The sequence below is a fragment of the Adiantum capillus-veneris genome, chromosome 23 (genome assembly GCF_014529385.1).
Source record: "Adiantum capillus-veneris isolate H3 chromosome 23, ASM1452938v2, whole genome shotgun sequence".
NCBI classification, from domain to species: Eukaryota; Viridiplantae; Streptophyta; class Polypodiopsida; order Polypodiales; family Pteridaceae; genus Adiantum; species Adiantum capillus-veneris.
In genome coordinates this window covers 99,490,074-99,562,162 of record NC_140953.1, presented here as the reverse complement: position 1 = coordinate 99,562,162, position 72,089 = coordinate 99,490,074, and positions in this window count along the sequence as shown.

Sequence of the window (72,089 nt, the reverse complement as noted above, 5' to 3'; positions counted from 1 at the left end):
AATACGAACGTCTTGTCATCATCATGAAAATGCATCATTGCATCATGAAACTGTTGAACTCGAGGGACAGAGCGACATATAGACGAGAAAAGAGAGAGATGACTCCAAAATTGCAAGCTCCAAGTGTATCTACTAATCTTGCGAGATGCGTTTATATAGAGGGAACTAGGGTGCTATATGTAGAGATACTATATATAGCTCAATATCCACACTCAAATGAAGGTCCCTAACTGTGGATGAAAACCCCGTTGGGGGCTCAAGGGAAAACCCCGCAGCTCTATATATATCCACCCTTATATTAAAATATTTTAAATATACATTTACAATATTCAAAGGAGCTACATCACTCGTGTTTTACAATGTGCCCTTTCAAGGGTCTCTAAGAACCCTATATATACAGTTGAATTGATGCAAATTCTTCAATATCTTTGAAAACCTTCAATGTCTTTGAGCCTCTAGACACACTGCTTGGTGTGACTTTCATCTTGTAAACAATATCAACTCAAGAAACATATCGAGACGTGAAGGTTAGAAATAGCCACATCACATTGTCCTTAGAGATGGTTCACGACACCGCTCTAGAGACGACATAGAAACCAACATAACGACGATGCAATCACATATGTAGACGACATCAAAACAAACTAAATATCAATGTAATCACATGTCTACACATATATAAAAATCCGGCATATAAAAACACGATGGGTCCCCTTAGATTATTTGTATGCTTGCAAACAAAGAAAATGAATTTCATAAAATAAGGTTGACAAGATGATAGATTTTCACTGGCTGATGAGAAGATAGAGTTTCAATAGCCAGACGAGATGATAGATGTTCAGTTGCCAAATGAGACAATAGATTTTCAGTTATGCCGAGCCGTCAGCATCAATCTTTTACGAGATGACAAAACTTCAATATAGCCATAACATAAGTCATTTTTCCATGTCGAAAGGCTTCATGTTAGCCATAACACACGGCTTTTATGAGACGAGAAGAAATCCTTTTAGCCATAAGAGAAGGTTTTGAGGACATAAATTGAACGTGTTTCCATACCATAAACATGGCATTGGACATACTTATGCATAGCATTAACAAGGCATAGCCATGATCTTGAGACGTATTTCATCTCCATCAAAGCCAAATAGATGAAAGATCAATATCAAGAACACTAGTTGTGTGACAATGCCAGTGACGAGCACAACGTATTCACATCTCATTCTAACCAAACCAATACTGAACTCGCCAATGAAGTAAGGATGCATTTTGTCTGCATGAAAATTAAATGGAAGAGAAATTCCATAGTATCTCATGATAGTAGTCAAATTGCATAGCAGCACTGCCAATGCTATGAATAGGAAAAAAGTTATTGGCATGATAGACGGTGAAGAGCCGTTGTTAAAATAAAAAAAATAAAAAAAAAAGAACAATGTTAAGAGGTTGAAACTTGGAAGAAAATACGCTGCCAAAAATAGATTGACATATGCAGCCATGAAAAGATTGATGTGCACAATACAAACATCAAGTTTATGTGGAAGCATCACCAGCTGCCACCATTAGCCAGCTGCGAGGGTAGCTTGGAGTCAAAAGATTCACTATGTTGAAGATGATTTTCATTGAGTATACAAATCACACTGACACAAAGCATCAAAAAGAATCTTGCTCCTGCTGACTTTCACCATTGGCCTGCAAGACCTGTACGCTGTAGTCTTTAATCTGCACTGGGTGTTAAGGGTATACAAGCCATGAGTATTTTGAGTGTAGCATGTTACACTATATTGGTCAGAAGCACTAACGCGACGTCGGAAGTAGGTACGCTTGTCTGACTTCTTTTCGCCTCATGCACAGACCCGTCTCTTATTAAAAATCATTCCAACTCTAGAATCTCTACGCAATGGGGACATTGTTTATATCTCTTGCAAGGCAGCGATGTAGTGCGTAGGGCATAAAGGGTTTCTAAGGTAAAACGCAGCATGACTACGACAACAAGTTTGACTGCTCGACCAGTTTTTTAATTGCAACGATCATCTTAGATAAACTTGCTATGCAATCTAATTAACTCACGTACTTTATTGAAGTTCTAAAATTAGAGGATGCGATAATAAGTGCACTTTTAAAATAGGACCGCGTGATGTTCCTCACCGTTGCCAACTCTTAGCAGCAAGTCTCTGATTCAATTTCTTCCACTACCATGTAGCTAGTCATAGTGTCAATATTCGGACATCAACCCTCTCAAGCCCTAAAAACATGGAAGCATGTGCAAGTCTTAAAATAGAAGTGCATGGTGTTCCTTGCCGTTGCCAACTCTGAACATAGAAGTGCATGTTGTTCCTTGCTGTTGCCAACTCTGAACAGTATGTCTCTCATTCATTTTTTCCACTACCATGCAGCCAATCATAGCGTCTATATTCGGACTTCAACCCGCTCAAGCCCTGAAAGCATGAAAGCGTGTGCAAGTGCATGATAGAGTGAGTACATATTACAGATTGACTCACAAAATCATCCCTCTAAAGTGAGCAAAAGAGAAAATAAGTCATCAAAATAAAATTCTTTGACAAATCATCAAAGATATAATCATTGACATTCACAAACAAGAGAAAGAATGTGAATTCGCAAAATCTAAGTATCAATATCGACTGAAGATTATAAATCATCAAAATTGTAAGTATTTGAGATGCAACTACAGAAATCATTAAAAAATAACACTTTAATAATCATAGAAAAGAATAAGAAGAATTACCCAAACATAATTTTTTGACATGAATCTTCGAATACAACACAAATTATCAAGATTGTATAACTCTCAATGATTTAATCTTGATCATAAATCATATACCATAAATCATATATAATCGAAATGAGAGGCGGAAGTGAAAAAATAGACCCGATGGCCTCTACACCAAGACTATGCACAATGGCCTCATCATGGGGAATACACAATAGGGGCACCACCTAGCAAGATATGCGGCTAGGACGCATACATATACACAATGAAACATGCCATGGAAAACAATTTCAAGATCCACACCTAAATGTGGAATGGGGTGGTCAGAGAATAAGGTGAGAGGAGTGGTGAGTGAGTGAGAATGGGCTCGCTACTCGTGCATGTAGTAAGGAAGATAACGAGGTCAGGGATACATGCAAGTATGCTCACTTCTCATACAAAAGGTGGCGAATCCGCACACCTCAAGATGGAAGTAGCAAGATGATAGGAATATGAGAGGGAGAGAGAGTGTGTCTGTATGGTGGCGAATCCGCACACCTTAACATAAGCAGAAAAAAAAAAAGGCAAGGAGCAAGCATATACCATACTCACAATGCGATGTATCCAAAGCGACATAAAGTATCGCACCAAGATGGAGTGTGTTGATTGCTTGCAAAAGATGAATACAATAGGTAGCACATGGCAGGAAAATGAGAAGGGAACAAGATCGTAGGAGGCATAATGGAGAGATGGGAGTTGATGGCGAGGAATATCATGAGTGTGTCCACCCTTCTTCTTCTTGAAATTGTGCCTTCAACCCTTAATTACAAGTGGTGTGGAGGAGTGGTGCTCATCTTTTGTGCATGGTGATGGTGATGATGATGGTGTTGTGATTATGTGATTAGGGTTCATGCTACAAGAATGTAGCACAAGAGTGTGTATGGATAGGTGTGTGTGTGTGTGTGTGTTTTAGTGAGCTCTCATGGCCTCCTTATATAGGGAAGGAGGGGAGGATTTAGCAATATTTCTATTTGAGATGAGTGTCCCACTTTGGTGACTAGGAAAATGGGGTGCATGTGACTGTGGCTCCCATCTTGTCTCCTCATTATTTAAAATACCAGATTGAATAGAGAGAGAAGATGAGAGAATGTGGGTAGGATGTAGAGGATAGGAGATATTTACAATAGTCTAGCTTTGGCTAGACATAAGCTTATTAGGGAGAGAAAAGAGAGGTAAGAAATTTACAAGAGAGATTGTCAAAGGTGGATAGTTGTTGATGAGGATGGATCCTCCAAAAATGGTGATAGAATCACTCTAGACTTTCCAAGACCGCATTAAAAGAGCCTTGTCTCTTGTAATCATGCTTGAAGACTTGTAGAACCATAGCCATTCTAGAGGGAAGAAAATTGGGGATGGCCTGTGTCACCATTACATGAGAAAACTGGGGTCCACTACAAAAATCATATCTTCGTGTTCATAACTCTAAAAATTCTGAAAAAATTTGAGCTAAAAGTTGAGATCACGAGCTACATCTTTTATGTTGAACGCTCCTTCAGATTCGGGGTTCTTCTCTACTTAAAAAATTCATCCAAATAATGTATTATTTGTGGCTGCAGAGGTCTTTTGGTGGTCCCCTTTGAGTGGACTTCTCTCTTGCCTTCAAGTGTAAGCTCCTTCATGTGTATGAAAACATGACCTAGAGTTTTGAAAAGATTGGCAATCATCTACATGGAGGTATTATTGAAATTTGAAAGTGGGGTTGAGGTTTGAAAATAAAAACTAGTGAATAAAATATTTGGTAGGGTGGAATAATATATATACATGAAAAATATATTAGAAAATACTAAAATATATAATGTAATTTAGAATATATATATTTAATATTTAAGGTCAAAAGAGAGATCAACAAAGAAAGCTTACTTATTTATGCTACATCGTGATTGATTAGCATAAGTCTTATTTATTTAATAAAGGCTAAAACGTTTGTGAAAAAGGAAGAAAAAATCAAAATTAACTTATATAATAGGAAATATGTTGGTTAAAAAGGCAAAAATATATGGGGGGTTCCCATGCATGGAAAAGATTGCCTCATTAGCCCTCCCCCTAAGGCTAGAGATATTCATGCCTCTAGCTCTTCTTCTAGAGCATGTTGAAATAGAGTAGGATTTCTCCTTGGTGGCTGGTAGATCCTTGTAGGGAATAATGGATCCCTTGGAAACATGAGGCTCCCCAAAGTTCTTTTTGATGTCAACCTGGGTCCCACACTAAGCGTAAATCCATTGTATGCAATAATGCCTTCTTCATAAGATCACACTTATAATGATTCTTGAGTCCTTGAAAGTATTCCAAAGCGGCACCATGCATGGATTCCTCGTCCAGACACATAGCCAAAAGGGAGTAAGAAACCATAATCCTCATATCTTGCTTGTTTTCCTTCTTTATGCCAAATTGATAGAGACCTGTTGCCCACATGGATAGATTGCATGGTTGATTCCTATTGCACAAGAGAGCCCACCATGTACAAAAGATAAACTGCAAACCACATTTTGAAAAATGACTCGATGTTACCACTAGTATGCAAAACCATTCTTCCTTGATTGGTGTGTCCTAGATTGATTCCACTGGTTGTTGATGTCAATCCTTCCACTCCTGTCGCAACCCAACTTAAAGAGCTTCCCAAATTAATGTTACACACAATGTTCACAGTTAGAAAGGAAAACCTAAAGTGCCAGTAGACCTCAATTGCATTTCTCTGCATGAGTCTTTCACCAATCTCGTGCCATAGGGGTAGTTGAAGTGTCTTCACCACTTTCACATGTGGTTGCAAATTTTAAGGGTCCACCTTGTTGTGGTTGAATGTGAGGCCCATTACCTCAATGGAGCTATCACTTCCTTCACTCCCTGTTGACTCCTCCTCTGAAGTGGTTGAAGAGTCACCGCTAGAAAACTCATCCATAGAGGTTTCTAGATCCATGTCGTATTGCCGACCTGTCTTCATGTCATAAAGTATTGGCTTCCTTTTGGAAACTTTCATTTGGATTATGCCAGTGTCCCAGTCCTACTTAGCTCTTATAGCCATAAGCCAAGGTCTCCCTAGAATGATAGGATAGCCCTCCCCTTTGTGTGGCATGACAAAGATGTCCACATCTACCTCGGTGTTGAATGCCTTTATCCTAACTGCATTTATGACACCACTACATTGAACTTTTAAATTATTTTCCATTTTGGCTCGGCATGGTGCCGGCCGACTCACCTCTAAACCCAAACGGTGCATCATTTTTTCACTCATGACGCATATTTGTGCACCACCATCGATGTAGATATTGGAGATGTGTTGCCCTTTGATGTAAGCATCCATCACTGGTAGTATGTCATCTAGACTCCTCCCAGAGATAGCCCCAACTATCTTTGGCTTTGGTCATCTCGTGCTAACCATCTTTGTCCATTGTCTCCTTACCCAAGGTGCTAGGTGGAGTAATTGGGGCCAGGTGATTTTTGGGCCTTGAACAGAAACATCTTGAACCAAATCATATGGTTTAGAACATTCACCCAAAGAGAAATCTACAATGTCAATTTTACGTCGTGACTTGGACGGCTTTTTGCTAGATTCCCCTTTAGTCTTCATCTTTTCTTCCTTTTGGGAAGATTCACCATACGTAGCGCGTTTTATCCCTATTGCATCTACTCCTTTAACTTTGGTCTTATCCTCCTCCACTTTCTCCTTTCCTTTACCTTCAATACTGATGACACTTACTGTTTGGTTTCCAACTGGTGGTGGGGGTAAGGGTGGAATGAGAGGTTGTGGTGGTGGTGGTGGTTGTGGTTGAATGGGTGGTTGTAGGATTTGCATGGGTGGTGCTTGTTGTGGTGCCCTCGGTGGTGGTGGTCTTCCTCTCGGTGGTGAAACCAGGTTTTGCCTGGCTCCTCTGTTGAAATTCTGCCTCCTTTGGTGTGGACACTTTCTCCTTTCCTTTACCTTCAAGACTGATGACTCTTACTGTTTGATTTCCAACTGGTGGTGGGGAGAAGGGTGGAATGAGAGGTTGTGGTGGTTGTGGTTGAATGGGTGGTTGTAGGATTTGCATGGGTGGTGCTTGTTGTGGTGCCCTCGGTGGTGGTGGTCTTGCTCTCGGTGGTGAAACCTGGTTTTGCCTGGCTCCTCTGTTGAAATTCTCCCTCCTTGGGTGTGGACAGTAGTACATGCCATGACTATCCTCCCCACAATTGTAGCAGTGTTATTCTTGGTTTTGTCTTCGTTGTCCTCTTCCTTGCTCTTGGTTGCGATTGTGTGCATGCCCTTGTTGTATCAAATGGACTGAGAGATTCTCAACTTGATTGGTGATTTGGTTGAGCAGGTCTTGCTGATCTTCAATTGGTTCTTGTGGTTGAATCCTCTGGGAGGCTGTTGTAGGTGGTGCTAGAGGTGGTCAGGTCCTAACGGCTTCCTCTTCATCGATATTCTTGTCTTGTAGGCGCAACTTCTTGTCTTTAAGGCGGGCCACTTCAACTGCTAGCTCATACGTAGCAGGAAACCTTCCCTTCACCTTCTCTTTAAGATTTGGCCATAACACAGCCACAAACCGATCCTTCTTTAGGAAATCAGGTGCCCCCTCATCCTCTCTTAGCGATGCAACCCATCGCCCCCATAAATCTACAAACTTTGACTCATATGATGCGTATTCCAGCATACTGCCCTGCTTCAACTCTGTCAACAATTGCCATAGCTTCTCTGATGTTGTGCCCTCTCCAAAACGCTTGACAAAGGCTGCTCTTAATAAGTCCCACCGTTCCTTGGTTGCTTGTGCCAAGGCATTGTACCATGATCTTGCCTCCACCTTCATTAGAAGTGGGAAGATGCGCAAGCGCGAAGCATCATCATCTCTCGCAGAGATGACACATGCTATTTCCAAGTTGTCTAGAAAGTCTGCAGCATCTTCACCCACCTTACTAGTAAAGGTTGAAAATGCTACACTTGCCATTGTGAGAGTGAGAAAATTAACTCGACTTAGAAATCTTTTTTTTATATATAATAAATAGAGATTCAATACATGGTTGCTCGGTAGATGGAAAACATACTATACAAGGATGAAAATAACTACATCAAAAGACACTTCATGATTAATCATAGGGAGGATAAAGGGTAGAGAAGAGGTGTTTATCTCTTGTAGTCGTTCTGTACCAAACACGGTTGTAATGATCTGCTGATAAAACATCTTGCGGTCCAAGATTACTTTGATTGATTGAATTCGTTGTGGTGCATAAGTTTGGTTCCTTGCAAAAGGCTGATGCGCTGGGTCCATCACATGATAATTTGGAAAGGCTCTCTCCTTCGTGGTATAGTCGGATGTGTAGAGCTCTTGGTAGTCGAGGTCAAATTTATAGTACCACAGGACAAGGTTGTCTTCGTCTTCTAGCTCTAGGGCTGCCCCTCTAGCAAGCTCTTGGAAAAGCTTGAACTCTCTCTCTTTGAGCAATTTCACTTTCCTGCAAGATAGAGTGCCATCTAGTGTATACACAGGTGTGATGAGGTAGGTGGTGAGTCTTACCACTTGTATTAATCCAAGTTGGATGGATACATAGCACGCTGTAAAGTCGTCATCATAGCTTTGATTCACAAGCAACACCCCTTGAAGGTGGAGGGTCTTGTCTTTCCGCCAAGCAAAACCTGTGTCAAAGACCTTGTCGATGACAAGCTCCGCCACTTCACTCGATAGACGACGTAGAATCCATGCTGCTGTTTGTAGTTCCTGGCTCATGAAATGAGAGTGAGGTATAGAAAGACTTTGGAGGATTTACCCTTTTGTTTTGGAGACGGGGTGATTGTCGACGCTGGAAAACCCTTGAATCTTTTGGTGCAAGGGAGAGGAAGGGACCACGCGTTTGTAGTAGCTTCCTCAAGTTGTGAAGGCCTGTAGTGGGCGTAGGTGGAATAGGTGGCAAAGATGTGGATGTAGATGTAGAGAAGCCTGGTGCTACTTGAAAGCCTACTGATGTGAGAACGCCTGTGCGGATGTCGAGGGAGAAAATGATGGCCTTTTCTTCACTTGGGGTTGCACTCATGTCGAAGGTGCGGTTTTTGGCTACAATGTGAACATGATGCAACTTGTGCCTTGCTTTTACGCTTGCGGGAATGATGAGCAAAGGAATGTAAGTTAAGATTCTTTGAAGACTATATATATTTTTTAAAGCAGTGACCAGGGCTTGATAACAAGCAAGGTTTGATGCTGAATGTATGCCAGAGATATTGCTTCAAAGGGCCAAAACCTATGTTTTTAATGCTAAAAGTGGGAAATTCTACGGTGATTAAAAATGGAATTTTATAGCCTAGAGTTGTGGTACTCAAGGTGCTCTACAGGCTTGCATTTATGGATTAAAAATTGGCTACAATGAAGAAGTTATTCTAGTTTGAAATTGGGATTGATAGAAGATCTGTACGAGATTGGGCAATTGCAGATGAGGGATCATGGATGAAGTGAATGCATGGACTTGAAGTGCCCGTCTTATCGAGCACGTCCGTATTTTCAGATATTTGGTTGCCAAGATATTGGCAGTTTCAGTCTCCCCAGGGGGGCCAGTTTCGTACCAATTTGGTCGCCTTGGTTAGTGTGCAAATTGGTGGTTTTGGGTATCAACAAGGTTTTGGAATGTGCTGCACTTAATAGCACACAAAGTGTTCAAGGAGCATCTTGTCCGCGAAATGTCATTTCATGCAGTGCTTGGTTGAAAATAATGGATCTCGATGGTAACTTTTTGGTGGATATGTATGCTAAGTTGAAATTGTGTGGGTTTTGGTGCACTTCAAAGAGCACACTAAGTGCTAGAGGAGCTAGGGGATGCAATCTCTTGGAATGCTTGCATATATATATATATACCAATGTGGTGCCTTTACAAAAGCATAGAAAGTTCTCAATGAGATTTTAGTTCAAGGGGGTCGATTCATGGAGATCATTGATTGTGGGAAATGCCAATGGTGGTTGTGGCAACGAAGTTTGCAATAGCTTAAAACAAATGTGGAGGGAAGGCGGTTCACCAAATGCAATCACCTATACTTGCATCTTGAGGGCATGTTGCACAACCTTGGTGGACATGTAAACTAAACATGGTGCACTACAAGGGCTGTCCGCCCACCATGTCAATAGCCGCCCATTTGAAAAACAACACACACAATGTGTGTGGATGGGGGAAAATAACAGAGGAGATGGCATGGCGGTAGCAAACATCCACCCCCCCCCCCCCCCCCCCCCCCCCCCCTCCCCCCCCCCCCCCAGAAAAAAAAACACACACACACACACCTTTTTCTATCCCCAGCTCTTGATTAATATTTGTCAAGGCTCTCAATGCAAGGGGAATTTAGGAAAAGACACCAAGTACAACAATCAAACCTCTATAATTCAAAAAGTTCTATAAATTTTTTAGAGTTTTGAAAGTCCATATTTTTCAATACTATTGATACGGAGACATTCTTTGACAAACAAAAACGTCATCTACAATGAATCCATGTTAGTAGTATTTTGTTATTGGCTACAAGCCAGCTATTTCTAAACAACAATGTAGCAGCAAGCTAACACAAATACAACGGATACCATTTTTCACAGTTCTCATTGTAAAAACACTTATTATTTTGATAAATCGACAATATTGTAACTCCTACTTTTTCTGATAAACCTTATAATTGATGAGCCGGGGCTACAAGCTTCCATTTTGTATCAAGCTTTCATTACCCATCTTTGGTAGAACTCCCATATTATTAGTTTTGACCACCAAAACCTTGGCTAAGGTGTAAAAGCCAATTTTTGTAAGTTATTTACGAGTTTTGGATAATGAAATACACAGCGTGAGCTAACGGCGCTCACATCTCTCCTTCTTGTTCTTCCTACTCCCTCCCCGGTTGTCACATTGCAATCGCGATTGTTGCATTGCAACCGCAGGTATGAGCTCTACGCATTGACGTAAACATATCAAGATATTTCGTAGCTTTTGGCATCGCCGATCCACGGCCTTATTTCATCATAACTAGGAATTTATACTTTCAAATCAAAAACTAAGCATAGGCGGGGTATTGGGGCATCATTCTCAAGCATTTAGATGCATTCTGGGTCGAAAATGACTAGGTCAAAAATCCACTGCTGTTAATAATCACGATTTGGCACTTGATCGAAAGGGGAATTTGAGACCATATTAGGTCTTATAAGCATGTCCTAGAAGTTTTGTTACGTTTAAATGTCGTTTGATACTGCAATAGATGTGATTTGTTTGCCGATGAGCGATTGGCTTTTAGTGATTTCTGTCACTTGAGTGTAGCATGAGTTAGATGCGAGTTGTAGTTGTTTTCCGAGAGAGTGACACCCTCTTGTAGCCTCTATGCACTAGTTGAGTCAGCTTCATCCCATGGATTGACAATTTAATCGTGGCTCTTGCTAATACTGCAATAAGATAGGATAGTGAGGTTAGACACACGTCCCACATCTGGCGCCACTGCCGGGGATTGAAGAGACCTAAAGTAGGAAAAAAAACGAGTGTCTTCTGAAGTTATTCTTTAACTTCCTCTAGGATCGCCTAGAGTTCAAAACTTTCTTTTAGAAACTGCATAGCCTAAGATTGTCGTCTTTTGTTGTGTAGAGGTAGCTTGGAAGTAATTGTACTTGTTGAGTGCCTTTAGGATTGTAGGATTGTAGAAACAAATTAGGATTTTAAGGATGATTAATATACGAGACAAGTCTTAAGATCAATGCTCAGAAAACCATAAAAGACAAGAAAATGAATGTTTGTGGACACTTTCCACAACCCCACTGCATGAGAATCTAAGAGTAGAGTAAGTAGGATCCGAGGTGGATTACTGAACATTGCTCCCTCTGAAAGAATCAATGTGAGTTGTTATTGAAAGTTGCAGAATTTTAGATCTACGACTAGAAATAGCACAAAAAGACTCCCAACCACTCAATCCGATTGGAGAGTAAGCTTAAAGGTTGTCTGAACCAGTGGATAAGCTCAAGGACACTTCGAGGTAAAAATTTCAAGAGGTGGCCAAAACTCAAATTATTTACTTTTTCTTGACATTTTAGGCCAAATTAAGTTTTGACTTGATTCGTAGGCTTAAAATAGATTGTAAAGAGACTATTCTTGAAAAAAGTGAAAAAATTTGTTCATTTCAAGCCTAAACTAGTCCTGTAAGATACCAACCACTTTTGTGTCTTTTTGAGACTTTTGTAGACAATTTCTCAACACTATGTTAGTTATTCAAATAGAAAATGGTTTCAGGGAATTATGACCAACACTCAATATGAGTTGATAAAAAATAGTACATAGCTAATGAAGGTCTAAAGGTGTCTTTCCATTGCCATCTTCTATAACTAATTTGTACGGATATACAAAAATTTTCTATTTTCTTTTGAAAGTAAATCAAATCATTGCTAAGAAGGCCCAAAATTCTTTGAAAAATCACTCAATAGGTATGTAATAGATGTACCAAGCTTTTTTAACCCATATACAAAGACTATCAACATTTTTTACTTCTCCAAGTTAAGTGTTGAAGTGTAGGTTTACGTAAAATTTACTAATTTAAAAAAGTTTTTATTTTTATTTTTGAGTTTTTCATTTAAATTGTGTATTAAGAAACCTTTTTCATATCTTGAACCCATAATTAAGAAGTTTCATGAAATTTGCATGTCATATACTAAAGTTATGTTTCATTTACTAGAATCCTAATGTGAGCCATTTTTGTGGCTCATTACAAGATTATTAACTTTCAGCTCAGATTTGACCAAGGTTTATACCATTGACTCATTGCATGTATACAAACAGCTTTTGTAAAGGCACAAAAGATTTGGATCCCCAAATTGGCAAAAACTGGGTAAAAACTAAAGTTTGTATTGACTTTTTGAATCTTGAGTGTAAATTGGAAAAAATATTATCCAAACTTGTTGATACACACAGACCAATCATAATAGTTAGCAAAAATTATACAGTCCTTGTGAAAGAATAGCTAACTTTATCAAATTTATACAAGAATTAAGTTGCAGACAATGAATCGGTAGCTTGACAAAAAGTTTCAATCGAATCAAGTGAAAATTGACAACAAGTCAATCCAAGGGTAAGTACTCTATCCAAGGCTTCATAAGTCTATATGAACCTGAGATCTGGTCATGTACTAGGAAAACAAGGTATACTCAGAGAGACCTTTAGTAGAGTATCCATCGAAGAAAGCGTGAAGCAAAGAAATTCCTTGCACACTATTGTTGAAGAAGTCTCATACACTTTTTTAGATTCAGCATTTGAAATGTCTTCTTATTTGACTCACTCGAAAATTAGAACAACAATGCTCTATAAGCATATACTCTCTTTCTATAAGACTAATCGACATGGAGCTCAGGTTTACCTGGATCCTAACAAGGAGTATGCTATTCGCATTGATGACCATGGTATTAAGTTCAAAGAAGAGATTAGGGCAAACAAACAAGGAAAAATGTACATGGATAGAAACAGAACTCAGTATGCACAAGTCGAAAACCCTCACGTGATAGACAAATGGAGGTTAGAAGTAAACACCATATCCCAGATATGTCAGCAAAAGAAGGACCACCAACTTTAGAATTTGAGAAATACGATCAAGTAGATTTGAAGCCTTTGAAACAGATTAGTACAGATAATCCTAGGATTGGACTCTATTGTTGAGAGGACAGAAATGTAAAAGATCTTTTGTGCACTTTGCATGACAAATCAGGACCACTAATGGCCATGAAGATCATCTATATCTTCAAGATCAAAGATAAGGGACCAACAGACCTACCATCCTACCTGTTTAGGGATTGTTATAACAACAACTTTGTTATGATGACTCGTGAGGAGGTAGAACCAACCAAGTACCAAGGGTATTCCATAAGAGGTTGGATATTGGGACAACGACTAGAACCAATTCCAAGAGATGAACATCGTGAGAGATCATCTGAGAGTAATGTTAAGAAACCAAAAACCACCTCATCAAGTAGAAAACCAGGTGACACTAAGGGCAGTCCTAGGCTACATGAGTCACTATTTTCGACAGACTGGTTTGAAGGACTCGGAACAGGACCACCTGCCAGGAGACCGGGAGTTGAACCAAATAGACACGGCAAACGAGCTGATTTTCAAAAATGGGTCAAAAAATATAGTGGATTAGGGGATCCATACGACCACTTAGTAAACTTTAATCAAGTGCTAAGAGCAGAACGTATATTCGGTTTCCATACTCAATTCGAGGGGTTTGGAATGACATTAGAAGGAAAAGCATGGACATGGTTCCAAAATATTCCACCAAGGTCAATCATGGACTTGAACATATTAGCTCAAGGATTTGTAGCTGCTTGTTCCAAAACAGGTATCAAACATATTACGGTAGCTCAAATCTACAACTTTAAACAGAAACATAGTGAGTCTGTTAAGGATTGTGCAACTTGAATGAAACAATACATTGCCAGATGCCAAGGGCTAGAGATACCTGCAGAATAATGACTCGTATCTTTGTTTCTAGAGGGACTGCTAAACAAAGAACTTCATGATATACTCTATAGCAAGAAGCATACAACCCTAGAGGAGTGTGTGTTAGATGCTATTGACTTAGGAGACAATTATGATATTTTCAACAAAGAAGATGTCCATAAGGATAACCAAAGCAAGAAAAAAACATCCACTAAACGAGCACAAGTGGGAACAGCTACTGCAGCACCACTTTCAGCCATAGAAGATATACTCAAAAGGATGAACGACATGATGAACAACATGCAAAAAGCACCTATGAGGGGACCCGGACAAGGGATACCTCAATAGGGACAACCAATTAGGCCACAAAAATGGTGTTCAATTGAGGGTAAATGGACCAACCATGAGACCCGCGAGTGCTAATTCTGACCAAAGTATGATGGGAATGTTTAGTACGTTTCTATGAGGCCACAAGGACAATCCATGTACATATATTAGCCTAATATGGCCCAAGCTCAAAGACCACCGATGGGTATGGAAAGAACTCAACGTAGGACATAATGCAATGCCTATAAAGTACATGCATTCCGAAGGAGTCATAGATGAACAAGCATTAGTGCCTGCTACACCGTATGCGGAGCCTAGTCCATCTATAGTAATGGTCGAGGGAGATTAGTATAATTCACATCCACCACCAATGGAAGAACTTGTGACTTATGCTCCACGAGAGCTCGCACCAATGTATTATGTAGCTCATCAAAGTGTCAGACCTCCCATGGTAAGACCCATGATTAAGCCAAGAACAGGAAACTGTCATAACTGTGGTGCAGATGATCATGGGAAAAATGAATGCCGAGAGCCTGATAAAAACCTCAAGCCAATTGAAGCTTATTGCATACAATGTTTCAAAAAGGGAGGAAATTTCCCGGAACATTTTCCTAAAAATCCTTTAAACAAGGGTAGAACAGCAGTAAACGTAGTCCAAGTCATACCTAGTAGCTCATCTAAGAGTGAACCGATTGTTTCAATCAAGGTAATCACTAGAGCCTAGACTAAGAAAAAGAAACAGAACTCCTCTGATGATTCAAGAAATACAAAAATTTCCTCTCAAAGGATCAAAAGAATCAGAAGCAAAAGATATGAGATGAGAAAACAAAAAACAAGGGTCTGAAATCAAGGAGAGAGCAAAAAAGCTATTCAAGGAAAAGGTGAAAGAAACTGGAAGCAAAATCAAATAAAAAACCATGAAATCTGGAGGATCAATTTTGGTTGATAAAAATTTTGAGCCTATTAATGCAGGCTTGGAAGCTTCTCAAGCTTGGGTAAGAATCACACAAGAAATGCTAGAAAAACAAAAACCTAAGCTTGAAAGTATTGCAAAACCTGAGGAGCTTGTGATAAGAGACACTAAAGGAAAATACAAAGTGGTGGTAGAACCCCACCTTGAAACAAAATAAACATAACTTATAGTGCCAAAAAACAAAGATGCCTTAGAAAAAATTCCATTTGTAGAGGAAGACTGGCCAGGACACTTATGGGAAAAAGTTAGAGAGATCAATGATAGGAGCCTAACTCTAAAGTCAGCTCCTATTGAGGAAGTTTGGTTGGAGAACCTACCTCCTGATATGGATGTGGATATACAATCCTTGTATGGGGATTGCGGATCTGAAGCTTCAGGAATGTCTAAACCATTGACCTTGAAAACATTACCCTCTTATTTGGGAGATAACGAAGATGAATCCATAGTGTGTAAGACCACTCAAGTAAAAAGAGCTGAACAGACCCTAGAAGTAAACAAATATTCATTCAATCATGTCTACACCCATCCAATGCACTCTTACCTTGGGAAAACTGTTAAACTTAGACCATATTTATGGAATGATCTATAGAAAACCCTAGAGAAGGTGGGGATAACGGGCCTAATCTCAAAAAGTTTGGGAAAATTGAAAAACAAAATGGACAACAAAGAGATTCGATTTGTTACAATGAACAAAGTCGGAGAATATTATGAAGGGGAAGAAGAAAACACCACCCTTCTAGTGAAATATAATGACATTGAAACCATTGCAATACTGGATAGTGGGGCAGACATAGCCATAGCCACGAAAGCAGTATGGGAATCCTGGGGACAACCAACCATTAGACCAACTCAAATGAAATTGCAATTGGCGGATAGACACATTAAAAGAACCTTAGGGTTACTTGAAAAAGTGATAGTCAATTCCTGTGGAATTGAATATCAGAACACTTTTTCCATAGTAGACTTTGGGAAAAAACTTAATTACAAAATCGCATTGGGAAGACCTTCCATACGATAGGTATAGCTTATCCAAGATTGGGGAAACAACTATTTGTACTTGAAGCAAGTGGGATATATAACAAGGGTAAATCTAAAAGATCACACTTATAGAGATGTCTTGAAAACACCCATACAAGGGTTTGATTCAGTCTCTTTGACTGAAACTAAGCTTCCATATTGGTTAAAAAGGACACTTCTATTTGGATGTGTGGAGATTCAGAAAATGGGAGCTTAAAACAAGAAGAATGTATCTTCGAAAGGGATTGCACAGATGGAGCATATGTACTTGAACCCTTTTCATTTGGAAACATTTTTTTGAGCCATTTGAGTGGACTCAAATTTTAGCGACAATGGATGTGTGTATGAATATGTCTATGCCTACTCAATTTTGCAATGAGGAGGGCTATGATATGTAACAAGACTTGATTTCGAGGTGTTTTAGTAATAAATTTTGTTTTCTAGGAAGTTTTTGTCATTTTAAAGTTAGTCCACTGTGTAGAAGGATGTGTGGATTGTTTTCGTCCGATAAAATTTTTTGATCCGGAAGGCACTTTCTGGGGCATTTTTGAAGGCGTTAACGTGGGATTTTGAAAAAGTGATGTATGAAGCGATTGAAGCCTGCGTTATAAGGAACAACTTTGGTTCTTTGAGTCTTTAGAGATTTTGATGTTTTGATGCTCGTTGAAGGCCAAAGATTAAGAAAAAAAGTTGGATTTGCTGTTTTTGCATCATTTTTGTAGAAAATGCTGTTTTGCAGGTTGATTTTCAGCAAATCGGAGCAGGCTATGGAAATTTTCCATCACATAGCCGTCGAAGAGCGCAGCGAGGGCAACAAGATTGTATGAGACGGACTTGGGCTGTTTTGGCTCCGTTTGGGAGTTATGTTCAGTTGAAGACAGCTTCACGATCACGTTTTTTTTACCTTGTTCTCGCAGGTATATTGGCGCGCAAGTCGAGTCGACCGAGCGCCAAAAATAGAAAAGCGGCTATTTTAAGAGGTCGCAGGCTTTTTGGAGGAGAATAGAAGGACGGGTGGTGCGTTTTGGGGGGGATTCACCATTCTCTCTTCTGCGAGTGCGAGTGCGAGTGCGAGTGCGAGTGCGAGTGAGAGTGCGAGTGCGAGTGCGAGTGCGAGTGCGAGTGAGACGCTGCATGCAAGCGAATTGAAGCTCGGGGGTGGTCGGGAGGTTCGAGCTCCGTACAACGGAGTGCGCCCATATATATATTCAATTGCTCCTCTGTTGTATCAAGCATGCACTATCAATACAAAGATTTCTTCCTCTGTTTTGCTGTCTATCTCTATTATTCGGTTCCCGTGACATGATATAATTGCCATACAAATGATCTCAACCCTCAACATTGAAGATGACTAAGGAACCCCAAGACTTGAGGAAAGCTCAACAAGTCTTTTCATACCTCTACTAGGATGCAACAGACGAGTTAGATGAACACTCAACTACCTCAGAAGATTCAGGGTCAGTAAAAGAACATGTGAGAGCTAAGTTACTCACAAAAGGAGGGGAGGAAAAGTTTTTTGACTTTCCTAACCAGAAATCAAGAAGAGAAAAATGGTATGGACGAAAAGAGGCACCGAAAACGTGAAAACACGACCTATGCCATCAGTCTCCAGTAGAACGCAATTCTCGATGCAGATAGATGCACATGATTGTGTCAAGGATAAAATCACTAGTAGATGTCCTTCAAATGAAAATCCAGAAATGTCAAAAACATCGAGAAAAACAAGGATACTCAAGCAAAACCGAAAAAATAGGCAAGGAGCCAATCATGACACGAGTTGAGCGGAAAAAGAAATATCAAGAGTTTAAAAAAGCTCTAAAGGAGATATATACGACCAAAACGGAAACCACAAAAGAGGATGGTAAGGATGTAATGAGCGTTCCATCCCATTACAAAAAGTATACCATCAAGATCAAAAAATCATAGTGGGACAACCTGTTAGCAAATCACGAAAACAGGGGGAGTCATACGGAGGGCCCGAGAACGCAAAAAAGATAGACTTGGCTGAACTAGGGGAATAACCTAGGCCCGCCTACATTGCAAATAACCTAACAAATAAAGAAGAAGAGATTTTGCTAAGATTTCTAAAAGAATACTGAGATATCTTCGCGTGGTCTTACAAGGATCTCAAGGGTGTTGATCCAGAAATTTGTCAACATACCATAGCCATGAGAGATGATGCAAAACCAAGTAGACAAAGGCCATACACATATAATGGAACATTTTCCAGGAAAATCAAAGAAGATAGTGAGAAACTAAAGGAATCCGAATTCATTTATGAAATTAAACACATAGATTGGGTGTCTCCAATTGTGGTAGTACCCAAGAAGAATGGAAAATTACGAGTGTGTGTCAATCTCAAAAAAGTGAATGCAATCTTGGTTCTGTTCTGTGACCCAAGAATTCAGAACAGGTGGATAAGAACAGAGCATTGAGTGTTATTAGTGATAGATATATAGGCCTACTCACTCACTATGCCCAAACTCAGGCACGGTCACATAAGGAGTAATTATCCAACCATGCGGTTTGAGACTTTTAATCTTACCCTAACGTAGTGGCTTCGGTGCGCACACACTTAATAAAACACAGGAAGGGGAGAGAGGCAGGGAGAAAGAACCTGTCTCTGCAATATCCAATGGTGCCGAGTTGGATGGTGATGTCGCAGGCCACCGACAGCAAGAACCATAAGGTGGTGATGGCGATGGCGACGCGGCAGCAAAGGACTTGACCCAGTGGAGGTCGCTCAACGCAGGATCATGAGAGGTGGCCAAAGGGAAGAGCGTAGAAATTGCAAAGGTAATGGCGATCTGTTTGTTCTACTTGGAGATGGAGACGGCGAGTGCAAGGGCGATCGGCGTCTGACTCTCAACACAAGATCACGAGAGGTGGCCAAGGGGAAGAGTGCAGAAAAGGAAAAGGCAATGGCGATGTGTCTGTTCTACTTGGAGATGGAGATGGTGACTATAAGGGCAATCGCGTGTGACTCTAAACGCAGAATCACGAGAGTTGGCCAAGGGGAAGAGCGCAAAAAAGGCAAAGGCAACGGCGATCTGTTTGTTCCACTTGGAGATGGAGATGGCGACTGCAAGGACGATTGGCGTCTATCTGACCCTAAACGGTCACTCAAAAAGGCACGTGGGATGCACTCACACGAACCACAATCTCGCGCATAAGTGAAGTTGTCACCCTCGCCGAGGTAAGCATTCTAAGTTTAGAAGCAGTACCCCCACCAAACATTTCAACTATTCTACCTCTTTTCGCGTCCTCTACTTTACATCATTTTAATTAACTCTACCCCCATCGATGCTACGTGGAAAGCAAACCATCCCAACTCTTTTTGCACATCACCTCTTACTCTTGTGCATCCTTCTCTTACTTCTGTTCTAATGTGTTTTAGTGACGCAGAACTCTACACACAAAGAAGAGGTATGCTACTTACTACCCTTTTGTGCACTTGTATTTTGTGTAGTCAGTACCAAGAAAATAAGGGAAGGTAAACCCTGTTTGCTGCACCTGTTCACTTGGTATTGACCATAGTCTTTACCATAGGATGTTTGCTTTTACACTTTTCCTTGGCCAGTACCAAGTGAATAAGGGAAGGCCACTTTGTTCGATGCCCCTGTTCGCTTGGTACTGACCTCGGAAAATATAAGTAATGTCTGCTAGTACAGAGGTCAATACTAAGCAAATAAGGGGAAGCTAAACCCGATTTGTTGCGGGTTTAGGGTTTGTTTTACCAAATACGCATTTTGAATTTATAAGTGAGGAGCAAAATTACAACTTAACACCCATGTAGGGGGTTTTGAGTTAGAAAACACTAGGGACAGGCGCAAAGGCCAAGTTTCAGACTTTACAAAGAGTGGACTACTAATTTCTGGGGGTTTAGGGTTCGCAATAACCATGTAGTTCTTTTCCTTCACAACTAGACTATCTCTTCCTGAAGCCTGTTGGAAAAGTTAATGGCTTCCTCATATTTACTGGCTAGCTCAAGCACTTCATCCTTCATCTCCTGTGGCCAATTATAGATAGCCTCCACAGAGCAATCGCTGCACGTCTTCAATCCTTCTTGCTTTCAGAGAGTCTTTGAGGATTGAGACTTTGTGCCTGATGATCAGCATTTGTTCCAGCTTCAGGCTAGCAACCTGCACAGAGCATTTAGCAAATATGCTCTTCAAACTAGGAGCAAAAAGCAAAGAACTACCAGTGGCTTATGTTGAGAATTGACTCCCCTGTTGACAGCAGCCACTCGCGGGCTGTGTCAGTTGAGAACATTAAGGGTAACATCTGGGGAGGGCCAAGGGGGATCTCCTTAGGAGGGCCCGGATGCGGTCCTGCGGGCTCTGCGGGAGTATACCTTGGAAAGGCATCACCACTATCCTGCGGGCTCTGCGGGAGTATACCTTGGAAACCCTGAGGGAGGTTCTAAAAAAAATGTTGGTTAAATAGACTAGATGGACATGCTTGAAAAGTAGAGCCTAGGTTCCGGCTGATGAGTGTTCTGTGAGGGGTGGTACTGCCATCCGGTTTCATGAGAGGTAGATGTGGGAGAGAGAAGCAATGGTACCACCCCCCCAGATTAGGGGAGGTGATGGGAGGGAACGACATGACAGTTAAGACCGCATGGACTTAAACGTCTCCTTCACATTGGTATTTTGTTGCAGGGGATGAAAACCTGTTCGCTTGCTATTACACTTTTTTGAGGTCACTACCAAGTGAATAAGGGGAGGCAAACTCTTTCCGATGAACCTGTTTGCTTGATACTCACCTCACAAAATATAATTGATGTCTGCTATTACTATTTTCTGAGGTCACTACCCAGCGAATAAGGGAAGGAAAACTCTTTCTGATGCAGCTGTTTTCTTGGTACTGACCTCAAAAAATATAAATGATGTCTACTACTACTATTTTCTGAGGTCACTACCCAGCGAATAAGTGAAGGAAAACTCTTTCCTATGCACCTGTTCACTTGGTACTGAGCTCAGAAAATATAAGTGATGTCTGCTATTACTATTGTCTGAGGTCACTAGCGAGCGAATAAGGGAAGGCAAACTCTTTCCGATCCACCTGCTCGCTTGGTACTGACCTCAGAAAATATAAATGATGTCTGTTATTACTATTGTCTAAGGTCACTACAGAGCGAATAAGGGAAGGAAAACTCTTTTCGACACACCTGTTCGCTTGGTACAGAGCTTTTCTAAAATTTGAAGGCCCTTGTACTGACAAATAAATTGTCTTTTTGTGTTATGCTATTTGTAGAGATGCCTCGTGTAAAGGCCACGGCTAGGAGGGCAACATGTGAATCTTTGAATGCTCAATCAAGAAGACGCCGATATGAGGCGCATAGAGGTGTACTGCAAGAGCTGTGCAGGATAGAATGACATGTTCAACCTGCTATTCCACGTCTCCCTTCCCAGCGAGTAGTGTGGGAGATTTGCGAGCAGTGTAGAGTCAGCATGCGATGGGCCAACAGTGCACTACTCTGCCTTCAAGAAATTACAGAAGCTTCTTGTTGAATTCTTCAGCAATGGATATATCTTGGCTGCCCATGCACTCCGCGTTACTATCATGCCAAGGGATTTTGATACTCTTCGGAGACTGCGTTTCCGTATGATGGGCTGCTTTAGCCAGTGCCTATCCGGGATAGTACAACCATGGATATTCTCAACATCCCCCCTCTCCATCCTCATGCATGACAGATAGAGCCGTCTAGGGCTGAAAGAAACAGTAGAAGGACCCGATCATCACGGGTCGAGAGAAATGACACAAATGGGGAGGCTGAGATAGCCACAGAGGGGCAAGAGCAAGCCAGAATGGACCCCTAGGTAGTCATGGAAGAAATAGAGATAGTTATCGAGGAGCCATCTAGACACCAAAATGAGCAAGTCATGGAGGATCCGTAGCCAGTAAGGGCTCATGAGAGGCAAGAGCAGGCCAGGGTGGACCCTGAGGCATTTATGGAGGAACCAATATTGAAGGAAAATGATCCGGAGCCTGTGCCTATTGGGGACGACCCTACGGCTGTTAGGGAGGAGCCCGAGGTAGCCAAGGATCCATCTTAAGAAAGGCAAGGGCAACGCTCTGCATCATAAGGGCCATCCAATGTATCAGATGAGTCAATGAGCAAATCAATGAAGAGAATGAAGAGAATTTGAGAGTTCTGTTCAGCATAGCACCTCGAGATGCACAGATACTGTTGCTTGGAAGGTCATAGGAGGCCTGCATTTTCAACCTCCATCATCAAGACTTCCTATGCATGCACAGTTTCACCAACTCCAACGCAAAAAATGAGGTCGTCAATGTTGCTTTGTGGTAATTCTCATGATCTTTAAAAGTCACGTTTGGTTCATTAAACGGGTCTCTACCGAGACATGGGTCAATACCAAGCGAGACAGTGGCTTATGGAATTGGATAATGGTACTACTCGCTCGGTATTGACCCATGTCTTCGCGGCAGTCGTCAAGTTTTTCTTTATAAGTCACGCTTGATTCATTAAACGGCTCACTACCTTTAAGACATGGGTCAATACCAAGAGAGTCAGTGGCGGATGGAATTCGATAGCTGCCCCACTTGCTCGGTATTGAATCATGGGTTTGTGGCAGTGATAACCCGCTGAAATACCTCAAGTCTAATCTCTACCATTGATTCATGTTAGCCACGCTGTCTCGCTTTTGCCCCCTGAGGTTCAAGACAAAGTATACGTAATAGATCCGCTAATATTGCCTTATCTGCAGAACAACTCAGTTTCCTTTTTGAGTCTGATGAACTAATTTAGCAGAGCCAACTTTGATCTAGCGCGCTTTCTGGTCACTGTATACAATCAATCGTGAGTTTTTTCTTGCCTTGTAAAAACCATGTTGCATTTAGAATCTTTCTCCTCATCTTTGATGGTGTCTTTGTAGTGATCATTGGAGTCTAGTGTTATTTGACATGGAAGCTAAGATTGTTTACTACGTAAACTCTAGGCAAAGCAAGGCGTTTCACGATCGTGTAAAAACGTAAGGCCCATTTGGGTACATTTGGAAGCAGTGTCTCTTTGTAATGTGTTGCTGAATCAAGTGGTTATGTATGTAGTGCCGTGAAAAAACTTGTATGCTGTGTAGACCATGTTTTGCTAGAACATGATCCAGGAAATACTGTCTGGCACAAACGGGCAACCGTGCCTACGCAGACTAATGACTATAGCTGTGGTTGGTGAACCTGTTTGAATGCCCTGTTGATCCTCAGTTAAATTATTGATGTACCGAACGTAAGTAATCATGTTTTTTCATTGTTTGCGGCAACGTTTGTATGAAGCAACAAATGTCTTTATCATGCTTCTACAAAAACTTCAATTATAAACAGACGCACAAGAGAGGAAGCGGCAAGAGCTGAGGAGTTCGAAAAGGCTCGCATTAACGAAATGATGCAACGCCACAATCAGACTCAAGAAGAAGTTTGAAATATGCAAGAAGCAATAAATCAATATTATGCGAACGCAGCAGAAGTAGAGGAATGGGCTACACGTCGACGGCAAGAGCAAGAACAGAGGGAAGCTTCAAAGGTGCAAGAAGCATGGGAAGCCATGGAAGAGGCCCATGATTTTGAGAGACGCGAAAGGATGCCCGAGACCAACCTCCCCAGAGGAAGAAGTAGTAGCAACCAGAGTACAGGGCACGGGAGAAGCCAGAGAAGAGGGCAAGGGACGAGTGGTAGCAACCGGGGGGAGAGGATAGGAGACGAGTGTCACAAACCGGGGGAGAGGACAGTAGCAGGAAAAGGGAGCAATTTACTTGTATAAATCTTGACAGAAACAACACAATATGTAAATTTTTGAGACAATGAAAATGTACATTTTTGAAACATTGTTTGACAACCACAAAATGTCTCTGCATTAGTCATTTTGAAGAGTACATCATGGTTTGCATGGCATCAAAGCTCTTTATGTGCACAAGATATGTGACCTAGCTTCCGGTGGAAGCAATTAAGTGAAGTGTATTTGCTAGTGACTCCTTACACATTGTTGTTTTCTCCTTGCTTCTTGGAATCCTGAAAAGAAGAAAAAGTTAGATTTTGTCTTAATGTATTAAAGACAATCAAAATTCATTGATTTAGTAAGCACCTTTCTATTGTTGAGACTGAATGCATAGAATTCCGGCAAAAGTGGAAGTTCTTCACATGTAAGATCTACCCTAAGTTGTGCAAGAGTTGTGCTTGACATTGTCTCCATCATAGTAAGTAGGCTGTCTCGAAAGTAGAGCTCCATTGATAAAGGTTTGTTCTCGAGGCTATTCTCTATATCTTGGTTGAGTGGAATAAGCTGCCCACTAAGAAGATGATATCTAATATAGTAAAAGGACACTAAGAAATTTTGAGAGCTTATAATGAACTTGTAAATTATGGACTTCTTTTGCAGAATACAGATTTTGTTATGTGATTGTTTCCTATCCCAATTATCATCTAAAAAGTCCAAACAGCTCTCAAACTTGCAAATGAACATTATTGCGGTAGTTCTTATTTGCTCATCGAAGAAAAAATCTACAAACACTTCAAGAGGCATAAATAGTGCGAGCCGAACTATTTCTGTGGCAATTGAATACTTGAGGGACTTTTGTATATCCTAAAACAACTTATTCCTAAAGCTTTCACTAGTTTGCGAAGCTAGCAAAGACCAATCCTTCCTGTCAAAGGAGCTACACGACCCCAACCAATGGAAGTTCTCGGTTCCACATATGACATATCATAAAAGGAAATTCCTTTATCTGCAAGTTCCTTGTGTTGTCCTCCTCGGTATATTTGCTCATTAATAAATGCATGGAAAGCATCAAATATCCCAACTATACTCTCAACTGGTTGCCAATCTGTCCTATTCTATGGATAAATATGTGAAACATACCAAAGATAATATCCACCACTTAACCTTCGAATATAATCATGCACTAAGCGAGATACTCAAAATAACTTACAGTTGGGTCGATGCCTTGGAAAACTTGGAGGAGATGTTTGCAACCTTAAGTGTGCATGCTGGAAAGCATGTTGTATGAGGACCTCTTTCCCCCACTTTCTATGTGCACACACTTTAAACTCTTTGACTTGTCCCTTGAAAGCCTCCACAAAATCATTGCGTTGCCTCCTCTTCCTTCTCCTAGTTTGCAGTAGAACCCAACTTCCGATAGTTATTGGAGATGATATCCATGCTTGATCATCTGTAATATAACTGTTAAAAAGGCTAACAGAGTCAATGATAGTGCTAGGCCTTTGAGAAGTAGTCATGGTGTGCAGTAGAATACACAGAAAGGTTAGCGCAAATATGAAAAAGGGAAGAAGTTTTGAGAGGGAAGTAGAGCTACTCAAAGTCATATTTGGGTGGGAACAAAGAGACTAGATAGAGTCTTCAATGAAAGTTTTGAAATTCATCGGTACAGAGTTAGTACGACTTATGGCATTTATGCCTTGAAAGCGTGAAATTGTGCAATTTGATGAACAAAAATAATATTTCCTCCCTTTTTTTAAAAGAGCTTGACTCCAAAATATCGATTTTCAGCGTAACGTTAGCCTCTTCCTCATTGGTCGAGCGCCACTCTCTCTCTAGAACTAAAAGGCCCAAAAGTGAGTCCAACTTTCTCCTAATGTGGTTAGTTTAGGAAGGACAGTCTGGGAAATGAATCTACAGTCCTGATCAGTTTGTATGCTTACCAGATGAACACATGAATGAGACGATGATTCTTGGAATTCTGTGGATTTGGATATACAAAGAAATACCTAATTGGGATACAAATCAACTCAAGCTCACTACAACATAACATCAAGATATCAATGTAGTATATATCGACGGCCATACCTTTCCACGCGGATATCGACGTACTTTCATCCCGTCGATATATGCGTCAAAATATCCGTCGATATGTGCGTGGAAATACGCGTGGAAAGGCATACTTTTCCACGCGTATATCGACGGACATTACCACGAGTATATCGATGCACATTTCGACGCAAAAAAATTGGGGGAAAAAAGGGAAACCTGCGCGCAGGGGCCATTTTCCCCTGCGACGTGCACACTCAGATCTTGGCCGACACCTGCTGCACAGGTATTATGAAAATCTCCCCCCCCAAACCCCTCTCTCTCTCTCTCTACATCATGTGTGTGTGTGTGTAGGAAAGAGATAGAGAGAGAGAGAGAGCGGTGTGTGTGTGTGTAGGAAAGAGAGAGAGAGAGAGAGAGAGAGAGAGAGAGAGAGAGAGAAGTGTGTGTGTGTAGGAAAGAGAGAGAGAGGGAAAGAAATGTGTGTGTGGGTCAGTAGGTAATCAAAGAGAGAGAGAGAAACGTGCGTGTGTGTAAAAAACTAAAGAAAGAGAGAGAGAGAGAGAGAGAGAGAGAAATGTATGTGTGTGTGTAGAAAATCAAAGAGAGTAAAGAGAGAGAAATGTGTGTGTGTGTGTGTGTAAATAAGAAATTAAAAACCTAGAGAGAGAGGGAGAGAGAGAGAAGTGGGTGTGCGTGTAGGAAATTAAAGAGAGAGAGAGAGAGAGAGAGAGAGAGAGAGAGAGAGAGAGAGAGAGAGAGAGAATTAATGTATGCGTAGGAAATTAAAATTAAAGAAAGAGAAATTAAAGAGAGAAATGAAATAAAATGTTATATTAACGTCTTCAAAAGGCCAAAGTGACCTATGAGACCAGAAAGTTACAATGTGGTGGATCTGATACAAAGTCCGAGTAACAAGATGACAAATTGACAAAATAAAATATTATGGAATCTAAAACTGATGGGTGTGGACTAAGCAGCTAAAACAGCTAGCTGGAATAGGTAGATCATAAAAGATCCAACATCTGTCACTGGCGGATCTCATCAATCTCCTCCATGGTCAGTACTCTGACCGGGCGTTGTGAATGTTGAGCCAAAGTGACCTGGATCCTCTGATGCAGCCTCTATCGATGTTGTGTAGTCCTCCACAGTCGTGGGAGTTTGGATCTCCCTAGCTCAGTCGCTCGTTTGATCAGTAGAGAGATAGGCAAGTAGAGAGAGAGAGAGAGAGAGAGAGAGATAGGAAAATAGAGAGAGAGAAAGAGATAGGGAATAGAGAGAGAGAGAGAGAGAAAGAGAGTGATATATATATATATATAGAGAGAGAGAGAGAGATAGGGAAGTGGAGAGCAGAGAGCAGAGATAGGGAAATAGGGAAATAGAGAGAGAAAGAGAGATAGCGAGAGCGAGATCGAGAGAGAGAAAGAGAGATAGCGAGAGCGAGATCGAGAGATAGGGTACATAGACACAGAGAGAGAAATAGAGAGATAGAGAGTGATATATATATATATAGAGAGAGAGAGAGATAATTAACTAGAGATAGCTACAGAGGCAGAGAGAGAGATAGATAGTAGATAGAGAAAGAGAGAGAGAGCACGATTGATTTTGGTATTGCTCGCTTTCTTGGACAGAGGACAGGCAGTCTGGTTGTGGCTGTGTCTATCTTTTCACTGGGCACAGCCAGGCTGCCTGTCCTCTGCCCAATATTTTTCTTTTTTGTTATGGTCATCGCTATATTTGTCATTAAGCCCGTCAAAATATGCGTCGATAATATTACCTTTCGACACGTATATCGATGCATATAGCGACGTTTTTGTAGGGACGCGTATATCGATGGTTTTTTCGATGGAATGCGTCAAAACCTGCGTCGAAGGCCCCTTTTTTGTTGTAGTGGCTATCACCTAAAGGTGGGAAACTCATTGTTCCAATTGCACCAAGCAAGGAGGAATGGAAAGCAAGCAATCAGCAGACCAAACCACGAAGTAATCAATCTTCTCTATCCTCTAGACAAGCAAATGCTACAAGAAGCATGCAAGGAGTCAGGAAAATTTGGGTACCAAAAGCACAACTTAAGGACAAACCGATTCAAATTTGGGTGTGCAAAACATCACCGACAAAACCAAAGAAGGTTTCAAGGGTCAAAACACAAAGACGAGCATCTCCGAGCAAGGAACCTAACTTGAAATGGAATTGGCAAAAAAAGGAGCACTTATCTTTTCAAAAAATCGTAAAACCAATCAAGCAAGGGAGAGCTGTGTCTCAGAAGACTCCACCACACCATTCCGCACCAAGTACACCAACCTACTAATGGTGAGAAAAAGGCACTAAGTAATTAAGGGTAATGTTTAAAGAGGGAGGAAAAAGTTCCATGTTAACATGTGATTTTTTGCAGAATTATCTAATAATGCCCTTATAATTCATCATCAAGGAAAAATTCACTGATAATATCTTCCCCATTAGTGTAAATAGTGTATATACTATCAGAAAATCATCAAAAATAGTCCTTTTTGGTTCTTTTTTTCATTTTTCTCGATATTAAGACTTAAAAATGGAGGAATCCAACAAAAAACAATAAAGCTGTGTTTTTCAATGGATTTTCTTAATTATTGGATTTTCACTTTGCTTTTTTAGTGCATTTTGCTATTTTCTTTGATTTTTTCAATAAACGCGTCAAAAATTAATAATAAATAACAAAGGAGCTCAGATGGAAAAACGGAAGACATGGCGGTGATCAAAAAGAAAAGATGGACAAGCACAAAATTTTTCAATGGAACAAGAAGATGGAAGCGAGAAGCCTAAATTAGACAGCCATACCTACTTTTGCAAAATTCTTGCGGAATCAGCTAAAGGAATCCGATCGGGGAAATTTTTGAGTATAACATAGATTTTGCGGCCTAGTAGGACTAATGCGGGAATCTGGGGAAAAATGGTTCGGGAAGTCCGGGTGTAGATATCCCAGGTAGGCTAAAACCACCTCATTTCCACTTGTTACCTTTGCAAAGAGAGCTTTTCGACCTCTTTCGCACGTACTTTTTGTAGTCTACAATATTTGCCCATTTTCAGTGCCATCTCACTCGAGACATGAGTGGTAAGTTCTTTACTCATCAATGATCCATTTTGTAGGGCCAGTAGCTAGTTTAAACCCTTAGAAAAAAACCTAGAATCCGAGTAGTGTACGAAGACCTACGACCAAAAATCGACCAAATTAGATGGGATTTGAACTGTAGAATGCCTTAACATAATAAAACCTTTCTTTATCATCAGTTGACCATTCAAGAGGGGTGGAGGGGGTCCACAGTAGAAAAGCTAGGTTTTTCGCAGATGCCAGAATTTGGTTTTGACTCCATAGACAGCTTGTCTGCAAGGTTTATATACAATGTATATGATTGATTTTGTGAAATCAATCAAGCAAAGCCCTCGAAAAGCAAAAAAAGGCTCGAAGGCTACAAAGCGTCAAATTCCACATATGAGGTCAAACTAGCTCCAAATGAGCCAGGATTGGATGAGTTGCTTCACGACTATGTTGAGGACAAGTCCAAAGCCTCACAAGTGACAAACCAACTCAATAGGCAGTGTAGTCACAGAATCGGTGATTTCAGAGTCGACAAAGCACAAAGTGATGCCGACAAAACCAAACTTGACCAAATTCAATTTGGACTTGTTTTAGGCATATAGAATGTGTTTATGTCAAAATATTTCAGTTTTGCAAGAAACTTGTGATTGGTGTAAATAATCACGATTATCTATTCGACTATTTACTTTGGTTGCAAATTTTTGTTTGGACTTTACAATTTTGTTACTTGTATGCATCTATGCTTGTTCAAAAATTTATTTGAAGCAAATTGGACCAAAATTGTCAGCATTTCAGACTAAAGAACATTCCAAAGAAAAATCCATCAAATCTGCTAACTTTTGACACTCTATTCACTGAACAAGAGCCATGCAAGAAGCAGAGAGGGCTAAGAAGAAGCTCAACCAGAAAGAAAAGTTGCAAGAACTACCAGCATACCAACTGGACCCCGATTTAGCCAAAATCGCCAAGGCAATCTATCTTTCAAAAGAACAACTTGAAGAGCATCACACCACAGTGTTCACTGGCAGATTCAAGAACAAGGAGGGACATCAGGTAGAGTTGAAACTCCTACCAAAAGAAGTGTATGATGTCACTACAAAGCCCGAAAACAAAGAAGCCAACCAATGGCTAGGACCCATAGATTTTTATGAACAAGAGCCGTGTGGAGTGGACTTCCAAAAAGCTTAGGAGCTTTTGTCCATGATCAAAGAAGATGGAACTGCACAGATTTTTCACCCACAAGGGAATAAAGTTGAAGTGGTGATCACCAAGGAAATAGTGGCAGAAACACTCAGACTGCCCACAAAAGGAATGAAAATGAGGGCAAGGGATAGGAAGACGGCCGAAACTTTCACAAAAGAAACCTTGCGGCCACCTTCGCAGACCTTAATCACAAACAGAAGAAGAGTCGGCTAGATTATACCACCAACACTTCCATTTCCTTGCTATCGTGTCCAAAAGTGTTTGTAATCATCCTGTGAAGTTGAACCTATCCACTACCCTTTGGTGGATTGAGGATGTCTTTCCTTGAAAGTACAATTGTGAAGAGTCCAACCAATGACCATTGAGTGATTTAGCTTTAGTCCGCGATCGTACCCCTACAAATACTATTCCTTCACCCACAACATTTGAGTGCTATAAATTAAACAACAGATTCCCTCTTGTTGGAATGTTATTAACAATTAGATCTTGAAATAATTATATCTCTCTATGAAAAAAAAAGAAAGAGTCTCAACAACCCAAATAAGGTAGTCTTATAGATCTTCTTGGGTGTGCAAACAAGACATCACCTAATTTGAGGCGCTCTTACTCTAGTCATATTGTCTCATGAATTAATTTGTTAATAGCTATGCCATGCCTATTTGCTACCACAAAAACATTCATCTATATTGGTTGCACCTTGTGCATATAGAAAATGATGTAAAGTGCCCATCATTGTATAGATATACAACTGTTACAAGCTAATATACTAGCCTCAATTATTCTAGAATAGAATAGCTAATGTAAGAGTGAAAACATAAACAATGATGGGGTGGAATTAATCCCACCCTACTGAAATACCATACATGCATATATCAAAAAAGTAAAGTGACAAGCCCTTGGATTTAATGATGGCCTCAACAGTTTGAATCGATGTCATACGTGCCTTGCATGATTTTTACTTGTATGGATACATCATAGTTTGTCATTTCCAAACATAACTATGAGCTTATATCCTAATATTGCTAATTTTCCAAACATGTGTGCCATTTCCTTGATCCTAAGTCAATACATAGTACTTTGGTATGACATGGAAGCCTTGATCCTCGTTAAGTTTGTCAAAGAGCTTTGCTTTGCACAATAGGGATATCATTTTCAAATAGAAATTTTAAATCAAGAAAGACATGGAATGGTCTAACTTGTGCACCCGTCTTAGGTGAGTAGCCTTCATCGAAATCTAGCCCATAGCCATGTAGGCTTATAAATTTAGATTTTTTAGATGTACCTTACATTTCCTAGTGGTGTGATTCATACCACCCTCCAATGAAAAATCACGTGAACATGCTGCAAAGGTTTACCAAGTTGGAAACTTCTATGCAATTTTATTTGAAGTAAAGCCTTGCTTCATAGAAGTCCATCAGAAAGATGAGATGCAATGGGTTCTAATTGCTCATAGCTAATAGGTGCTCCTATTGACACACAAATGTCAAAGCAAAAGAAATTAACCTTACTGAGATTTTAGAGAGAGTTGGCCTTGTGAAAATCTGCATCTCATTGAGAATCATTGATTACCCAATATGGTGGTAGTAAATAGCTCAACAAAGGTACCTATTAAACTTCATTTAACTTCTATGATTTGCTTGACTAAAATAACTTTTTCTTGTCAAGTTGGCATGGTAAAAACTTCTCCAAGATTGGTTTAGAATTATAAATTATAACTTTCCTATCACGTTAATTATATTATTTACTTGCATAACTTTTCCTCTTTCACCCAAAATAATTCAAAGAGGGACCATATCATATGATTCCAATATCTTTCCATATCCATAACTCCTCCATACTTTTATTATTATTTTTACTCATTATTCTAACACCATGTGCTCATTGAGCTAAAGTCCATGAATAGTCCATACACTAGTCCCACCATGTATATATTTCTTTATTCACCAATAATCCTCCTCCATGCATGGGTCAAGGGCAACTTGGATGATTTGTATTATAATATGACAAAGGAGGGGCTCACTCTTGGATGCATTGTACAAATTCAACAAAGGAGGGGTCCACTAAAAGACTTTTGCAGGCATAAAAACAGGCTTTTTGGTGAGACTTTTGGTACCTATCGCCACTCCGAATTTGGAGCGGTGATCAAAAGAGAAAATGTATCCCACGCTCTGAACAATCACCTCAAATTTTTTCATGATTTTTGGAGGTACCAGCGGTGAGATATGATTTTTTGAGTGGACCCCAGTCTGCCCACTTTTCTCACAAGTAGCCTATAGTATTCTCTCACCTCTTTCCACACTTCTACACACACACACACACACACATTCCTCTCAATCCCTCACTCAAACCTGCACCTTCAATGGTTTCTCTCACCTTCTTCACCATTAACCTCCCCACTTACTTCCATAGCTCTCATATGAGCTCTCCATGTACATACACCATCTCTATGCTTCTCTCTATTACTTCCAAAGTACAATTCCATCTTACCCCTTATATATATACATAAATTCAGCATGTGTACCATGATTAACCTCTTCAAATCAAGAGATCTCATCAACGGAATTACCATTTTCATCACGATAATTAACCTTGGATCCGGTGGCGTAAAGAAGGGAAGACGAAGAAGAAGATCGATAGTCATTTTGAGAACCTACACAAGTAAGTCCAAAACTTCTTCAAGCTTCACCATCACAAGGATTTTCTCACTTCATTCGACCATCTTACTTCAACCATCCACCTCATTCTACCCATTGTAAATGTAACATTAACTTTCCAGTGATTACTAACACTAACCACTAACATACTAACACAAAATAGCCATTGACCTAACCATAAAAGACACCTCACCTCAAGACATGTGTATAGTAACTCTCTCTCTCTCTCTCTCTCTCTCTCTCTCTCTCTCTCTCTCTCTCTCTCCTTCCTTACTTACTTTCACCTTATCTACCATCAATAATGCTCTCTTTTGAGCCCATACCCATGACTCAAGTAGACAAAGAAGGCCCGCAATGTTTTGATATTCAAAAAAATCATAATCCTGATTTGTTAGCTTGGAAATTAGGATTTCTAATAATCTTAATGAGGGGTCTCCAACCTATAAATAGGCCCCTCTCCTTCTTGTAAAATGACCTCCAACATCTCACATAACACCCCAACACTCTATGCGTGAGGAGAGACTTAGGTGTAGCAACCACTTGTGAGCTTCACTCTTGGTGTGAGAGAAGCCTTCAAGCTACACATTGCAAGTGAGAGAGCGTGAGTTCCACAAATCTCAAAACCACTATTGTATATGCTCCTTCATCATCAATGAATTGAGGTTTGGTGCATCAAAGGCGTGATTCGATGTTCAAATCTTCGTCCTTCCATTTGTGCAATACGGTTTGGGGAATTCAAGGTGACTTGTGTATTTTGAGTTTTTATCGGTTGATCTTGATTTTAGGAAGTGTTTTAGTGTGTTTTTCATTGCCAATTTTGTGTCCATTGTAAGAGGGTATTGTGGTGAGAGGTCTCCCACACCCTAAGACAGTGTGTGTGTGTTTTGGCAATGTTTAGCAATCACTAAGCATTGAGTGAGTTTTGTACAAGTTCTACGATAGCAACCTAATGAACCATCTGCATTTTCAAGTCACAAATAAGGTATTATGCAATATCCTTTTCTCTCTCTCTTACCTTTGCTCTAGCTCTCTCTGATCCATTTTGTGTGTGTCTTGGTGTGAGGTTGCTTGTGTTGTTGTGTGGTGCATCTTCTTGGTTGTACCAAAAATCTCTCTTGCGTCCTAGTTCGCATACCATAACTAGGTGGTGCCCCTATCTTGTTTGGGTTTGGCTGTGGGTTTGTTGTTTTGTTGTGCTTGTGGTTGCCCCAGCCCCAATTGAGCAGCACGGGAGCCTTGAGGGGTGTTTAGAGGCTGCCTTTCTTGTTGCCCGCCCCGGACCGCCTCAATTTTGGTGCCCCCACGGAGGAACGATTGTGTGCTTATTGTTGTTGTATTGCATGAATGCTTGAATTTCAGCATAATCAAGTAGATGATATGAATCATGAAAACATGTATGACCGAGGTTAATTTCAAGGAAACAAAAATTGATCTAGAATATGGTTCGGATTATGCATAACATAAGAAAGGAAAAAAACATTTTCACATAAGAATCTAGAATTCATGCTGAAAGACCTTTCAAAACTTTGTGTAGTTAGTTGATGATTGTTTGGAACTAATCTTTGTGTGGTTCTAGCATTGAGAGACTCTGACACGCTATACCTTTGTTGATATCCCAATCTTCTTCGGAAATCTAGAAGAAGATGTTGATGATTTTCTTGCTGATTTTAGAATGGTTTGTCGTATCCTTGGTAAAAGGGATGACATTGAAAAAGGGGATTTTCTATTGCTAAGCCTTAGAGGCAACGCTGAGCAATGGTTTTGGAGTATGTCTTCTCAGATTGAACATGGGTATACCCAAATTTCCAAAGCTTTGAAGACCAGATTCTCTAAAATTCCAACAACAGAGACATCATGGGCTTCATTAGGGAGACTTCAACAACACGGTGAAGACTACTATGCTTATGAGGAATTTTTTTCTCGTCAATGGGGAGGATGTGGATTTAGTTCTACATTTCCAGATTATGTAAAAATGGAGCAATTTATTTTGGGTTTGTCTCCTTTCCTAAAGACTAAGGTTACTTGTAGTGGACCCTCTACCTTTGAAGAAGCGGTCACTATTGCCCGAAGGAAGTTTCACAAGTACTTCTACATCAAAAATGGTTTCCATCATGCTGAAAGATCCAACCATCATGAAAGTGTTTCTATCAAGGAATCATCTCCTTTGCCATACTTGTCTCCTTCTACTCCGACAAATGTTGAAGAAGTTACTTACATGCCAACTGATTATTCAAGTGCTAAGGTGTGTGGCCAAGATTCAAATGTGGAATCTCTTTCTTCTACCTTTATAACAAGCATGCAAAAACCGACACAAGATATCTCAAATGGCATTGATGATTCAATAATGGATATATCCAACCCTTTGGCGGAGGATCAATTTCTAATCCGAGCAGACAAAGCTTTTGCGCAACATGACTCTATGGAGAATGAAGACCTTGAAGGTAACCTTGATCTTATGGAATGTTCTGAGAGTGTATCTTGTCTAAAAGAAGAGAGTGAAGAAGAAGATGAAATCATAGGTGGAGAGATCATAGACTACATTGATCATAAAGAGATGATTGTGTACATGGAATGCCAACTCCAAAACAAAGTAGAAGAGTGTGAGTTGAATCCAGGTGAGGATAATCTTGAAGAAGTGTTTGAGGATGTTGAAAAGCATTGGTATGACCCATGTATGTTAAGAATAGAGGAACCTATCATGCAAGAAGCCAAATGTTTCACAAAATCAAACAGTATTCCATCAACCTTTGAGGTGGTACAATGTGAGGAGTTACAACCTTGCCAAAGGGGGGGCTTAGAAGGGGATGAAGAACATGGGAGAGTAGTAAAACATAAAATCATAAAAGGAAACTATCAAAAGGGTATCATTCTCTCCAATGGTGTTTTAGTGGGTGGCTCTTCATTCATGGGACAATCTCTTAGCAAGGAAATCCAATCTTTTGCAACCCCAATCATCTTCATATTGGGTTTCACCTCTTCAAGGTCAACTTCTCCTCTCTTCACATATACCTTTCATCGGGGACACCATACCTTCTTAAGTGGAAGAGGACATGAATACTTGGTGATGAACGGATGTTTCCAAACCTTCTTCATTTGGTTCTTTGGTGTATGGAGGTCGCACATTTTGATGCTTCTGGTCTTCATCATAGATGAAAAACTTGTTGATTGCTACATGTGGAAATTTCATCAATCAGTACCAAAATCTATTCTCTTCCAATGTGTTGGAAGCAATAGAAACCTTCGTCTATTATGTACTTATGTGGTAAACTATTTGCAATACCTTCCAACAACAGCTGGAAGCATGGATCAAGATTTCCTAAATCATGAAGGCCATATAAATTTTGACTTGGTGAGCCTACCCAGGTTGAATGAATTTTATGAGCTACAGTTTAGGAATTCGCTCATACAAGCTCTTGAAGATCGTAGCAGATACATCAACTTTACACAGGAGGAAGAGCAACCAATCTTTTATATCACATTCATAGTGATAGATGCAATGATGGACAACAGTAAAATCTACAAGTTTCTTCAACCGAAGTCAGTAAGTGATTCCATACCATACATCTCGCTTTGGGAAAGATATTTCAAGATCTTTGATCCTGGGGGGTGCTTATGGAAACTTTCTCAATGGAGGAGGTTTACTCAGTCACTTGATTACATCCTGCTATTGGCTCTGAGAACCTTTCATATCACACAAGGTTTCTTAATCATACAAAGATGAGAGCAGACAAAGACAGACGTTACACAATCTACATGTTGTATGATCGGATAAATGGTACATGAATGTACCATTATCTAAGGGGGGGGCTAATGATAGCCGTTTTTCGGCTCTCCGTAACTGCCATAGTAAGTTACTCCACCCTACCAAATTCACCCAAACGCTATGGCTATCCCTACCATTTCACTGTACATAGGCGTGTGTGAGTTAGGGGGCTTTTCCCATATCTTCTTAAAAACCCTCAGCTAGCTAGTCACTGGGCTAGTTGAGCCAAAAAAAAAAAAAAAGTATATTATGGCCTCTTTGTGTGTAAATATTTCATTGTATATATGGCCTAAATATAGGGATTTTTTATAATTATTTTGGTATTTTAATATTTCTACTTAGGTGTGTGTTTTATTAAACCTATGTACACCTTCTTTCATCCTCTTACACCATAAGTATATTTTTTGCTAATATGTACATACTCTAACCTTATATTTTTCCTTTATACAAATCACTCCCACATTTTCACCCTCACCCTCGTGAAAACAAAAAATTGATTTCTACTCATTGGTCACGTTTATTATATTATTTACTTGCATACCTTTTTCTCTTTCACCCAAAATAATTCAAAGAGGGACCATATCATATGATTCCAATATCTTTCCATATCCATAACTCCTCCATACTTTTATTATTATTTTTACTCATTATTCTAACACCATGTGCTCATTGAGTTAAAGTCCATGAATAGTCCATACACTAGTCCCACCATGTATATATTTCTTTATTCACCAATAATCCTCCTCCATGCATGGGTCAAGGTCAACTTGGATGATTTGTATTATAATATGACAAAGGAGGGGCTCACTCTTGGATGCATTGTACAAATTCAACAAAGGAGGGGTCCACTAAAAGACTTTTGCAGGCATAAAAACAGGCTTTTTGGTGAGAATTTTGGCACCTATCTCCACTTTGAATTTGGAGCGGTGGTCAACAGAGAAAATGTTTCCCACACACTGAGTAATCACCTCAAATTTTTTCATGATTTTTGGAGGTACCAGCGGTGAGATATGATTTTTTGAGTGGACCCCAGTCTGCCCACTTTTCTCACAAGTAGCCTATAGTCTTCTCTCACCTCTTTCCACACTTCTACACACACACACACACACACACACATTCCTCTCAATCCCTCACTCAAACCTGCACCTTCAATGGTTTCTCTCACCTTCTTCACCATTAACCTCCCCACTTACTTCCATAGCTCTCATATGAGCTCTCCATGTACATACACCATCTCTATGCCTCTCTCTATTACTTCCAAAGTACAATTCCATCTTACCCCTTATATATATACATAAATTCAGCATGTGTACCATGATTAACCTCTGCAAATCAAGAGATCTCATCTACGGAATTACCATTTTCATCACGATAATCAACCTTGGCGGCGGTGGCGTAAAGAAGGGAAGACGAAGAAGAAGATCGATAGTCATTTTGAGAACCTACACAAGTGAGTCCAAAACTTCTTCAAGCTTCACCATCACAAGGATTTTCTCACTTCATTCAACCATCCACCTCATTCTACCCATTGTAAATGTAACATTAACTTTCCAGTGATTACTAACACTAACCACTAACATACTAACACAAAATAGCTATTGATCTAACTATAAAAGACACCTCACCTCAAGACATGTGTATAGTAACTCTCTCTCTCTCTCTCTCTCTCTCTCTCTCTCTCTCTCTCTCCTTACTTACTTTCACCTTATCTACCATCAATAATGCTCTCTTTTGAGCCCACACCCATGACTCAAGCAGACAAAGAAGGCCCGCAATGTTTTGATATTCAAAAAAATCATAATCCTGATTTGTTAGCTTGTAAATTAGGATTTCTAATAATCTTAATGAGGGGTCTCCAACCTATAAATAGGCCCCTCTCCTTCTTGTAAAACGACCTCCAACATCTCACATAACACCCCAACACTCTATGCGTGAGGAGAGACTTAGGTGTAGCAACCACTTGTGAGCTTCACTCTTGGTGTGAGAGAAGCCTTCAAGCTACACATTGCAAGTGAGAGAGCGTGAGTTCCACAAATCTCAAAACCACTATTGTATATGCTCCTTCATTATCAATAAATTGAGGTTTGGTGCATCAAAGGCGTGATTCGATGTTCAAATCTTCGTCCTTCCATTTGTGCAATACGGTTTGGTGAATTCAAGGTGACTTGTGTATTTTGAGTTTTTATCGGTTGATCTTGATTTTAGGAAGTATTTTAGTGTGTTTTTCATTGCCAATTTTGTGTCCATTGTAAGAGGGTATTGTGGTGAGAGGTCTCCCACACCCTAAGACAGTGTGTGTGTGTTTTGGCAATGTTTAGCAATCACTAAGCATTGAATGAGTTTTTTACAAGTTCTACGATAGCAACCTAATGAACCATCTGCATTTTCAAGTCACAAATAAGGTATTATGCAATATCCTTTTCTCTCTCTCTTACCTTTGCTCTAGCTCTCTCTGATCCATTTTGTGTGTGTCTTGGTGTGAGGTTGCTTGTGTGTGTTGTGTGGTGCATCTTCTTGGTTGTACCAAAAATCTCTCTTGCGTCCTAGTTCGCATACCATAACTAGGTGGTGCCCCTATCTTGTTTGGGTTTGGCTGTGGGTTTGTTGTTTTGTTGTGCTTGTGGTTGCCCCAGCCCCAATTGAGCAGCACGGGAGCCTTGAGGGGTGTTTAGAGGCCGCCTTTCTTGTTGCCCGCCCCGGACCGCCTCACCGAATGTCTAGCACTACTATAGATACAAAGGTTTTGCTTGTATCACTCAAAGATCAATCACTTTCAGTTGCCACTCTGAAGATCTTAGTGGTTGCAGGGAGAATGGCATCCAATTTACCAACCAACCAACCAACACAGTCCACTACACTTGGTCGTCTTGCCATGCCATGTGGGTTCATAGCCTATTACCCAGCCACACCCTGCCCATAACCCTTGTCCTCACACTTTACTTGTAGGCTAGTTCTCAAACTCGTCGTGTTGTGCTTGAAATAAGACCCCTCCAAGCGCCCCTCCAATTTGGAGCCTGATTATTTAGGAATCCTTTATGTGTAGTAATCCCATTCACCGAGCGTAAGGGATATATAAAGGAAGCGTTCACTACAAGAGGTTGTGTGCTCTTGTGACGCTGTTAGCGACGGAAATACACTGGGTTTTTATAACCCCTGGCGTCGCTAAAACCGTCGCTAATAGCGTCGCTACGAGAGCGTCGCTATAACCGTCGCTATATGCGTCGCTATACGTGTCGCTATATAGAGACGCTTATAGCGACGCATATAGCGACTGTTATAGCGACGTTTAAACAGAAGTCTATAGCGATGCTTCACAGCCATAAATAGCGACGGTTATAGCGACGGCCGAGAGATTTTTTTTTTTGTGACAGGACATTGAATGCCCTGCCACCCATCAACCATATTGTACTTGATTCACTTTTTAAAAAAAGTGCAAGGGTAGATAATAGACCCAAAATAGTCACCCACAAGATGCATTGTTTGCAAAATTGACAAGCGTAAAATTGACAATTGTACACATAATAGGCAAAATGAATTGATTCGCAAATGTAATAATGACAATTGTACAACATCATAGGCATAAAGAATTGATTGGCAAAATGAACTGCGGTGACAAATGTAATAATATACATGATTCAAACAGACGTATAAAATCCGTCTCATGATACATAAGCTATGAGAAACCCTAAACTAATGCTATCTAGCTACGGCTAAACTGACGTCGTCTAGTCAGACGTCTCATCGCGTCCAAGCGGCGTATCTGTTGGATTCTGCATAAAAAGACAATAAGACAGCTTTCAGTAAGTATAAACATATAACGACATTTATAAAACAATACAAAAAATAGAAAAGAGTAAACCCTAATACTAACCATGCCGCCGCGAGAACTAAGAATGTCCATCAGGGCGTTTAAGCCCTTCCTGCCTGCATACTCGCACTCGTACGGTGTGGGATCACGTCCTGTCATCGACCACTGTCAAAACATACAAAGATTTCATTATGTTAGAATTAAAAAACTCATAAACCCTAAACTATTGAACATAAAGAGCAATGCAAAAACACTTACAAAATCAGCCTCAAATGATGCCCATCCACCGCTCTCCCCAAGTGGTGCGAGCTCCCTGTCTCTACTCGCGCTCTGGCTGCATCCTTTTGTTGCTTCCACTTGTCGGGATTCTCGCGCGCTGCTTTCTTCGCAGTCTTCCAATCTTCTTTGGCCAGCCAATCTGGCCTGTTCCACCCATGCTTGATTGCTTTTTGCACTTCGGAACAACTGTGTTTGCAGTATTCGCGGATTCGAATCTTCATCAGGTCTTCATTGAAGCGCCGATCCCGTGTTGGAATGGGAAACTCATCCTGAAGTATGCTGATGACTCTGTTTTTTAAATCACTTGGTACTTCACTCCATTTGTTTAGGACGTAGTGTCTAAACAGCTGAGAGCAAGGACCACGCATGCGCGAGATCACCTTCTTGCCGTCATCATCCAGGATGATGCCGCCGCTGAAGTCGACGGAGTAAGACAAGCCCTCTGGCCGGTGACGCGTGAACCTGGGTGTCCCAGCAGGGGCCTCTAGCGGCGTGTCGATGGGGGTATGGACGTTAGGTGTCTCCACCGGCGTCTGGGCCCCAAAGCGAGGAGTGTCGAGCGGGGTGGCTCCTGGCGGAGTAGGTAGAGGTGCAAAACCTGGCGTAGATGGTGATGTTGTGGCTGGTGTGGGGGCGGGCAAAGAAGGGGAGGGTAAAGAGCCTCATCGAACACGAGGCGGTGTGGAGGCATCGGTGGCGGAATCCCCACAACAACCGCCACCGCCACCACTAGAGCACCGGTGTCTAGACGAGTGTGAAGCTCGTCTCGTCGACACTGAAGCTTTGGAGCGCGCCGAATGCTCCAAAAGAGAGGGAGATGCGGATGGAGTAGGAACGCGCGATGATGCGCCAGAGCGATGACGCTCCACGTACCACTGTCTCTGCTGCGGTGACAAAGAAGAAAAAAACTCCTCATCATCCATACCTGCATTAAACACACGAATATTTAAACTTAATATTGAATGAATAGAGTAGACAATGACGTAATGACGCATATAAATACAATGACGCAATGAATTGAGTGATAGAATTTTCAATCAAAAGATGTGAGCGCGAGTAGAAAAGAGCGTTATACACCATGGAAGGTACTTAGAGAGCCAGAGCTTTTACAACACGGAGCAAAATTGTTCAAATACAATATTTGTGGCTTTAAGAGATCTCTCTCTCATCCTCGTATAACTCAACATAACTTCCTATATCTATATAGAGCTCTCCGTTTAAACACATATCCTCTGTTTCATTTTGTAGATCCTCTACATGCACCCCATATAGAGTAGTAGCATCTTGATGCTCGTCTGGCACCACCGCAGCGGCTTCTGATTGAGCATCTTCTCTGATCTCCTCCATTGATACCGTTGTGATTGGCACATGGTAGCCTTCATACGTCCTTGCACTACGAGGGGCTACCTCTATGACGTACCACCTGTTTGATGTAGACTTTGTAGGATGAAATATTACCTGCCAGAGCCACATAATTTACATGAGAGCTTTCAAGCACATAACTTGTAAAAGGGGGATGTTAACTATTTACATAATTACTTGTTCACAATGCTCGGGTAGTACGAAAGTGTCTCTTAGGTCATTCCATTTCTTAGTAGAATCCACCTCAAGAAAACCAGACTCTCCTCTACGCACAGTAGCGTTGCGACCCTCCATGATTATCTTGAACCATTGCACGTCGAACAAGTCGACAAAAAATCCTCTGTAATCGATCCTCAAAATCTCTTGCAGCGTGCCGAAGTAAGTGAGTTCTGCCACCACAGGATCTGCATCAGAGGAACGTTGTCGACTAGACTGTTCAAATTTTGCCATGATTCCACAATCTTGAGTAAAACGCTTTTTGTCGATTCGTTCCACCCTAAAATGTCGACCTTTACACCATGCTGCTGTGTATGACTTATACTACAACGAACAAAAATTATGAGTGGCCGTTAAAACGTTTAGAAATAAAGTCACTAGCTAGTCGTACATTGCAAACTTACCTTGGTCGTGCAACCCCGAGAGTACTCCCACTCTTCCTCAGTCACTTCGTCACCGCATTGTTGTGCGCTTTTCAATTGGTTGTGAAACCATCTTAAGCTCATGAAGGTTGGTAGGCTCTCCAGAACCGTCCGATAGTGCATCGGTGGTCGTCTTCCCCGTCTCCACTCGATTCGTGCCCTTTGTCGCTCTTGCTTTGCATCCTCATATTGTGAAATCCACTTTTACATCACTGGATTGTGAAGCATGCAAAATCGGTTGATTTTAGCCTCTAGATCTTCGGTCATCTTCTTCTCAACACCGAGATTGCACATGACAATCCCAGATATGCGCTCATCATCTATGGTTCGCCATAGTGTGTCCCAGGCTTTATCAAATCCGTCTAGCCACTCTCCAATGTACACTAGGGACTCTGATACCAACCAACCTTCTGCCATGCTACCCTCCGGACGTGCCTTTTGACGCACATATCCCTTAAGCGTTTTCATGAAACGTTCTAAGAAGAACATCCATCTGGAATGAACTGTGCCAGCTATTTCCACCTCATCAACTATGTGAACAAGAAGATGCACCTGAATGGTTAGCATGGTAGTAGAAAAATGTTTCTCAAACATGCACAAAAGCTCTGCAGCATTTAGTTTGGCGAATGGTATGGAGTCTACGTTGATCTCCTTTTGTGAGATCCATTGCACCAGCTTTGCAAGTTTTTAGATTGTGTTACAGATGTCGAGAGACAAACATCCCTCAATGGCAACCGGTAAAATAAACTGTAAAGTATGTGCAGCAATGATATTAAAGTCCACATTTTATGCAATGATATTAAAGTCCACTATGAACGTACCTGACACATTTTATGCCAATCGTGTGACTTCAAACCGGTAAGCTTTCCTTATTTAGTAAAACACGTTCGGAGCGAGTGCATTACACCAGTGGGGGTCCGTAAAGATTGAATGGTCTCTTTTACTTTGCGTTCTTGGGCTCCTGTGAAAATCCATGGTGCTTTAGGGAGTTTTATCGATCCATCAGACGCTGTTTGCGGCCAATATTGCTCCATACGATCCACATTTCTAAGGTCAACTGTGGCTCCCAAAGTATCTTTCTTGCCGGTCAGATGGTCCCATAGTAGATTACCCACATTCTTGAATATGTGCATTGGATCGACCAAGTGATTGATCATGAGTCGGGGCCAGTATGGTAACTCGTACCATAGAGATAGTCTCTTCATCCCTGGAGGCAATCCGTCATCACACATGTCCTTTTGCTCTAACCATGCTTGTGCAGACATCCTTGGTGGATCTCTTCCCAAAAAGCCGTCGCGTAACACATGATTCTCTGGAAGATACGCTTGATGACCTTCGTAGATTTTCTTCTTCAGTGAGGGCGCCCTACGTGCATTCAGTCTAGGTCCACATGTGACACATGCTCTGTATCCGCTTGTTTGAAGCCCTGCATGTATACACATGATAATAGATCAACCATGGGAAAAAACAAGATTTACAGTGTCTGAGTGAGGAGTGTCAATAGATCACCTGAGCATTCTGTTAGCCCGGGATAGTCATGCATGGTCCACATTAGAATGCCTCTGATCAAAGCATTCCTCCGTCCTGTGTGTCGGCTCATATCCACAACCTCTATGCCAATCCACAATTGTTGTAGCTCTTCCAATAGTGGACGAAGATACACATCCATATTCCCCACTTTATATCGCCCTGGCACAATCAATCTTAGCCATAGGTGCCCCTTCTTCGTAGTCAACCACGGGGGAATGTTGTAGTTGACGATGACAACGGGCCATACACTGTAAGATGTTGATCTTTGACCAAATGGATTTACTCCATCCATAGCCAGGCCTAGCGCAAATTTTGAGCTTCCTTGGCAAAATCTGACCATGTTCCATCTATATGTTTCCAGGCTGCGCAATCTGCAAGAATTCGTAGCACACCATCCGAAGATTTATTCTCCTCATGCCATGATGCTAGGGCAGCCATGGACTTACATTCGAAGAAATGCTTGATGCGAGGAAGCAGAGGAAAATGTCGCAAAACCTTTTGTGGAATTTTTGTCCCGTGGAGATCTACTCGATATCTTTCGGAATCACATTTCGGACACTTCTCCATGTCTATGGATTCCCCTATGAAAAGAATGCAGTCATTAGGACAAGCGTGGATAGGATTGTAATCCATCCCCAAGTTTCGCAAAATCTTTCTTGCTTCATCTCAGGAATCTGGCATCACATTGTCAGCTAGTAGTATGTGCTCTTTAAGCAATCTACACAACATAAAAATACGATACAGTCGTGTAAAAATCTATCAGATCATTATACATTTAGAGTTTTATTAAAGTAAACTAATTGTAATAGATCACCTGAAAAGCGTTGTGACGCTAGTGTCACTCCATCCAAACTTTGCCTGCATGTTGAGAAGAACTAGGAGTGCTTTCAATCTAGACATACGTGCTCCATTATACAATGGCATATCGGCTTCACTTTTCATATCATCATAGATAAGCCTTTCTGAATCCATGATCGTCTCAATCATTTCATCAATCTCGGGCTCAAACATTGCCTCATTGGGAATGTGCTCTGCATGATCATCCCCCGAGCTGTCAGAGGCTACATCTTGTGGCCTCACATATGCTGCTTGACCAAAGCGCCTGCGAACACGTCTATTGGGTTGCAAGATTGCTGCTTGTTGGCCAGCGTCAGAGTTCGACGAGTTATAATTGGCAATAACTCGATCTATAATAGATGGATCGAACTCTCCAAATTCGTGAACGTGCTACAAAGAAACACGTCTTGTCCGTCGCACAGCATGCTTGCATTGATTACAAGGACATAAGACCCTTGTTGAGAGATAGGTGTTTCGGTTGGACGGTCCCACATCCTCATCACTACTCATAATGAGGATAAAAATCTTATAGCCTGGACAACAAATTTAATATTCTATTGGCATTCTTCGTCTTATCTCTCTCTCTCTCTCTCTCTCTCTCTCTCTCTCTCTCTCTCTCTCTCTCTCTCTCTCTCTCTCTCTCTCTCTCTCTCTCTCTTTACCTCACATTCTCTAGTCATGTCCAATCCCCGCACACCTCCGTCTAGAGGTGCACGGAGATCAGAACCACCGGGTTATAATCTCATCTTTATTGGTCAAAACCTATATTTGTGGGTACAAGAAATCTACAGACCCACGTCTACATGATACTGCATGTAGTGGACAAAACCCCTTTGCCTCTTCTCTAGCTTTAGCACTTCACAGCATCTTAACATCTTTTCACAGTAGATCTTTTCACTGTTCGTCTAACTCTAAACCCTAAACCGTAAGTAATTCTTGCGTGGACTCGATCTAACGTAAATAAGCATAAATCTAACTAAAAATAAACCTAAATCTAATTTAACGTAAGTCTACATCTAACCTAATCTTTAACGTCTTTTGGGATAGTTTCCTACGACGTTAAAACTCTCTTCTTCTTGTGTGTGTGTGTGTGTGTGTGTGTGGGTAAACCTAAATAAACCTAAGTCTAATCTAATATAACATAAATCTAAATCTAACGTAAATTATGCTATATTAAAAACAAAGAACTAAACTAACAGGGATTATAAGAACCTTAAAACTGATTTAACACATAATTTTTCACATAACTCGGCAAGATTTGGCATCCTCATCACTAAAGATGTGAGAGTTAACCTCCGGCGGTGATGCTGCCTCATCTCCATCCACATCTGACGACAACAATTGGCCCTTTAGACCGTTCTTGCTCTTGTTACCAACTTTGAAGTTGCTGTTGAATGACTAGAGGTTGTCTAGATGGTCATTGTGTCGGGGATGTAGTGACTCTTGCCGCCCTGAAGATCCACCTTCTTCCCTATCTTCTGAAGACATTTCCCCAGTAGTTTTGGATCGACGGAGCCCACCATGAGTGAAGGCAGCAATACCCTATATTCCATTGAGGGCTTTCTTCACCCGCTTCATGCAGGCATCGCAGTCTATGGAGACCTAAATCTAATCTAATATAATGTAAATCTAAATCTAGCGTAAATAAAAGTAAATCTATTTAAAAATAAACCTAAATCTAATCTAATTTAACTTAAATAAACCTAAATCTAATTTAACGTAAGTCTACATCTAACCTAATCTTTAACGTCTTTTAGGATAGTTTCCGACGACGTTATAACTCTCTTCTTCTTGTGTGTGTGTGTGTGTGTGGATGTGTGTGCCAATAAAAAGAGATAAATGGTATAACCTTTCTATCACCCATGCCAAGTATGATAGATTGGTTATGCCATTTCCCTCTTGAATAATAGGTCTTGAGCTCAACTCCTCGTCGGCTAGATCTTTAGGTCTTTTAATTTTAATTAGTTTCCTACGACGTTAAATTAGTTTCTCTCTCTTTCTCTCTCAATGTGTGTGCGTTTTTTTGTTTATGCATGTTTTCTCTCTCTTTTCCTCTCTCAATGTGTGCGTTTTTTGTTTATGCATGTTCTCTCTCTATTTTCCTCTCTCAATGTGTGCGTTTTTTGTTTATGCATGCTCTCTCTCTCTTTTCCTCTCTCAATGTGTGTGTGCATTCTTTGTTTATGTATGTGTGTGTGCGTTTTTGTTTATGTTTGAACTCTCTCTCTCTCTCTCTCAAAAACACGATGTGTGTGTGTGTATGTGTGTGTGTGAGAGAGATAGAGAGGGACAGAGAAAGAGGGGAAGGGAACATGAGAGTGAGGAGAGGGAAGAAGCATACCTGGCTCTCCTTCCTCTCCTCGTGTGTGTGTGTGTGTGGAGAAGAAAGCGAGAGAGAGAGAGAGAGAGAGGGAGAGCGTTACCTGCTCCTTGCTTGAGGGCGCCGAAAAACTCAGATCTGAGATCTGAGTTTTTGGGCACTCTCTGTTATTTTTTTAGCCCAGTCGGCGTCGCTATGAGCGTTGCAAATTTACAAGTAAATTTGCGACGCTTATAGCGACGCCGGGATTTTTTTTTTTGAGCGTCGCTAATATGAATAGCCTCTTGTAGTGGTTTATGTATTATGCCTCTTGCGTTGTAAAACTAGAGATGGAGTTAGCCAAGATACAAGTAGTCACCTTTGCCTGAGGAGGCAAAGGTGGAAGAATATAGTGGAGTAGTGCCAATTAGAGAAGGTGCTTCAGAGGTTGGTGTTCCTGCCAGAAAAACCCCCGGGGCCGATTAGGCTGGCACGCCTCCTCGTGCAAGATGATGATGATGCTACGGGAGGAGCTGGACCACAAGCTAGCTCGCTTCTTCTCGTTCGCCTCGGATATAGCTCGGCCTTTGAGACCAAGGTAAGTGTACTATCAAAATACCTCTCTTTCTCGTACCCAAACCTTCAAGACATGCCTCTCAACGAACTAAGCTGCAACAGCTTCTACTATGTGCCCTCCCCAGCTGACCTTCCTCTTCCGTGGACCCAGTGTCTTTCTCATTCAATATTTTGATGGCGAAAAATGGGAGTCCATTAGTTTACCCGACATATTAGAAGAGCGATGAACACCTTCTTTTTCTCATTGCGTTGGGGCCAAAAGCTGAGGCTGATCATGTCCACGATGATGGAGTAGCTACCGAGTTACCTTCAAGCCCACCAACGTCGGCCTGCCTCTTACACATCTTTGAGTTGTTCTTCCCTACCTGCAAATGGTTGCATTTAGAGGGGAGCACTCTCAACCTCAACCTTTCAGCTCTGCCAACGTGGACAGAGTGCATTGCTAGCACTAGACAATTGCTCTTTAGGGCAGATGATGACATGTATCTCTACACTTACGACACTCGTCAATGGCATAAGAGCCCCCCTTGCACTAGACATGGTAATAACTAAAGGGGGACCGGTACCACAATGACCATCGCCAAGTTGGGTTGCGCTTTTGACCCAACATTGGGTGGAGACCTTGATTGCCATCATCCAATTGTTTTTCCGGCATGACCTTAAGTTTGATGAAGTTATGATTTTGTTTATTAGTTCTCCTAATAGGGCCATTGTTGAGTCTTCTTTGAAAGAAGACTGTGATGCTGATGTTGATGCAGAATGGGCTTTTGGTGTAGAGTGCACTTAAAATCCTGATGTCCATGATACATGCATGTCAGTTGCTGCAGATTCACATGTGGTATTTTGACGGTGATACTACAAAGCACATTACCGCACATCGTGAATTGTTCACCTCTCTCGAGTATGTCCTTCAATTCAGTCACAAGTATCCGATTCGGGGAGTTGGAAAGATTTTCTTACTGCTGCAAATAGCACTTCTTTCACACTTGTTGATGCACTTTATGTGCCTGGGATCAAGGAGATTTTTTTGTCTGTATCTGCACTTGCTAGACTTGGACTTGTAGTCAAATTTGTGGATGATAAATGTACAGTTCATGATCTCAGTTTTGGTGATGAGATTGTCGCATTTGGCCTTTTGTGCCATGGATTGTATAAGCTCAATTTGTATGACAAGTGTGGATAAAATTTTGCAAATGCAATTGCAGATTCAAGAGCTATTTCAGATGCAAAACTTTGGCATGCGTGATTTGGTCATCTCAATTTTACCAGTTTACTATGTTTGCAAAAATCTGATATGGTTGCTTCTTTGCCGCCTCTTGAAGCACCTATCAAACATGTTTGTGAAGGCTCTATTTTGGATAAAATGCAGCGCTCTAAGTTTCCCAAGGATGGTTTAGCTAGGGCCACATGCAGGTTGTAGCTTGTGCATAGTGATGTTTGTGGGCCCATGCAAACTCCATGCTTGGAAATTACCTGTACTTCGTGCCTTCCATTGATGATTACTCCATGCAGGCATGGGTATTTTTTCTTAAAGCGCAGAACGAAGTTTTTATGTGCTTCAATTTTTGGCTATGGCTGAAAAATGCCTCGAAATGTACTATGGACACCCTCCGTTCTGATCGAGGGGGGGAGTATATGTCTCATGAAATTTATGCATTTTTGGCTAGTCGTGGGATAAAACACCAATTTACAGTGCCTTATACGCCTCAACAAAATGGTGTTGCTGAGAGGAAACATAGGTCACTGATGGAAATGGCACAGTCTATGGTCAAAAGTCAAGCTTTGCCGCATTTTTTTTGGCTTGATGCCATCATGTGTGCCTACCTATGTACTTAACAGGTTTCCTACGAAAGCTTTGCAGTCTATTAATCCATATGAAGCATGGCACGATAGAAAGTCTTCTATTCAGCACATGCATGTTTTTGGTTGTTTGGCATATGCTTTGGTGTCACAAACACAGCGCACAGAAAAATGGATGATAAGATTGTCAAATGTATTTTTGTTGGTTATCGTGTTGAAAGCAAAGATTATAGGTTGTATCATCTGCAAACAAAGCGTATTCTAGTTTCATGGGATGTAGTGTTTGTGGAAGATTCTGTTCAGCCCTTGCTGTCATGTACTAGAGACACTAATGTAAGCTAATAGGACATTTATAATGCTTTGTTGCCTCTTTTGAGTGGTGGAAGTTTGAATGTAAATTACAATGAGGCAAATGTCTAGCCTATGGGGGTTTCCAAAAATGTTACAGATCAGCCTATTACCGATGCAGATGTGCATGATGTACTTAATGAGGAAAGGGCTGAAAATGAGCAAGCTAGAGGTATGCGAAAATGGCTGGTGCATACATTGCGTGATAGTAAATTGGATGCACCTTTGTCTAGTCGTACTCGTTCACGCTCTCGCCATGCATCTTATGCATCAGATTGTTATCCTTTGGTTGTATCTATCTTACATGATGTTGAGGAACCTCTGTCTTTTGATGAAGCACAAAATTCAAAAAATTGGATGGATGCCATGCATTGAGAATATGATGCACTTATAGAAAATAACACATGGACTTTATGTGATTTGCCTCCTGGAAAAAAGGAATTCGTACGAACTGGGTTTACAAGTTGAAATGCAAGACAAATGCTGAGATCGATCGACATAAGGCTCGCCTTGGTGCAAAGGGTTATGCATATCAAAAAGGCATAGATTATGAAGAGACTTTTGCTCTCACTTGTCGTATGACCATTGTGCATTTTCTATGTGCATTGGCAGCTCTTTTTGGCTGGGATGTAATCAATCAAACATTGCTACTGCTTTCTTGAATGGTGACATATTTGAGGAAGTTTATGTAGGGTAGCCTTGCGGTTCTGTCAAGAAAGGATGAGAGGACAAACTGTGCAGATGTAAGAAGGCTTTGTATGGGTTGAAGCAATATCCTCGTGCTTGGTCTGAAAAAGCTGACACTCATTTGGTCAAACAAGGCTTTCGTAAGAGTCTAACAAAAATCACATTGTATATAAATCCCCATGAGGGTGATGTACTTCTCATTGTGGTTCTTTATGTAGATGATTTGCTGATCATTGGACCAAATGAGAGACATATTGTTGAATTTAAGACTAATCTGAATGCTACTTTCAAGATGAAATATTTGGGGATGTTTCATCATTACTTGGGTATACAATCTAAGCAGTGTGATGCTGGTATTGCTTTGTGTCAGAAAAGTTACATAGAGACATTTCTATGTAAGTTTGGACTTGAGGATTGCAAACCTATTGCCACTCCCATGGAAACAGGTTTGAAGTTGAGTCTTCATGATGCTGGTGATTCTACAGATGTCACTCTTTACAGAACTATTGTTGGATGCCTCATTTAAGTATGCAACACAAGGCCGAAAATTAAGTTTGCAGTCTCACAAGTCAATAGATTTATGCATAGCCGAGGGTCTAAGCATTGGTAGGTTGTCAAGAGGATTTTCTGATACCTTGGTGGCACTTTACATCTTGGCATGTTTTATCCCAAGGGGGGATCATTGCCGGAAGACTTACATGCTTTTTTGGACTCAGATTGGGCTAGTTGTTTTTACACGAGAATGTCCACAAGTGGTTTTTGTTTCATTCTTGGGAGTTCATGTATATCATGGTTGAGCAAGAAGCAACCTACTGTGGCTACTTCTAGTTGTGCGATTGAGTGCAGGGCAGTATTCATAGCTATGGTTGAGAGTGTATGGCTGAGACGTCTTATGGCTGATTTGGGTGTTGGAAAGGACTCTGCCAACACTTCTACAATGACAGTCAGTGCGCATTGGCAGTTGCAAGGAACCCAGCTTTTCATGCTCGCACAAAGCACATTGAGGTGCATTACCACTATGTCAGGGAGAGGCTCTCAACAGGAGAGATCACCTTGGCTTATGTGCCAACACAAGAAAACCTTGCAGATCTTTTCACAAAGGCATTGTCTCGTGAGAAGCTCGAAGCTTTGGGCTTACTCCCCTTTGTGGACTTATCATATCCTTAGGGCATGGCACTTCCCTTTACTCATGTGCCAGCTCTCATTCACCGCATCACTCAAGGGGGGACTTGTTACCATATACATGTGGTAGTGATGTGTGTGAACACACTAGGACCATCGAGGCATTTTTTTCCTCTTTAGGAGGTTTTTTCCCCGTGCATTGTATATACGCCCATCACTCTAGGGCTATCTATCTTTCCATTGCACATAAGTAACTCTCTCAGTTATGTGCCTTGAACTTCCTTTATCTTCCTCAAGCTGTGTGTGTTTTCTTGCAACACTAATTCCAACAGGCTAGAGAATGTGAGGTTATTAGAGCTAGCTAGAGAATGTGAGGTTGTTAGAGCTAGCGAAAAATAGTAAAAATATTGAAAACGGAATTTGAAAATGACTTGCATACTTCAAAAATGAAAACGAACATTTAATAAACAAAGTAAAATAATGCAATCGGACTTCAATAATGCACACAGACTTCAAGAACCCTAATATATAGTCATTGAACAATAAAAACGAGATTATTGCCGTAGGGTCCTAATCTCCATGCACCTCTAGACCGAGGTGTGTGGAGATCGGGTATGACTAGAGAAAGTCAGGTTGTCATGTATTGTCATGCACTTAAAAGTGTGTACTTATAAGAAGAGTGATTTAATTATTTGTTGCATCATTGGTAGATAAAGTATAGATGATAGGATGGCATGTCCTTGTGCGCATTGCAAACATCAGATCTTTTGAAAAAAAAAAAATACGACCAACACATATGCAGTAACGATCTCTTTTCCATAGAGAAACTACAAGACCTGCGTTATCTATCTCATGATCCGGAGATAGTAGATCAACCTCCGTAAGTAGATATTGCTCCAACATCATCCTATAGAAGATAATTTTCAAACGAACAGCGATCGGTTGAGTCCACCCAACCAATACTTGATGTGGCATTTCAAGAAGTAGAGATGGAGTAGATGGTATACGCCTAGGAATAGACGTCGATATAGTAAAATATTATAACGGTGCATACACAGGTAATTTTTACGGTGTTCTTTTCATTTCTTATTTTGACGGCCAATATACCGGTGCATATACCGATGTCTATTTTGATGCTTATTCCAACGTATTTTAGTTTTAAAACTAGCTTTGAGTCATCGATATCCGCGTCGATTTTTGTGTGGCGTGTTGTAGTGAATCATCATGAAAATGCATTATGGAGCAACTCTATATAATAATATTCATTTCTATAATGAAGGATCAATATGAAAAACTTCACGGAATAACAATAATAATCAATTTAATAATGAATAGTGGTACATATGACTTGTAGCCATAAAAATAAATCATTGTATCATGAACAACTCCTTGAGAGAATAATCATCTCAATGAGAAACGATCTATACAAATTATCAAAGCATAACTATCAATATCGATTGAAGATTGTAAAATAAACCATCAAAATTGTAAGTACTTAAGATGTAGCTACGTAAATCATTGAAGCATAATACTTTAATATACAAATAAAAAAAATAGAAAGAAGTATCCAAAACATAAGCCTTTAACTTGAATCTTTGAATATGACATAAATTATCAAAATTGTATAACTCTCAATAAATTTTATTAAAGAAAATCTTGATTTTATCTTTATCATTAATCATTTGCAATCAAAAATATGTATATATTATTTTTTCAAGTGATATGACTTTCATGTAACTCGATGTACATGCATTGAAATACATGTGATACACATAAAGAGTAAATATAGAGGTCAATCAATTTATGTACTTCTTTTAATATATAAATCAAATTGAAGACGTTGTAAATTCAATATGCTTAACTTTTAATCTAATTTTTTCTTTTACACAACCAAATTGCATATGATATATAAAAAAACAGTCCAAGGATCATACAACAAGAAACTCAACATGTATCAATATCTAAATCTAATTCAATACAATATAATTAACTCTTGATCCAAGTTCTTTTATGCAAATGGAATTGTATAGTATTTTTCTTTGCACGCAATGTGCAAAGTCATGGGAGGCAAAAAATGCTCTATTTTTGTGAAGATAAAGGAACCATGCTCTGATACCGTGTTGAGAAGATAGAGAAAGAGAACAACAAACACATAATGCGCAAGGAGTGCCATCCCAAAGTGTGTAAAATATGCACACAAGATGATATATATATATATATATATATATATATATATATATATATATAGAGAGAGAGAGAGAGAGAGAGAGAGAGAGAGAGGGAACCAGGGCTATATTTAGAGTTTTTTCACATATAAGCTCAACACCCTGCTCTTGAGATAGTACGTCCTAACTCAGTGTTTAGAGTTATCAATAGATAGTTATTTATGAGCTTAAATATAGCCTTTTATCCATTAAATATAGGCATGATTCTCATACGACTTTAAAAGTGCCGGTCCATCAACCCAAGCTCCTCCATCGATGGTAGATTCTCACTTCAATCCCGCACTATACTTCGGAAGTGTCGGTCCATATGTCCAGGTTCATCCATCAATGGAAAATTCGTACTTCAAAATTCCGCATTGTCCTTATGTGAGGAGTATTTGCATTCGATGCAGGAACTGTCTAGTTGCTACACTCCAGAGCATCTTGTGGCCAATGGTCTTGCTCAGCAGACCACACCATGGGGGAGTCAGGGAGGGACTCCATACGTCTAGAGCATTGCATTGACAACACCTCCTTCAACCCTCTCTTCTTAAAAACCCACCCTCTTTTTGTCATAGGGATCCACCCCCCTCGCATCATACGGCCCCACATGGGGGCTCTTGTTTTGGTGGAGGGGGTTCAAACTCAGCTAATTTGGAGCATGTGGGTCTAACAACTGAGAACGAGGATACATAGGTGTCCATTCTAGACACACATGGATGATACTATAGGGAAATTATGGTGGTAACGTTGACTTTGGGAATGCACAAGATAGAGCTTTTTGATGCCATCTAAAAATTCTTATACACTCGACATATAAAAATTGCTTTATCAAATTCAAGAACCAAGTACTTGATCATGCACTCTACATCGAGGAAGTGTTACATACTCCATTGTCAAATGCACCCAACCAAATTTCTCATCATAGTGGTTAGAGGGTATATCAATTTTTATTTTTTTTAAAGCAATCAAGTACACATCGCGCAATGGACAACCAGGTTGCAAATCCATGTTGAACTAGAGGAAGAAAGCCAAGGTAGATGAGAAGAGAGAGAGACGACACCATCGTATGCAAGCCCCAAAGTGTGTCAATTGATCACACAAGATTAGTTTATATAGAGAGGACCAGGGTGCTATATAAGAGTTACGATATACAGGTCAACACCTCCACTCATATAAAGGTTCCTAATTGTGGATGAAAAAACCCTTGGGGCTCAAGGGAAAAACCCAAAGCTCTATGTATACCCATCGTTACATTAAAATATCTTAAATATACATTTACAATGTTCAAAGAAGCTACATCACTCCTAGTTTACAATATGCCCTTTTAAAAGTCTTTAACAACCCTATATATACAATCGAATTGATGCAAATTCTTCAATATCTTTGAGAAGCTTGAATATCTTTGAGCCCCTGTGCACACTAATTGATGTGGATTTCATCATGTAAACAACATCAACTAAGGAAAAATATCCAGATGTGAAGATTAGAAATAACCACATCACATTATCCTGAGAGACGGTTCGCGACGCCACTCTAGAGATAGCATAGAAACAAACCTAATGCCGATGCAATCACTTGTGTAGAAGATATAGAAGCAAATGTAAAATCAATGTAATCACATGTACACACATATATACAAGACTTCCATGTAATAAACACATTGGGACTCCCATGATCTCAACTAGTAGCTATCATCATCATGGATTTACGTACCATGGCATCACGGTGTTCTCCATGGCCTTATAGACGCTTATAAAAAATTTGAAACAGAAATCCTCATGGATTTACGTACCATGGCATCGGAGAGGCTTTCTTCAAATCAAATAGAAACTTTAAAATAGTAATCAGTATCATGGCTTTACGTAACATCGCATCAGAGATGCTATTTTTGTAAGGATATGCAAAATTTGCAAAACCTCAAAGACAATGACTAGTCAGTAGACAATGGCTTGGTAAATATTTTCATCTCCATATCGATGATTCACATGAAGATCATCACACATGCTAGTATACCATCATAAAATGATCGTAAAATTATACGAAGTATTTTATGACAAATTGTGACGAGATCAATAGCATGCATCAAGAACCAAAACCATGGATGGACAAAATAAAGACACAACACATAATATCACCTTGAACCATGGATGAATATAATAATATCCATCATGTAACTTCACATTTCATGAGCAAGATAATTAATATAGCTACTTTATGAAAATAAATTTATTTTGGAAATCGTGTTATGGTCGTCTGTAGGATGGTAACAAGCATATATGCCTTGCTGGAGAAGAGAATTCACAGTCATTGTTTTCAAAGAAAGTAAAACCAGTGTATAGGATTGTAATTAATGGTATCCAAGGATTATTTATTGGTATCAAGGGTTCCTTTTGGGCATAATAATTTTATTGAGAAAATTTTAGCAAATATGGACTTTGAGAGGAAAATGCTGAAGCCCAATAAGGGTCCTTATAAAGAAAATTATAAGCCTTTGGAATAGCAAGTAGTGGAAATGAAGGCAAAGCATAAGGATGTGCTTCTCATGGTGGAAGTTGGATACCGGTATAGATTTTTGGGGAGGATGATGACTGCAAGAGTTCTGGGTTTAGTTGCATACAAATTCAAATGATCATAATTTTAAAACTACCAATGCATGTGAAACACCTTGTAGAGGCACAACTTTATAAGGACTAGTACTCATTGTTAATGTGCAAATGAGAAGGAAAATGAATGCCTCTATAGACTTGCACGAGCCACACCGTCGGAAGGGAGAACTATTGCATGGCCGAAAACACCTGTGGTAAACACCTATGGTAAACACTCAAAATTATGAAAAATACAGGAAATCATGAAAAATATTGTTTTGTGGAGATGTCCGTAGAGTATCCACAGAAAACAGAGAAGAGATGAAGAAGTTATGGCCACTCGAACATGGAGGTGTCCTTTCTCTTGCTAAAAGATGAGCTCTCTAGAAGTTGTGCAGGTGTTGCAGCTATTAAAATCAAGGCTTTCTTATCTTTTATTGCCAAGAATTTTCTCTCTCTTCTTAGCTGACAAGGCTCTCTATCAAGGAATTTTTTAATTGGCTTCTTTAAGGCCTTTTCTAGGAAAAAAATGAGTTTTCGGTGACCCTTTGACCAAGGAATGGGGTGGGGCCAAGTGATCGGGGACCAAAAAAAGTACCAAGCACCTATCCAGGATGGTGGGATCCCAAAAATGCTCCATTTCTCTCCCCATGAGCCCACGAGCCCCTCCATAGCCAAATATTGTGAGCTACTCTCACTTGGTATACCCATGATGCCCCCCCCCCCTCCCCTTTAAGATATATACCCCCCACTCTCCACTTTTCCCTTCCCATGTGGGATAATCCCCCCGCCACATGACACTTCTTCCTCAACCCTCTCAACTTTCTTGTGCCCAACAATTTCCAGTTTTCCCCCCAAGCAAGAGGATTTCTCAAACAACTTTCCCCAAGGCATAACTTACTGTTCCAATCACCCAATGACGCACTGTAACACATGGCTCGAAGCCCATCATCTTGGCTATCTCCAAAAATATGAAATTTCATCATTTCTAATCTAAGACCCTCAAGTTGGCCCAATTGCCTTTGTCGCATGCACCTGCATTCACTTTCTAAGTCGAGACCGCCCACTTCAAATGCACATAGCTCATGATGTACAAGTCCGATTCACGAGCTATAAAGCACGAATGAGAATGCTTATTGAAAACCATGTTTTGGAGACTTAACAATCCAAAACATCAGAACCCAATCTTGGAAAAATCACACCTTTGTACATGAATTTTTACAGGGCCACTTCCAAAACTTGCAGGGCTATGTACATATATATACATGAGGCTAGCACAATTTAATTTTACCTTAAGTTTGTGTCAGGGTGCAAGCAAGCAAGTAAGAATTGGTTGTTTACCATACCATTATGATCTAGTGATTTTATGCTCATCCAAAAAATACCTGACAATGTGAAACGTCTTGTAGAGATAGGCTACTGCAAGGTTGGTGTAGTTTTCCAGACAAAGATCACAGCAATCAAAGCACACGAAGGTTTTGCTATTATTAAAGTAGTGTATTTGAAGCTGTTACCATATACATGTGGTAGTGATGTGTGTGAACACGCTAGGACCGCTGGGGCATTTTTTCCCTCTTTAGGAGGTTTTTTCCCCTGAGCATTGTATATACGCCCATCACTCTAGGGCTATCTATCTTTCCATTGCACACTAAGTAATACACTCTCTATTGTGTTCCTTAAGCTTCCTTCATATTCTCCAAGTTGTGTGTGTTTCTCTGCAACCCTAATTCCAACAATTGGTATCAGAGCAGGTTGCGTCCTCTTGAGCTTAGTCGCCAGCTGCTCCAGTACACGCCTGCTCAGTTTCTCCGATTTCAGTGAGCTTTGGCGAGCATTTGCAGGTTTGCTCAGATTTTTGATTTGGGCTCATTTCGGCCTCCGTTTCCACTACAGGCAGGTTTGCATATGCAATTTCTTCATTTTGTGCAGAACTTTTGTCAGTGCCGTTTTTTGCATAATAGGTGCCTTACAGTCTTCTACGGTTTGTGCTATATAGCACGTGTTGTTCCCGATCCGTTTCTCCTATTTTCGGGCAGTTTTCACATCAAGTACAACATTTACCATGGTTGACAACAACAGCACAAATGTGTTCAAGATGTTTGCTGCTGAGGACAGGTTGGATGGGGACAATTACCATATGTGGGCTTATATGATTGAACATGTTCTTGTGTCAAAGGGCATATGGAACATTGTGCAGGGCATTGATGTACGTCCTAGTTCTGAGGATGTTGCAGGTCTTGCTGCAAGGATTGCAGCTGTTAGAGTTGTTTTGCCTACGGCAGAACAAGCTCATTGGAATGTCAAGGATGTGCATGCTCATGCATAGATTGCGTTGTCTGTGAAGTGCACCATTGTTCCTCACATCCGTTCAGCAAAATCTGCAAAACAGGCTTGGGATATTTAAGTAGGTCTTTATGTAAGCCGCAATGAGGCTAAAATATCTTTGCTGCGTAAAGAGCTGGAGTCGAAGATTATGCATGAGGAAGATGATATGGTTACTTACCTTGCTAGTGTCAAGGATATCAATGACTAGCTTATTTCTGCGGGTGAAGTCATTTCAGACACTTTACTTGTGCAGACTCTTCTTGATGCCTTACCAGATTCTTACGAGACTTTTGCTGGTACTTGGAGACTTATGACCCAAGGAAATTCAGAAGTTGTCAAGTTTGATGCATTATGAACATTGCTATTGCAAAAGTCACTTTCCAGAAAAACAGGACTAGACAGCGTGCAATTGAATAGGCTTTTCTTGCTTCTCAAAGAAAGGGTGGTAACAACAATGCAACCACTTCTTATGGTTCAGCTGCGAGTGGCAAAAATTATGTTCCTAACGCTTCTACTGACAGCAATTCGTCTGGAAATTCTGGTGATAAGGGCAAAAAGAAGATGCGTTGCCATTATTGTAAATCTAATGATCACTTGATCAAGCAGTGTCCTAAGTTGAAGGCAAAAGAGGCTAAGAAGAAAGAGGGTGGTTCCACTGCAAATGCTGGTTCCACTGTAAATGCTGGTTCCACTACAAATGCAGCCATTGTTGAGTCTTTTGTAAAAGGAGACTATAATGTTGATGTTGATGCAGAATGGTCTTTTAGTGCAGAGTGCACTTACAATCCTGATGTCCATGATTCATGCTTGTCAATTGCTCCAGAATAACATGTGTGGTATTTTGACAGTGGTGCTACAAAGCACATTACCTCACATCGTGAATTGTTTACCTCTCTCGAGTCTGTCCCTCATGGAAATTCAGTCACTTGTGCCAACAATGCCTCTTATCCAGTTTAGGGAGTTGGAAAGATTGTGCTTACTGCTGCTACTGGAAGTTCTTTCACACTTGTTGATGCACTTTATGTACCTCGGATCAAGAAGAATCTCTTGTCTGTATCCGCACTTGCTAGACTTGGACTTGTAGTCAAATTTGTGGATGACAGATGTACAGTTCATGATCTCAGTTTTGGTGATGAAATTATTGCATTTGGCCTTTTGTGCCGTGGGTTGTATAAGCTCACTTTGTATGACAAGTGTGGACAAAATTTTGCAAATGTTGTTGTTGCAGATTCAAGGGCTATTTCAGATGCAAAACTTTGGCATGCACGTTTTGGTCATTTGAATTTTCCCAGTTTGCTGCGTTTGCAGAAATCTGATATGGTTGCTTCTTTGCCGCCTCTTGAAGCACCTGTCAAACATGTTTGTGAAGGCTGTATTTTGGGTAAGATGCAGCGTTCTAAGTTTCCAAAGGATGGTTCAGTTCGGGCCACATGCAGGTTGCATCTTGTGCATAGTGATGTTTGTGGGCCCATGCAAACTCCGTTCTTGGGCAATTACCTGTACTTCGTGACTTTCATTGATGATTACTCCAGGCATGCATGGGTATTTCCGCTTAAAGCGAAGTCCCAAGTTTTTATGTGCTTCAAACAATTTCTGGCTATGGCTGAAAATGTCTCAAAATGTACTATGGGCACCCTCCGTTCCGATCGAGGGTGGGAGTATATGTCTCATGAATTAAATGAATTTCTGGCTAGTCGTGGGATAAAACACCAATGTACGGTTCCTTATACACCTCAGAAAAATGGTGTTGCTAAAAGGAAAAATAGGTCACTGACGGAAATGGCAAGATGTATGGTCAAAAGTCAAGCTTTTCCGCATTCTTTTTGGCTTGAGGCCATCATGTGTGCCACTTATGTACTTAATAAGTGTCCTACGAAAGCTTTGCAGTCTATTACTCCATATGAAGCATGGCATGATAGAAATCCTTCTATTGAGCACATGGGTGTTTTTGGCTGTTTGGCATATGCTATGGTGCCACAAGTGCAACACAGAAAATTGGATGATAAGGCTGTCAAATGTATTTTTGTTGGTTATAGTGCTAAAAGCAAAGGTTACAGGTTGTATCATCCACAAAAAAAACGTATTCTGGTTTCTCGAGATGTAGTGTTTGTGGAAGATTGTGTTCAGCCCTTGTTGTAATGTACTAGAGACAGTAATGTAAGCTCACAGGACATTTATGACACTTTGTTGCCTCTTTTCAGTGGTGGAAATACGAATGTAAGTTCCAATGGGGAAAATGTACAACCTATGGGGGTTTCTGAAAATGTTCCAAATCAGCCTATTACTGATGCAGATGTACATGATGTACTTGATGAGGAAAGGGCTGAAAATGAGCAGGCTAGAGGTATGCCAAAATGGTTGGTGCACACTTTGCGTGACAATAAATTGGATGCACCTTTGTCTAGTCGTTCTCGTTCAAGCTCTCGCCATGCATCTTATGCATCAAATTGTTATGCTTTGGCTGTGTCTAGCTTACATGATGTTGAGGAACCTCTGCCTTTTGATGAAGCACATAATTCAGAAAATTGGATGGCTGCCATGCAATCAAATGGTGAGATTGATCGCCATAAGGCTCGACTTGTTGCAAAGGGTTATGCACAGCAAAAAGACATAGATTATGAAGAGACTTTTGCTCCCACTTGTCGTATGACTACTGTGCGTTTTCTATGTGCATTGGCTGCTCATTTTGGTTGGGATGTACATTAGACATTGTTACTGCTTTCTTGAATGGTGACATATTTGAGGAAGTTTATGTAATGCAGCCTGGCGGTTTTTTCATAAAAGGACAAGAGGACAAAGTGTGAAAAATGTAACAAGGCTTTGTATGGGTTGAAGCAATCTCCTTGTGCTTGGTATGAGAAAGCTGACACTCATTTGGTCAAACAAGGCTTTGGTAACAGTCCAACAGAAAGAACATTGTATGTAAAGCGTGAGGGTAATGTACTTCTCATTGTGGTTCTTTATGTTGATGATTTGCTGATCACTGGACCAAATGAGAGACATATTGCTGAATTTAAGGCTTATTTGAATGCTACTTTCAAGATGAAAGATTTAGAGCTGTTGCATCATTACTTGGTATACAGTTCAAGCAGTGTGATGATGGTATTGCCTTGTGTCAGAAAAGTTACATAGAGACATTGCTATGTAATTTTGGACTTGAGGATTGCAAACCTATTGCCACTCCCATGGAAACAGGTTTGAAGTTGAGTCTACATGATGCTGGTGATCCTGCTGATGTCACTCTTTATCAAATTACTGTTGGCTGCCTCATTTATGTATGCAACACTAGGCCGGATATTCAGTTTGCAGTCTCACAGATCAGTAGATTTTTGCATAGCCCAGGGTCTAAGCATTGGCAGGCTATCAAGAGGATTTTCCGCTACCTTATTGGCACTTTACATCTTAGCTTGTTTTATCCCAAGGGGGGATCATTGCCGCCAGAATTATATTCTTTTTCGGACTGAGATTGGGCTGGTTGTTTTGACACGAGAGTGTCCACAAGTGGTTTTTGTTTCATGCTTGGCAGTTCATGTATATCATGGTTGAGCAAGAAGCAACCTACTGTGGCCAATTAGAGTTTGAGGCTGAGTACAGGGCACTATTTACAGCTACAGTTGAGTGTGTATGGCTCAGACGCCTTATGGCTGATTTGGGTGTTGGATAGGACACTGCCAGCACTATCTACACTGACAGCCAGAGCGCATTGGCAGTTGCAAGGAAACCAGCTTTTCATGCTCGCACAAAGCACATTGAGGTGCATTACCACTATGTCAGAGAGAGGCTCTCAGCAGGAGAGATCAACTTGGCTTATGTGCCAACACAGGACAACCTTGCAGATCTTTTCAGAAAGGCATTGTCTCGTGAGAAGCTTGAAGCTTTCCGCAAATCTTTGGGCTTACTCCCCTTTGTGGACTGATCATGTCCTTAGGGCATGGCACTTCCCTTTACTCATGTGCCAGCTCTCGTTCACCACAGCACTCCAGGGGGGATTTGTTACCATATACATGTGGTAGTCATGTGTGTGAACACACTAGGACCGACGGGGCATTTTTTCCCTCTTTAGGAGTTTTTTTCCCGCGAGCATTGTATATACGCCCATCACTCTAGGGCTATCTATCTTCCCATTGCACACTAAGTAATACACTCTCTATTGTGTGCCTTGAGCTTCCTTCGTCTTCTCCAAGCTGTGTGTGTTTCTCTGCAACCCTAATTCCAAAAGAAGCTATTATTGAAACTGAGGGAGAATATGAGCAGCAGGTCAAAAGTAGCACCAAAATTATTCTAGGCTTGTGGCCATTGTAGATAAAAATTATATATGCTCTAATTCTCTCAACAATCACATATAGAGCGCAATAGAGCTCAATAGATGAAAAAAACACTAAAAATATGGAAGCATGTGCAGCTGCATGGCAGAGTGAATACACACTATAGATCGCCATGCAAGCACTCAAGACATCAACCTAGAAGCAAATATCAGCATTCACTAGCATGTCTCTTGTAGCCTCATGCCCACATCGCTAGCAACAACCTTGCAATCTTATGTCCACGGCCTGGCCAAGAGAATCTTATTTGATTGGGCTGACGAAACCACTGGAGTTGCTTCACATAACACAGATTTTTCAAGGTGGCAAACAGAAGCAACATGAAAAACAAAAACAAAGGGTTATCTCTTAAATATTAGCATGCATAAAATGGAGCATAGGCTAGTCATGCAGACCCGGATTGAGGCACATAAGTTTTCGGTCTTTGTTGTCACTTCCTCGCAGCTATATACCTCGACCTTACCCTGCAAACAACATCAGTGAGAGCAATACAAAAAGGAATAGTACACCTTGTTTTAATTGTGAGGAGAGCTTGAAAATTTATTTCCTCAACCTATAGCAGATGCTTAACAAACCAACATGTGCATACATGTGATGATTGAGCTTGCTTACAACGTCGTGGCCGAATGTATTTGCATCCAACAAGGGGCACAATCCTCTTCTTTCATAGACTCTCTAATTTATAGCAACTTCCCAAATTGCAAATTAAAGAAAATCCAATTCCTACACTAACAAAGCTACATGAACACAACAAAGTAGGAAAGAACTTATCTTCTTTATTCTCAATGTTCTTATGGTGTTTCCATAGCTTTGATACCATGTTAAACTTGAGGGAAAAAGCGAAGGAAGACGAGAAGAGAGACAGACAACACCATCATATGAAAGCCCCAAACTGTGTGAACTAGTCACACGAGATGAGTTTTTATAGAGGGGACCAAGGTGCTATATATAGCTCAACAATCTAGACAAAAATCATTGTGCTGGGAATATGGCAGAGGTAGAGTGGAAGTGGGAAATGCAAGAAAAATTAGGAACTCCTATTTGAGTGGGGGTATTGGATCTATATAGAGAGGCCACACTTATTCTATATATAGCTAGGAGTCCCCACTATATATGTGTACTCAGTGTGTGCTCTATACACACTTTGGGGATTGCATATGGTGGAGTCGTCTCTCTCTCTTCTCTTTCATGCATGGTTGTTCAACACCATGTTTATCTTCTCATCTTTGACCGTGCTTCCTTTACATGGAGACGCATGGATAACTCTAGGATGGAGCTCCCTATTCATAGTTTCATGTTTATCCACTTAGCCATTGTTTCATGTTTGAATATCAATTGTTTTTCATTTTTCTAGAAATTTTGAATAATGTTCTTTAATTTTTATTTACAAGAAAAACAGAGAAAAACACCAATATTTAAATGTTTAATTGCTAAAGCGGGGTTTAATAATGAGCGCAGTAATTATGGCAGCAATAATTGCGATAATATGAGTTGTAATATCTAAGGTAAAATTTGAAATAAAAAATATATCCCCAACCCCCTCTCTCTTCTTTGGCCAGCCCATTTTGGACTCTCTCTCTACAAAACACGATTAAATATTGCATTGTGATTTTTGTAGTGGCAGTAATATTTACGTAAATAGTGGTAATATTATCGTGATTATTATCAAAAATCCATTACCATGCCTTTTATCGCAGATGCAAAAAAATATCTCTCCATTTTTATTTGATAACACCTAGTGTGTAGAGTCTGCACACTTGATTATGGAGTTGTCTCTTTCTCTCTCTTATCCCTTGTCTCGTGTCTCATCTCTGGTTCAACTTGGTATCAGAGCAAGCCTTCTAGGGTAGGGTTTTGACCAAGGGAAGGGTCAGTGACTGTGACGTCGAAGCTTCGCGACACAACAATCATCTCAACATAGAATCGAAGATAACTCTTTTTTTTTTTTTAAGTGCTTCTTTTTTTCTTCTTAAAATGTCTGTATAATTTGTGATTATATACCCACAAATTTCTTGAGCAACATATTCTCCTAGCGTTCCGTGAACTTCTTGAGTAACATATTTGCCTTGTGTCCCCACAAATAGAGAGTATCACTTCTGAGTTGATGGAATTGAGCATGGATCCAAAACTTGAGCATAAATCTGTTCTACATTTTAAAAAGTTATGTTATGTTGTAAGGTTTTCTAAATAGCTATGTTAATTATTGAAGGGTCTGTATAGTAATTCGTGAGCATGGGAACCCATGCAGCGCCATGAATTTGCTCTGTTTTTTTGTAATTATCTATGTTGATAAGCATGGAGTTTTGAATCATCTATAATAAGGAAAATATAAAAAATATTAAATAGATATCGTGTCACATAGCACTTTAGTGTGTCAGGTGCTTCAAAGAAACGTGCATTCAACAGGAGTTGAGGTTGTGCTCCTAGCAATGGGAGCGACTGCCTCGCTTTTTTTTGTGAAGCAGTTGTAACAATGCATTGTGATGGTTGGCAACACGTTAAGGAACTACAAGGGTCTAGAGCCAATGATTCTAATGTAGCCTGAGCACAAGTCAAGCTGAGGTATCCTCTTTAGTTACGAAAGCTTCTATTTCCTCATGCTCTTTGTAGCATCCAAAAGCATTGCCCAAGCGTCTGTCCAAAATCTCTCAATCACTCTCTAGTCTACACGCAAGCGTTTGCTCTTAGCCATGGCACTCATCTAGAAGCAATCGACTGCTTTTGTCCATGATTTATTTAGTTGGTTACGGCCCTCTGCACACAAGCGGATACTTTTGGCCATGCTTTATTTAGAACGTTCTCTCAAATTTTGTGTGCGTTTTCTATTATTAGCCCTTAAAGAATATTTACATTGAGTTTTTTGAGTATTCTAATGCTGGGATCCACCCATTATAATCATTTAATATAGCACCATTGATGCACTACAAAAGGTCACTTAAATTCCGGCGCCACATTACCGGGGTCACTGGTGGGCTTCGATATATGTGTGTGTATGTATGGAGGGAGCTAAAGTTTTTTTTTTAATTTGATTTTCAAAATTCCGACCTATATTTCGGCACCTATTCGGACGTCAGCACGCATGAACTTTTCGGCGCTTGTTCAGACAACTGTTCGGACGCCTAAGCCGACTTGACTACCAACGGCACCTACAAAAAACAAAACCGCGGGCTTTCTCTGCGCATTTCTCTTTTTCTTGTGCGTTTTCTCAAGCTCTCTTCTTCCCCATCTCTCACAGATCTGGTGCAAAACAAGCCATCGGAAGTGCTAATCCTGGTTGTGGGTTAGCTCAAAACACTAAGGTGAGATTATTTTCATGTTTACTTGTAGATTTAGGGTTTAATTTTGTGTTTGTGTGTGCATTTTTGCAGGTTCGAGGACTTTTACAACAACTTGCATTACTCAAATATGACAAATGTGAGTGCTCGAACCTTTAAATGCATATTAAATTTTTTAAAATTACTTTGTATATTAATAAAAGAAAATTTCATGCTTTAAACTTTGAATTCTTTAAAAGAAATTATGGTTTGCGATGTGAAATTTCATTTAAATTATGAAATTTTTTTGTTTTGGTTTATGAAGAAATCTTGTTTTGAAGAAATTTTGTTTTGAATTATGTCGTTTTTGACATTATGCAATTGATGGGGTTTATGTTTTAGGTTAAGTTCAGGTTATAAGTTAAGTTAGGTTATCTTATATGTTAGGTTACGTTAAGTTAAGCTATGTTGTTAGGCTAGGTTATACGTTAGGCTAGAGGTTAAGTTATATTAGGTTAGGTTAGGTTAAGCTACATTAAGTTAGGTTAGGTTATCTTGTATGCTAGGTTAGGTTAAGTTAATCTACGTTAGGTTTAGCTACATTAGGTTAGGTTAAGCTACGTTCGACAATACGGCAAGCCATAGAGCTTACCCACAACGCATATTAAAAAGAACACAATGGCAATCCGCTCGTCAATACAGCAAGCCATAAAGCTTATCCACAACACATATGAATTGTGGGCAAGCTCGATGGCTTTCCGTATTGCCAACGGCTCCCCATTGTGTTGTTTATATGTCCGCGAGCGGTTTTCAACTCCTTAAATAGCTAAGCGGCCCCAAAAATAACACCATCGCAAGCTGTTTGGCAATACGACAAACCATAGAGCTTTTCCACAATGCATATGCGTTGTGAGAAAGCTCTATGGCTTGACGTATTGACAAACGGCTTGCCATTGTGTTTTCTATATGTCTGCAAGCAGTTTTCAAATCCTGAAATAGCTAAGCGGTCATAAAAACAACACGATGGCAAGACTTTTGGCAATACGGCAAGCCATAGATCTTGCTTACAATGCATATACATTGTTGGAAAGCTTTATGGCTTGCCATATTGCCAAATGGCTCGCCATGGTGTTGTCTATATGTTTGCGAGTGATTTTCATGCGCTAAAATTTCCTCGTGTCCCTAAAAACAATAGAATGGCAATGTGTTTGGCAATACGGAAAGACATAAAGATTACCCACAAGGAATATGCATTGATAGCAAGCTCTTTGGCTCTCCGTATTACCAAAAGGCTCGAAATTGTGTTGTTTTTAGGACCGCAAGCGATTTTCAAGCCCTAAAATAGCTAAGCATCCCTAAAAACAACACAACGGAGATAGCGTTTGGCAAAACAGAAAGCCATAGAGCTTGCTCACAATGCATATGCATTGTGGGCAAGCTCTATGGCTTGCCCTATTGCCAACGACTGGCCATTGTGTTGTCTATATGTTTGCGAAAATTGCCTCGTGTCACTAAAGACAACACAATGGCGAGCCGTTGGCAATATGGCAAGCCATAGAGCTTTAGGTCTTTAGGTCTACGAGCTATTTTCAGGCCATAAAATCGCTTCCCAACCCTAAAAACAACACAATGGTGAGCCGTTTGCCAAATTGGCAAGCCATAGAGCTTGCCCACCTCACATATGCATTGTGGGTAAGCTGTATGGCTTGTCGTTTTGCTAGACGCCTCACCATGCATTGTGTTGTTTCTATGTTAGGTTAGGTAAAGTTAGGTTTAGGTTATAAGTTAGGTGAGATTATAGGTTAGGTTAGAGCTAGCGACAAATTAATAGTCGAAAAAATACAAACGGACCTCGAAGATGACTCGTGTACTTCTAAAAACGCAAACAGACTTCAATTAGGTTAGGTTATAGGTTAGGTTTAGGCTATAAGCTAGGTTGCATTAAGTTAGGTTAGGTATAGGTTTTAGTCAAGATTAGATTATAGGTTAGGTATAACGATTATAGGTTAGGTCAGAGCTAGCGTCTAATTAATAGTAGAAAAAATGCAATCGAACTTTGAAGATGACTTATGTACTTCTAAAAATGCAAACAGACTTCGGTTAGGTTAGGTTATAGGTTATAAGTTAGGTTGCATTAAGTTATGCTAGATATAGGTTTTAGTCAAGATTAGATTATAGGTTAGGTATAACGATTATAGGTTAGGTTAGAGCTAGCGTCCAATGAATAGTAGAAAAAATGCAATCAAACTTTGAACATGACTCTTGTACTTCCAAAAACGCAAACGAGTTTCGGTTAGGTTAGGTTATAGGTTAGGTTTATGTTATAGGTCAGGTTAGAGCTAGCGTCAAATTAATAGTAGAAAAAACAGAATTGGACTTCAAACATGCACACAGACTTCAAGAACCTTAATATATAGTCATTAACCAATAAAGAAGAGATTATTACCCTGTGGTCCTAATCTCTGTGCACCTCTAGACCGAGGTGTGTAGGGATCGGGCCTGGCTAGAGAATGTGAGGGTGTTAGAGCTAGGAGAAAATAGTTGAAAAAATGTAATCGGACTTCAAAAGTGCACAGAGACTTCAAGAGATTTAATATATAGTCATTGACCAATAAAGACAATATTATTACCCTGTGGTCCTAATCTCCGTGCACCTCTAGATTGAGGTGTGCGGGGATCGGGCGTGGATAAAGAATGTGAGGTTGTTAAACCTTGTTCTGTAGTTAGTAGTGTGTAGTTATAAAAACTAGAGTGTTTTAATTATTTGTTGCATAATTGGTAGATAAAGTATGGATGATAGGATGGCGTGTCCTTAACCAATAAAGAAGAGATTATTACCCTGTGGTCCTAATCTCTAGGCACCTCTAGACCGAGGTGTGCAGGGATCGGGCCTGGCTAGAGAATGTGAGGGTGTTAGAGCTAGGAGAAAATAGTTGAAAAAATGTAATCAGACTTCAAAAGTGCACAGAGACTTCAAGAGCTTTAATATATAGTCATTGACCAATAAAGACAATATTATTACCCTGTGGTCCTAATCTCCGTGCACCTCTAGATTGAGGTGTGCGGGGATCGGGCGTGGATAAAGAATGTGAGGTTGTTAAACCTTGTTCTGTAGTTAGTAGTGTGTAGTTATAAAAACTAGAATGTTTTAATTATTTGTTGCATAATTGGTAGATAAAGTATGGATGATAGGATGGCGTGTCCTTGTGCGCATTGCAAGCATCAGATATTTTGGAAACAAAAATTCTGCGACCAAGACATACACAATCACGGTCTCTTTTCAATAGAGCAAGTACAAGACCTGTGTTATCGATCTCATGGTCTAGAGATTGAAGTCAGATTCCGCAAGTAGATATTTCTCCAACTTCATCCTAGAGAAGAAAATTTTGAAACGAGTAGCCATCGACTGAGTCCTCCCAACTAATACCTGAAGCGTCATTTCAAGAAGTAGAGACGGAGTAGATGTTGGACGCGTTCTTTGACATGGATTCCAACATAGAAGGTGAGAACATTGAACATAGTACTGTGGACCAACCTCAGCCATCCCGTTCATATTGACGGCATGATAGCAACGATGAAGAGCGTGAGATGATGCAAAGTCTTGCACGCATGCCGCTCTAGACTCGTGCAAAAATCTCAGTTCTCTGTACCGCGTTGGCAACTCTTAATTTGCCATTTGTCTACGTTTGGTGATGTTTCAGGCATAGAGATTTTTAGGTAAACATATTTTATCCTAAGCATTGTTGAGCTTATATGTGAAGCTACGCTTCTCTATATATGGCACCCAGGTCCCCTCTATATATACATCATCTCATGTGTGTATTCTACACACTTTGGGGTTCTATTTATGTGTTCTCTCTCTCTCTCTCAACATGGTATCAGAGCAGTACGTTTTTGTTTTCGTTTTTTCTCCTGATCAAAATAGATTTTGTAAAAACTACCAGCTGAAAGAAACGGAATCAATGTGGTCTACAACTTTGCAAAAGGAAGTTTTTTCAAATTCTGCACCAATTTTGAGTTATCGTTCGCGGACTGCGTACATACCTGAAAAGCAACTTCCGGTTTTTGTTTTTGATTTTTTTGATAATTGAAAACGATTTTTCAGAAAGTACTCGTGGGACGGACCGGAATCGATGTGTTCTACAATTTTGCAGAAATAAGTTTTTTCAAATTCTGCACCGATTTTGAGTTATCGTTCGGGGACTGCGTATATACCTGAAAAGCAACTTCCACTTTCTGTTTTTCATTTTTTTGCTAATTGAAAACGACTTTGCAGAAACTACCCGCTGTAGCGACCAGAATCGATGTGGTTTACAACTTTGCAGAAGAAAGTTTTTTCAAATTCAGCACCGATTTTGAGTTATCGTCCGCAGACTATATACATGTCCAAAAAGCAAGTTTTGTTTCATGTTTTTGATTTTTCTACTAATTTAAAATGATTTCGCAGAAACTACGCACGTATAGGACCAGAATCGATGTGTTTTACAACTTTGCAGAAGAAAGTTTTTTCAAATTTTGCACCGATTTTGAGTTATCGTTCGCAGACTGCGTACATGCCTAAAAAGCAACTTCCGCTTTTTGTTTTTTATTTTTCTCCTGATTGAAAATGATTTTGCAGAAACTAGCCGCTGCAGGATTCGGAATCGATGAGAAACTATTTGCTTATGCCATTGGAATCGATCTGGTCTATAACTTTGGAGAAGAAAGTTTTTTTTAAAATTCTGCACCGATTTTGAGTTATCGTTCACGAACTGCGTACATGTTTGAAAAGCCAAATTTTACTTTTTGCTTTTGATTTTTCCCATAATTGAAAACTTCTCAATTATATTTTTTCTTCATCAATCATATATTGAGTAGCTTCACATATAAGCTCAACAAGCATGGTAAAGTGCAAATTACAGTTCATATAAAGTGATCAAAGGGCTGGCTTGTTTATGTAACGACAGGTCGGTGAATGAGAAAATCTTTCCAGAAGGGAATCACATGCCCCCTACCCATCTAGTCGCTAAAAATCTTCTTACTAATTTGTGCTTGGATTATCATAAAATACATGCCTATCCTAATGATTGTATACTTTTTTTGCAATGAGTATGCAAACTTGGAACAATGTCCCAATTGTGGATCAAACAGGTACAAGGAGGACACACAAGGAAAATTTATTCCT